This window comes from Myotis myotis, unplaced genomic scaffold, assembly GCF_014108235.1.
Source record: "Myotis myotis isolate mMyoMyo1 unplaced genomic scaffold, mMyoMyo1.p scaffold_m19_p_9, whole genome shotgun sequence".
NCBI lineage: Eukaryota > Metazoa > Chordata > Mammalia > Chiroptera > Vespertilionidae > Myotis > Myotis myotis.
The window spans coordinates 39,608,129-39,679,894 of NW_023416401.1; the positions used below are offsets into that span (position 1 = coordinate 39,608,129).

At 43.6% G+C, this 71,766-nt stretch overlaps 1 protein-coding gene across 3 annotated transcripts; it reads left to right on the forward strand.

Moving 5' to 3' along the window:
* The first annotated feature begins 16,973 nt into the window (after positions 1-16,973).
* Positions 16,974-48,060, forward strand: GATA6 (GATA binding protein 6). 3 transcript variants are annotated; one of them, XM_036323119.1, is made up of 7 exons: positions 16,974-17,085; positions 18,445-19,601; positions 24,420-24,586; positions 28,413-28,538; positions 29,340-29,427; positions 29,523-29,626; positions 46,695-48,060. In XM_036323119.1, the coding sequence occupies exons 2-7, from the start codon at positions 18,482-18,484 to the stop codon at positions 46,863-46,865; spliced, it is 1,776 nt and encodes a 591-aa protein (XP_036179012.1). In that variant the 5' UTR covers positions 16,974-17,085; positions 18,445-18,481; the 3' UTR covers positions 46,866-48,060. The 3 variants fall into 3 exon arrangements, with proteins under 3 accessions (XP_036179012.1, XP_036179015.1, XP_036179014.1); XM_036323122.1 differs by lacking the exon at positions 16,974-17,085 and adding an exon at positions 17,919-17,975; XM_036323121.1 differs by lacking the exon at positions 16,974-17,085 and adding an exon at positions 18,005-18,200.
* The last annotated feature ends 23,706 nt before the right edge of the window (positions 48,061-71,766 follow it).

A 71,766-nucleotide genomic window follows, 5' to 3' on the forward strand; every position in this document is an offset into this window, starting at 1 on the left:
TCTTCAAAGACTCCAAACACAAAGATGAAGGAAAAGCAATTACTTCTTTAAAATCACAATGTCTTGCATTAGTATGAACAGCAATGCAGCCCTATTGAAAAAGGAGGTAGGAGGTCCGCCAATTAAAAAAAAATAATCATTTTCTATGTTACCTTGTTTTCTAGTCACTTCATTTTTTTCTCCTAAAAATAGCATGTAAGAAAAAGAAATTTTAGATTAAGGTGGACTTTTTGGTGAGTGGTATCTTGAATTTTAAAAAGTTACCCATATATCTGTTGTTTAACATCTTTTCTTCAGGGCACCAGTGATTAGATTCCACTACTGGGATAGCAAACATCCGCACTTGTACGCAGAATCAAGACCCACCGTGATCTCTGAGTGCCTGAGCATAGGCCCTCCTCCTGGTGTTGGTCATTTTGTTTTATTTTTAAGTCATCTGTGTCCCGATACCTGGCACAAAGTAGGCACTGGATAAATATTTGCTAACGGAGGCACTGACCCACCGACAGCCAGACTTAACATCCAGGGTGCGGGCCCCGCCTCGGCCTTCCTGAGTTCCTGGAATTTTTTTCTTATTTCAAAAACAATACATGCTCATTATACAAATTTGTAAAACAGAGAAACTCACACACACAAAAGAGAAAAATGAAGCTCTCTTTATCTTACCAGCCATAGAGATGATTATGCCATATGATGAGCATTTTCCTATTTATGAAGTATTCTTCAAAAACATGTTTTTAATGGCAATAAAATGATCTATTGTGTGGATGAGCCCATTTCCTTGTTGGGGTCATGTAAATTCTTTACAATTTGCCACTATTGGGGATGATGTTGTAATGTTATACATTAAACTCTGACTATTAAAGCTGATTATCAAATTACTTTCCAAAAAGATTATAGCCATTTAAGACCACATGCTAGTGCCTCAGATATTTTAAATGCTGACAGTTGAGAAATGAGGGTTTTGAGGCAACCCCTTTCCCTTTAAACAGCCTCCAGTATGATGAGAGTGAACTAATGTTTTCCTCCAAACTTAGCTCTGGGCCCCTGTGAAGGGTAGGGTCAACCACAGGGGAATGGATAATTTGGAAAACATGCCTGGAAACCTCAACCTAAATTGAGGAGAGACCATTAGCCCTTCAAATAAGAGCTTGTGAGATAAAGGGAAGGAGAAATGATGACCCAAATTGAGCGATTAATAACACAAAACAGCTAATATCATTATGCTAATTGTCATCACTGTATTCATGGCCTCAAATTAAGAACTGTTTTCTCTTTACACAAGGTAAAATCACGCTAAATAAAAGGGGAAAATACTGGGGAGAGGAATCAGTCAAAGGAAATAGCACTTTTAAAAAAATTAACAGTCACTTCTACTCTGAGGAATATATTCGTCTCATTTTAAAACAAAAACATCATTTTCAAAAATAATATATAAGGAAAACCAAAACTTTCAAAAATCACTTGTCATTATCATAAAGAAATTTCATTCTGATGCTTGTTTTTTCTGCTGGTGTGTATTCCACCTCAGAGACTGGTAGACCAGGTGTCTGACTGAAAGCTTTGCTCAGTATCTACTGCAGGTATCCCAAAGGCACACATTTCTTTATTACATCAGCATTGAAAATAACTGTGAGCTATTATGAATATCTAAAGCATTATTGCAACAGAATAGCTTAGCTACTTTTATTTTTAGCCCGAGGATATTTTTCCATTGATTTTTAAGGAGAGTGGAAGAGAGGGAAAGCCAGAGAGAAATACTGATGTGAGAGAAACACATTGATTACTTGTCTCCTGCACATGCTCCAGGAGACAGGCTGGAGAGGAGCCTGCAAGCAAGGTTATGTGTTCCAGGACCCTTTGGTCTGTAGGCTGAAGCTCTATCCACTGAGCAAAACCGGCTAGGGCTAGCTTAGATATTTTAAATTTAACCCTTAATAGGACAGTTTATTTCCAGGTTTCCAGTTGAGCAAAGGTTACACTACTTGGAATTATGTGGAAAGTTCTAGAGATAGAGTCCTGGGCTCTGAGCCAGTCATTTAGTGGGAAACCACCATTTTAGAAAGTGGGATTTTTGGATACAGTGGGAATGAGATAGAAATCAATCTTCATGTGGGACAATTTTGCTGAAAAGCTTGAGTAATTGACCCTTTATTTTACTTTTGTGTTTTCATGGATTGTCATGAATCCAATTCCAGCTTATTTTCCAATCATAAGCCTATTTATTATATTTTACAGCTTGATGGCTCATGAATGAACTTTGTAACCACCATTAGTAAAGTCAAGGATATTCTGTAGAGTTGGGTGAATGTATTTTGGGGAAGTAGTATTGATCTCACTTTCTTTGTAAATTTCTTTAAATAGTCTCACGGTTAACCTTGCAATTCTTAGTGCATGATTAAAGGCAGGCCATCAAAAGTGGATTCAAAGCCACCATAGTTTTGTTACAAACTATACTGAGAAGCCAATGGTATTAAATCCATGTTGTCGGGGATAAAGAATGAGTCCTATTTCTAGGGCCCTTATGCTTCCCTTTGACAAGGAAGTGAGATGGAGAGGAAGATGTAAGCTGTGTAGCCACTTTTAAATGATACAGGATAGATTTTTTCTATTGATAAATTTCCTTTCTAATGGTGGTGGGAGATCTGAAAGTTCTAAGCTGGAGTAAAGGTCTAAGTAGCTGGGATTTGAGGCAGAGAGTAGAGATCTATGGTCTGGGGCATCTAGAGGAAGTAGAACATTTCTGTTTTCTTTCTCTGATCCCCATGCTTGTGTGCCTCCTGATGCCATTCTAGCTTCCTTAGTTCCACTCAGGCAGTGGCTGGGGCTGGAGTTAATGAGAAAAGATGATCTAGAGCAGCCGTGGGCAAACTACGGCCCACGGGCCGGATCCGGCCTGTTTGAAATGAATAAAACTAAAAAAAAATAAAGACCGTACCTTTTTATGTAATGATGTTTACTTTGAATTTATATTAGTTCACACAAACACTCCATCCATGCTTTTGTTCTGGCCCTCTGGTCCAGTTTAAGAACCCATTGTGGCCCTCGAGTCAAAAAGTTTGCCCACCCCTGATCTAGAGGATACTGTTGGTTAAATATCCATTTCTCACCATCCCCCTCTCAGTGGACCCACATTTTCATTTTACTTTACATTATCACCCATGTATTTTAAGGGAAGATGATCTCAACTTTAAGTCTTAGTTGGCCTAACTCAATCAGCTCATTCCATTCCAAAGCTAAGGTCATTGGTTCAGGGCTGAGCATGTAATTTACAGGGTCCAATCAAGCTCAGTCTCAGGACTCTTGCTTGGAATCCTGTGACTGGGGTTTTCTCTTTCTTCTTCTATATGCCAGAATATTCAGGAACCACCACGGTCCTTTTTCTACCTGAGGAAAATGACCTAAAGAAGATGTTAACAAATGGGAGAAACACACACAAAGGTGTGGCAGAGAAATGGAGCAGGAGCTCCTGGTTAAACTGACTCTGAACTTCCAGTTACATGAACACATGAATGTTTTCATTGTTCAACCCAGTTAGGAAAGAGTGTCTGTGTCTTGCAATCTTTACAGAAGGTTGGAAGTCTTAAATTGAGGCATCATAGGCCCACCTGTGGGGGCTGTGTCTTCCTGTTGACATGTAATGAGTAGTTAATTACTCATATTAACCTAGAATATAGATGAAATGTTATACACTCCCAGTGAACAATACTAGAAAAACAAAACTGTTCAAGGATACAGGACTGTATAAAAGGAGGGGAAGGGCTGTATTCTGGCATCTACCCATCAATTTATCACATATTTCTATAAGAAAATCTGCTCCACCTTCCAAATAAGTGATTTATAAATGAATTTCAGGGCCCCTCTAGGTCTCAGGTGTCTCATGAGGGTGTAACATTAAATGAAGTTTAAGGCATCTTCTACCTTTAACATTCTATGATTCTTTGTTACCGGTTTGTTTTAAGTAAATGCAAGCAAATCCCTGTAGTAAGGGCACCGTTCTTGAGTAATATGGCATTTGAAGTTGTTCGTTTCCTGTTCAGCAAGCTATATCTTGTTTGTTTTCGCAGAAGTTGAAGATTTGCCATCCTTATTTTAACCATTTTTGAAATTGTAGCATAGTGCTCAGATCTTGACTCTAAATATTTATACACAGAATACCATAGTTCCTACAGCAAAGCAAGTTTTTGTGTTGTCAGTTTTACGGAAACCTGAAAGATCCATATAGGTTCACGTTTCTAGGCAAACACAAATAGTAATTTCCTTCTCCTCCACCTATGGGTTAGTCAAAGCAGGGACTTTTCTTCTAAGAGTAGAGAAATTTGCCATCTTTAGATAGTTTCAATACAAAAATGTAATGGTTCATAATACTTTTGCTTCAACACTTAAGTTATAGATTGAAAAACAAATGACCAAGTAAGCATAAAGAATGTATAGAAATAAAAAGACATGCTTAGAATCATGATTAGGCGAAACCCACCTTACCTATAGGTATGGCAGGTGATTTACCTGTTAGGAATTAAGTATTTCTTGGAGATTCTCCCTATCCCCTCTTGCCAAATCTCTCCCACTAGACTGCTAAGAAATCTGAAATTCCATCAATCACTCCTTTAAAAAACCGCACTACACAACGTCCCCAGTGAAACAATATGTTACCCTGAAGGGTTGGTTATTAGGCCATTAACTCCCAGGAACACACTAGCTTAGATCAGACCCTGTGGTCACTGTTTGGGGTGGGCTGCTGGGAGAGGCAGGAAGGGAAGGATTTAATGTGGGGTAGCATGATGAGAGTACCTGTTGGTTACATAACATTAGGTATGGGAACAAGGGACCAAAGACAACTGGTTGCCTTGGGTTTTCTCTATATATCTTGATTTCATTTTTCCTTATTGAATCTTAGAGGATGTCAATTGGAATAGATCTTCCTTACATATCACTCCCATTCTCTGCCCTTTTCTTCCTTATTATATGGTTATCTACAAAGAAGTCTCCCTGGGACCCTTGTGGCGAGGCCTTGCTTTGTAAGTGACAGAACAGTTGCTTCTCTTCCTTGAGGGACTTACGTAGGGTTATGTCCAGGGTTATGCCTTTTCAGTGAGCCCCTGAGTTGGTGCATGGAGGGAGGAAGTGAGGGACAATTATGTCACCTCTCCTTCATCTGCAGCCCGCAGTCCCTGTATCAGTGTGACAGATGAAGCAATCAAGAGAAAATATAATACAAGCATCTGCTCTTGGCATTGTAGAACAGAAGAAGGACAGTTATGCTGGGGTCCAACCCCAGCAGGTCCAGGGGTTCCCAAAGGTGTAGACGGAGTCGGCGAAGAAGGAATGACACGGAGACAGCGTTCAGTTGATCAGCAGCCTAGCCAGGATCTCCAGCCAAGTTCTGGTCTGGATCTCCAGCGAAGTTCTGGTGTTTATTGTCTTGTTACATCTGTATTTATACCAGTTGATTCCAATCCTATCAATCTCTATTCCAAAGGTTAGGGCGTTTCTTACCTCCATTCCAGGGAGTAAAGATTATGTAGCTTAAGCGTGATTGTTCGTAGTTAGTAGTTAAAGTGATTAACTACCCCCCCTGGCACTTAGTTAAGGGGTTTTATTCCCTCCCTAACTTCAGGGGAAAATCCCTACCTGGGGAAACAACCTTTCTCGGAGAGGTGACCTTGGTTAAAACACATAGCGCTAAGGGGAGCAAACATATTAAGAACAGTATGCCATATACGCCAGGTCCCTTGAAACATATGCTGTGCAGATGTTTCTTCCCTGCAGCGACTGTGTCAAGCAGCAAGGATGGACAGGCTCCTGGCACAGTTGAACTGATGAAGGTGTGGGACTTTGCTATGAATGTATTTGGGGTGCATCTAATCAGGTAGAATATTTTATGATGGCTATCCTTTAAAAAAGCATTCTGTAGGCCAATATTCTTGTGTAGTGTTGTATGAGAGTTTAAAATTAGTTTCCTTTGCAGTTCTTGCCCTAGTTCTCATATATTAGGGGGCTTCCCGGGAGGGAGGAGCCATGCCATGAAGGCTGGCTGGTTTTCTTCAGCTCGGGCACCAGTTCTCACACTAGGCATGTCTTCACCAATGAAAATAAATTTGAACTTCCTCAAACAACATGTAATTGGAAGTATTCTTAAATGGAGTTCAGTAAAAATTAAAGGAATTTGACATTTTATTTGAATGAACCCTTCAGAGGTGACCCTCTTTTCTCTTTTGTGGTGTGACCTTATCCTATTTTATTTTTGGTAGGTGCCAGCCATAAATCTGTTCTTTTGTTATATCTAATGGCAAAAGGCAGTTGCTCTCAAGACTGAAATCTGTTCCTCAATATTGGAATGATGGAAACAAAAGAGGTACATGCACCCAGCACTGAAAATGGAAGTTACTGCTTTGCTTTATGTTCATGGTCTTGGAGATGTTGCTAACATTTATTTTTATTTTTTTGCTACTAACATTTAATACGTTCTTGCTGATTTGTACTGTTCACCATTAAGTCTTCTTTTAAAGTATTCTTTCTAATAGGTTTAATAAAGTATTGGCTAATACAAAATTCTGAATACAGATAATATAATATTCTTAAGTGGATGAATTAGGAGAAAAAATGTGGAAAGCATTTTGAAGTTGGAGGTAGTGGAACATAGTGAAATATAAAGTCCAGCAAAACTGAGAAAAAATCTGGGAAGTAAAGGAACAATGCCTGCTGTAAAATAGCCTCGTGATATCTCTTTTAAGGACCAAGCATATAAGGGCCACAGGCTACAGTCAAGATTTTTTTGTATTAGGACTATTTATTGATCACAAAATCCCTATGACGTATCATTGCTGGAATTCATGCTTTGGGCTTGGAGCATTGTATCTGAAAACTTTCAATATTTTCACATTCAACAAGCATTTAGTGAGTGCTAGTGCTAGAGATGGTGTGTGTCAGTGGGGACACAAAGATGAAGGAGACGTGGTCACAGTAAAGTACAGGGACACAGCAAAGATGAGCCACCTGTCATCCACCACATGTCTTAATGACCACAGTGCTGCCTGAGCACGAGGAGGGCAGCCATGATTGGGGGAGTGTGGTGGGGTGGGTGGAGACAGAAGGGGGCCATTGTGTGATGGAGATACAGATGACAGCCTTCACTAATTTTGTGATGGGTTTGTGGTCAGTAGAGTCACACCAGTTGTGACTATGGGTGCAAGTTGGGGCGCTCATGAGGACAGAATGGGTGGTGCACCCCCTGACCAAGTTCTAACCATCATGCGGTGCTTCCTCAAGGGAGAAAGTGTGCTGACTCTATCAGAAAGAAAAACCTTTTACATTCATTAGACATTCAAATATTTGTGCCTTGAAAGAGTTTTACTGCCTCTGCAATCTTCACTTTTACCTCTCTATAAACACGATATGCTGTGCAAAAGCCTATGAATCCATTCACACATCAAATTATTGGCACATTTATCATTGTGAAAACAGCACATTGGAGGGTTCTATATATAGAAAGGGTGAGGAGTTTATGTTGTTAAATAATCTCCAGTAGGAAATGTCTGACATTCTCAAAGGCTCTCCCCTTCCCCATTTATGCCTTTGATCACTTCCTACCTTTTTTGAGGCCTTGGTATGCTCTCTCTTCCTCTCATCTCTCTTCCCCTTACGAGGTGGCCTGAAATAGCAGTTTATGTTTTTACTTATTTATTAAACAGTTCAAATAGCCTGTTTGTTGAGCCAGGCATTCTTCTAAGCACTTTGTAAATATTAACTCATTTAACCTTCATAACTATTCTTTGAGGCATCTACTGTTATCATCACTCCCTTTTTACAGACGAGGAAGTGGTAAGTAGAGATAGTAAGGAACGTGCATAAGGGCACACAGCCAGAGAGAGAGAGCAAGCTGCATGACTGGGATTTGAACCCAAACCTCCATAGGGTACTTAATCTAGCTGCAGTGTTGGGGGGTTGTAGACAGATTCTGTTGAGGGCCCACCAGCTCAAACCTTGGTAGGCTTTTCCCCATTCACCTAGCCTTTTCTGCTTCTGCCCAAAGCATGCAGAGCTCTCTATAGAAAAATACCTTTGAAATGCAGAGGTTGACAGCTTTAATTGTGGATCCACACTGTGGTTTTGGCTAGTCTGCTGGTAACTGACTTCGTAGTAGTCAGTCTTTAAAAATAGTTTAATATCCATACTGTTTTTGTTGGATAATTGCATGTCTTTAATTTGTGGTATTATAAACAGAGCAATAATCTGGCTCAGGAGAAGCCAGAGAAAGTTATTTGATATCCATTAAGTCAAGTTTCTATTTTTATTCACCTCCGTAGAGGTGAGTATTATTACAGTCAGGAAAAAGCAACATCATGAAATATATTCTAGTAGGTGTTGCCTGACTGGATAGATTTAAAAAAATAATGCCTTTTGAAGAAGGTAGGCTTCCTTCTGCTTCCTTCCTTCGCTAACAGAACAAGTAAATATAATTTTCCCCTTAGATATTATGACAGTTTAGCTTTCTTTAGAATATATATTTTAAAGGGGAAAATTAAATCACACCTTTTTAGTTCATGGACTTGGAACAGTGATTGGTCTTTAAAGACCTATTTAAACTGCTGCTACCTAAAACGTTTACCTTACTCAGAAAGTTCTTGATAAATAAAAACATTAAACATGTAAAATAATTACTTATTTTAAATATAAAGTCTCCAGATAGTAATTATATTTGAAACAAGGGCTTTTCATCAGTGTTCTGTGATTTAGTTGATTTATTATGTAGTTACATGTAAAGAATAGATTATTTAGGTAGCATCTTCTATCAGAAGACATTTCAGTGGTCTGAAAACTTGAGCCTAAGCTAACTGTTCAGTCTTTGGAGAGAAATCACTCCTTTTGGCTATACTCCAATTGGTATAGTATTTAGATTAGCTACAGGTTTCCATTTTACCTGACAGAGTCCAAAGAGCCAGTTAAGACATATATGAGTGGTCTTCCTGGGGCCCTGACAGCTACACACAGGAAGAATGTTTGCAGTGAGTCATATTTCTACCATTTTACAGATGGCATAACTGAGGCACGGTGATTAAGTGGTTGCCCTCAATCACAAAGCTGTTTAGTAGATCCAGGAAAATCAGGTACTCATTCCAGGTAATCCTGGTTTCACATCCAATTCCCACCAATTCTAAATTCTGCAAGTTACAGTTCCTGTACCTGCCTATAGGTAGGTTACAAACTGGAAGTTGAATCTAAAGTGAGAGGATGTTGCTGACAGTCACTTTCTAGGAGAAGGAAGCTACCAAGGTTTGCTTTAGCTAAAAGAGCTGACATGGAGCTAACGGTCCCGCAGACCCAACCCTCGTGGACCCGCTGGCTCTCTGCTGATCCCCCACGGCTTTAGTGCATGAGGATTCAATCAGCCCCAGACCGCTGGCCGGGGTGGGGGGCAGGAGGACTGTAAATCTGGGAAAGCTGCAAGCATTCAGGGTCTTGAACTTTATCAGGTTTAAATGTGTGATTGTGAAAGTAAAGAGCAGAGAAATGACAGCACTCAGTAAATCAAACATAGAGAAGATCAGGACTGTCAGAGACAAGAGAAAAACAGGCGCTGGGCACAAACCCGGCTGAAAACCGGCAGGGAGGAGAAGACTTTTATGTTCTCTCCGGGCTTTGCCTTTTGAAAAACAAATCTCTTTCTCTGTCGTTTTTTATCTAGAGAACAGTATTCTTTGTTATATACCACAGATTTCTTAAGTTTTCCTGAGTGAGGTTTAGGTCTTGTTTTGGAAGACAGGGTACTATAAGGGAAAAAAATAAAACTGAAAGAAAATCAGTTGGAAAATGTCTGGAATGGCCTAGATTTTCCTCTGTCAATAGTGTGTTCCATTTTCAGAAATAAACTGGAAAAAAATAATGTGTTCCATAGCTCATCAGACATATTTTTTTTATTCCATAACAACAATGTGATTAAAGTAGAATAAGTCTCATATATATGTGTGTGTATATATATATACATATATATACACACATACATACATACATACATATATATATCTCAATACCAAATTGAAAGGTTTAAAGCATGAGAGAAGTGTAGCTAGCTGACCAGGTCAATTTAGTCAGTTCTTTTTTCTTCCTGATATCTAATGCCAGTCCTCACAGCTCCCTCCTTCATGGCCCCATCTGTTAAGTCACTCCTATCTACTGCCCAAAAGGAGTTCCAGGGAGAGGGTGCTGCTTTCCTGGAGCAGAGGATGAGCCTTGAGATTACTATCTCTGTCCTGCAGAAGACGTTGGTCGGTTGCTGGCATTTGCAAGGGGAACAACAAGGAATGTTTCCTCTTCAAAGGAATCAAAAGCAAGTAAAGGACCTTTTTGCTTCACCTCCCTCCTCCCCCCTTTCCGACCATAATGCAATAAATAAAGTCCTTACTGCTGGTACGTAGGAAAGGCCTGAGACCTCTGGTGAACAGCAGTCTCCAAGACGCTCTTTCCTGGGAATTAATTTAGCTTCAGGGGACAGTTAGGACAAGAATTAAAATTTGGTGGAGTAAATATGAATCTATTATGCTGTAGATATTGGTAATAACCGTTCACTTTTCTATAGTGCTTACTATGTGCCAAGTACTATTAGCACTTTACATAAAAGAAACATTTTAATCTTCTCAACAATCCTGTATTGGAGGTACTTTTATCATCCTCATTTTACATATGAGGAAACTGAGACACAGAGAGGTTAGGCGACTTGTCCTGGTCACACAGCTAGTAAGTGGTAGGGAGAGGATTCAAACCCAAGCAGCCTGGCCCAGAGTCTGGGCTTCTAGAAAGTCTCTCAGTGTGTGAGCTAGAGCGACTCCCTTCTTTTCAGATCAACCATGAAGCCTAGAGGAAAATCTGAGCCTGAGTATTTCACTAGAGAAGGAAAAAGGCTCAGACATCTCCCTCCATCTTGGAAATTCCCTGTGGTACTCGGCCTCGCCAGCTCTACAGAAGTGCCAATCTTCTAGACTGTAAACACTTCAAAACTAGAGGCCAACTCTAATTTTTCTTTTTGCAGTGCGTACGGTTGGGCAAGTGCAGGACCCTGGGTAGACAACCCCTTGGTCATAATTCTCTGCATATTTGCAGCATAGCTAAGTGGAGAGGTCATATTTCTGGGTGGCAAATGCGGTAATTGTTTTTATTTCTTGGGCACTTTTTTTTTCTTTAATTGATTCAAGGAGAAACGTTAGTTACTTAGCAAATCTTCAAAAGCCTATTACCTCCTTTTTCTGCTATCCCTTAACACCCTCCCCCTGGGGAGGGGGGGGACACAACAACACACAGTCAGAAAGGTCTCTGACCTGAGACAGCTCTGGGGCAGTGGCACCTGGACCCTGACCCTGGAATTGGCATTGCCCTCACACTTAATACCAGCAAAATCCAGGGAAAGCCCATGGTTTGGGGCTTTGGAACTTTCTGCATTTCTTTCACCTTCTTGGGTGTAGAAATGATCTCTTTCTCTCTGATGATCTGATTTTTCCCTTTCCCCGGAGGCTGGGCGAGAAGTAAGCATTAGATTTCGGAGTTCACCTTATTTGGATGGGGAGAGGAAAAAAGAGAGGCAGCTAATTCTGGGGCCCAGCATGAGGTGACAGACAGAAGCTGAAGATGCTGGACTGACTTTTGGAATTCAGAGCCTTGTCTCCAACTTGGACAGAGAACAGAGAGGGGAAGGCAGAAGACATGGGAAGAAGCCCCACTGCAGGGAAGTCAAGGGGTCCCATGTGCCAGCCCCAGCCTTTTAAAAGCGGTAGGAAAGGCCAATTCAGGCCTTAGGGGAAGACTCGAAAACATGGCATCATACTCCCCAAGCCCACTTTTCAGGATCAGGAAGCTGAATATTCCTCGCTTCACCTTCGGCAAAAAGGAAGGGATCACCCTAAGGGCAGGGCCCGGGCCCAGCTGGCAGCCCCAGGCTTTGTGTAGTGATGCCAGTAGTAATTAATAATGATAATAAATACCACACTTCATAACCCAACCCAACCTGAGGATGACTGAATCATTGGACCTCTGCCTCCCACCTGCATGCTGTTAGTCTGCGAGTCCACACCCTCCCATTAGCTTGGGTCTAATCCAGCTGCCAGGTTCCAACCACCGTGTTCTGACTGGGGTTCAAAAGGTCTGCTCCCCAGGACCAGAGACACGGCCCCTCAGCAAAGCCGCAGGGAGCGCGGGTGGGAAGGTAGAGGTGGGGTGGCTTTGCAGTATTCAGCATCAGACATTAATAAAGATGGGATGGGAATTCAGGCCCCGCTGAGCTCGGTTTGGTTTCTCTGCGATGTGCAGGGGGCTACTTTGGGAGCCCAGCTCCCGCCTGGAGTTCCCCGGATCCGGGACCCCCAGGGCCTGGCACTCCCAGGTCCGGCGGCCCAGGACCTGCACATTCCGGGTGCCGAGGAGGCCGCAGGTCCCACCGGCGCAGCCGAGGTCCGGGCCGCTGAAGTCGAGGTCTCAGGATGCCAGGGTGCGCCCAGGCCGCGGGGAGGGAGGCCGGCGCCGGCCTGGAATGTCTTTATCGGGATCCGGGAGCCACCCGCTTCTCCTTCTCTTGTCCAAGCGATCGCGGAAAGACACCTTTCCATCTTTTGTCAGACATCTCGGCCCTTAATAGCTAAATTTATTTGGTTTAAAGCGGCCTCGGGAGAAGCAGGGAGGGAAAATCTTTCGTCGGTCATTGGGTGGCCCAGATAACAAGCTTTAAAAGAGAGAGGGGAGAAGAAAGTAAAAAGGTTAATGGACGAGGGGAGGGCTCGGAGGCGCCCAGCGAGGGGCTTTGACGGCGACCCTCCCCCTTATCGCGGCCCTAACCTACCCGCGGCGCAAGCAGTACATTAAGTCGCGTAAACAGCGCGCGGAGAGGAATGCCACCGTGGTGACCTTTCGTGCGCCGCCGCCGCGAGCCGACCTCCGCGCCGTGCTGGCGGCCGCCGGCGGGGCGGCGCGCGGGGGGCGCCCGGGGCTGCGGGGCCGGGGGCGGCCGGCCGGGCCCGCGGTCATCGCGCTCCGGGACTGGAGTCCGGCCGCTCGGGCCCAGGCGGGGCGCTGCGCCCAAAGTGACCGGCGGCGGGGCGAGGGGGTGCGGGCGACCTCTAGGCTGCGCAATGCTCCCGCTTCCGCCGCCACCTCTTGACATTTCTAAAGAGTATTTGGGGGGTTTCGAGAATTATAAAAAAATAGAACAAAACAACAACGATCTCCTCCCCTCGAGAAACCACCGTCAGGACTCCGGGCGATGGCCTGCGTGGGACTGGCGGCCGCTGGGTGGGGGAGACACAGCGCCCGGACGCCGGCGGGAGTGGGGGCGCCGAGGTGACCTTGTGTCCTTGGGCAAAAGCGTCCCGAGGACAGGAAGAAACATAGTTTAAGCGAGAAGGCCCCATAAATCTGGTTTTAAAAACACTCTTAATTTAAAAATATGTTTTAAGCCAGATGTTGTGTTCTTTTCCTTTCAGAAACGTCGCTGCAGCAGCCAGGAGCTCTGTAAAATGACAGCGCCATGAGCTTAAGTTTGCGCGGCGTCCAGGCGTTTGGTGACGAGGGTCCTGGGGTCTCGCAGCTCCCCCGGAAGCAGCGCGCCACTCGGCCCCCCAACACCCTCTCGCGTTCGGCAGAAACGCCCCCGCCCCCTGCCCAATTGGCTGCTGTTTTCTGGCTGAATTCGAATCTCGAGTAGCGGGGTGGTGCGGCTCAAATAAATCAGCCCCGGGGGGTGGGAGGGGGGAACAGGCCGCGCCCTGGAGCCAGCCCCTCTCCGAGGGTGGGGATGGCGGCTGGGGAGGGAGGGCTCACTTAGGAGGGGCCACCCCTTGGGTCCAAATAATCCGAAGAAAACATGATTTCGTTGCAGATTAGCAAACTCCAAAAGAGGAGACAAGCAGAAGGAAAGAAAAGGAAAAAAGGAAAGGGGGGAGGAGGGGTTAAGAAAGAAACCGCGACGAAAACAGAACTTCTACTAAGAGCCCGCCTGTCCACCTGGAACACTGGGGGGGGGGGGGGGGGTGTCCCGCAGCTCCTGCGTGTCTCTCTAGTTTGGGGTGTGCTTCTTTTTGCGCACCCGCTATTCGCTCTTCCTCCCGAGACCTGCTGGGAGCTCAGAGCACAGCGCACGGCGGCCTGGGCCGGCGGGGGTGTCTTTGGAAGGGCGCCGCTCCCCGGGATGTAGTCCCTAGGGCCAAAGTCGATGCGTTGGGAAAACTGCACACTGGAAGGGTCAGACAACCTGGCTTTCTGTCTGAATAAACTCTACGCATTAAACAGTTTTGTTTTATTTTAAAATTAACTGACAAGAAAAACATTTCCCTAACGATTCCTTCCCTTGGTTGGAAAACCAGCCTAAAAACAACAACAAAAAACAATTTGTGACCCGGCAAAGGAGTAATGACCTTCCCCCCTCCTCCTCTTTGTTTTAGGCAATGCTAAAAAGAGATTGGGAATCTGGAAGGTAAAATGCCGGGTCCCTTCTCGAGCCCTTCGAACCCTCACGTTGGGGACCGGGTCAGGGTCTGTCCCGCCGCTCACCTATGTCCCAGCGGCGCCGGCGCCAGCGCACCCTCTCACCGCTGCGGTGGAGCTGCGGGAACGGAGGCCCCTGGGGGTGAGCTGTTGAACAGGGAAGTTCACACAGATACCCGTGTACTTGCAAATATAAAGAAACACACGGCAGGAATCATGGTTCCCGCAGAGCTGGGTCTCCTCGGGGCTCAGGCTCGGAGGCCCGTCACTGCCTGGACTCCAAGTAGCCAAAATATTTATCTGCTAACCCGTCTTCATTAAAAATCAGCTCACCAAAATTTGAATTAAATAAAAATAAAACACTATGTTTAAGAGCAAGCCCGAGAAACATTTAAAACCAGTTGAACTCAAAGGAACTCCAATGTCCGCAACGTTTCTGTAACTGCTTACAAAGGGAACTTCTGCAAAATTCAGTCTATTTAAAAATGTGGTCGGGACTCACATAAAAACCAAAAGAAAGACACTGGAAGCCCAGGCCCGAGTTAAGTGCTGTCGCTTCTGGTAGTCGCCTTCGCTCGAACTCCAGTTAAACTTTAAAGCCCCCGGGTCCTGCCCCTGTCACCAGTCTCGTTCCAGAGTTTTCTACCTTCAGTCTTTCCCAAATTCGAAATGCGCTCACAATTGAAACTGGGAGCCGTGAGTGGGGGAGGCAGAGAGGACTGTAATAAAAGTGACTGAATTGGATGAGAACGGTTTATGCACCTTCTCGGTAGCAATTTAAAATTCACAAGTGTTTAGCAGCCATTTACAACGAAGAATGAAAGGGGGGAAAATGATCACCAACTTCCTGAATTCTGATGCCTCCGCCCCGGCGATGCCAGGCCCTGTCCCCGTCTGTCTCCCCCCAGGACACACAGGTTCACAGCTCACAGTTACCGGGAGTGGAATCATACACTTAGCGGCGAAGTCTCACAATCCTTACAATGTCCCTTCCGACCGTAGTTTAACTAGTTTAGGTTCCTCTCCCTCCCCCAACTGAAATATATAAAAACAAACAAAAACAGAGCCCAAACGCTTCCAGAGGAGACTGACCTTTAGAAAATCATTTACTTTGATTTACCTGGGGGAAAAAAGTGTAAAAATCCATTCCCACACAACTCCTCCTGCCCTGGTTAAAATTCTCACGAGCCTTCTGGGGTCACGTCTGTCGGAAGAAATTCTCCTTGTGAGCGAAAGGGAGCGAGGCTCGATATCAGAGCTCCTGCAGCGGCCGAACCCGCGGCCGCGCGAGTCGCTGATGACAGATCGGCGCTGATAACCCCGCGACGTTTATTTCCAGCCCCTTTGCCGGCGACGGACCGTATCAGTTTGTACACAGTTGTGATAACCCATTCGGAGGGAGCGGAGAAGGGGTGTGTATGTGGGGGTGGCTGGGAAGCGATATGTCGCGCTGGGTCCAGAGGTGACCCCCCCTCTTTCCAACGACGTTTCTGAAACTTACCCGAAATTCTCCAGGGAAATCTGAGAGCAAACGGGACACCCAAACTCGGAAAGCATTTGCGTGCGCTACTGGCATGGAAGCCTTTTCCCACCCTGTGCTCCTCCTTTACTAACAAGACCCCGAATTAAAAGTCCCAAAGGCTAGCTGAGAAGTGCCGACGTGAACGTCCCGAAACTTCCTAAGAATTTAATAAATTTCTAAAAATCAGGGCACAGACGGGGAGCTGGGCACTCGTGTTCCTTCTTTCCACATCAAGGAAGCCTCAACCCTGAGGGCCACCACGACCCTGTGAACTCCAGGGTCCAGAAAAGAGGTCGGTCGGGGAAAGTTTAAGGTCGATCACACGCGAATGTAGAGCAAGTAGCTCATCTGACGTGGAGGGAGCCCGGATCGGGGAAGGCCAGCGGAGCAAAACCTTCCCCTCCCCCCGCCCCCTCATTCTGGGGGCGCGTTGACCCGGGAGCTGGCGCCTCCCTCCCACAGCGGTGGCAGCGTGGAGCTGTGCACCGCCAGTTCCTCCCGTGCCAATACCCCCCTACCCCGTGAATGCGCGCGTAACTAGGGGCGGAGGAAAGTGCTCCGCCTAAGGTTGGCTGTGGGTCGCCTGCTAGGTCTGGAGTTCGGCCACGTCCACCCCTCCCCCCCGGCGTCCCAGGGCTCGGCGCCCCCTGGGTGCACTCGCCCCCACTCCCAGGACTGTGCTTGCTGCTGAGCTCACACCCTCAGGCTGCGTAGCGCTCATTGTCTGCTGGGGCGGCGCGCTCCCCTCCCCCTGCTGCCCCCTGTCTCCTCCCCACCCTCTTTTTTCTCCTCCCCTTGCTCCCTCCCTCCTCCTCCTCCTCTTCACCTCCAGCGCCCAGCTGCTCGCTGAGCGCAGTTCCGACCCACAGCCTGGCACCCTTCGGCGTGCGCTGTTTGTTTAGGGCTCGGTGAGTCCAATCAGGAGCGCAGGCTGCAGTTTTCCGGCAGAGCAGTAAGAGGCGCCTCCTCTCTCCTTTTTATTCACCAGCAGCGCCGCGCAGAACCCGGACTCGCGCTCGCCTGTCGGCGCCCTCGGCCTCTCTCCGCGCTCGGGAGCACCCTCCGCCGCGGCCGTTCTCCATGCTCAGCTCCCACCCGAGGTTCGGCTGCTTTTTCTGTTCGTGTTCTGCTCTTTCCTTCCCTCTACCTCCTACCCGTCGCGGGCCCGGGCTTCGACTCTCCCTGCCGCGGCTTTGCGGCCCGCGGGCGGCTCCGAGGGTGTCTCCCTCCTCCACTCCCGGCTGTAGCGGCTCCTAGGTTCCCGGGACACCGCGTACCAACTTCTGGTGTCTTTTCCTCTCTCTCCCCGAAGCGCTTATCTGCGCGCAGCCTTATCTCCGAGTTATCTCGGCGCGAAGGGGCGGGAGCCCCAGTCGGGCGGGCAACGAGACTTCTCTCTTGCTATCTAGCCCGGGTCTGTGTGTGAGCATTCACTTTAGTATGGCTATTTCCGAGGAGCCCCAGCCTTTGGAGAGGCAGCCCGGAGAAGGCCAGCCAGGCTGCATGAGTCTTCCTCCGCCACCCCGTCCTTGTCTCCCTGTCATTCTTCCTGCTCCCTCCTTTGGGGTGGCTTCGTCTCCGGGGCGGTCTCACGTCCCCCCCCCCCCCCCCTTCTCTTCTCTGAACTCCGCTCCACCCCGGTACGTCCGATTCCGGAACGGTCTCGCCTTTCCCCTGCTGGGGAAGACCGCGGGATGGGACGGGTGGCCCGGCGGGCGAGAGCGCACGCGCTGGTGGTTGGAACGCGAGCCGCGTGTAAGGTGTGCTGTGCAGCCGCGGGCGCGCGGGTTGGGCGTGAGACTCGGCCCCTCGGGCGTCCAGCACTGCCTGTGCCCGGAAGGTCCGAGACTGCCGTCCCCGCCCCAGGCCCCACCTTCTCAGGGCTGAGCTGCATTTTTCTCTGGGGCTTGCGTTCCGTCTAGTCAGCGCAGTCCGGGGAGCTCGGGGAAAGCCACTGGGAGAGAAGGCGGCGGTTTCGTTTTCGGAACAGGTTGCCACCCGTGCGCTAATGGTTTTCGAGCGGGCAGTCTTCATACGGAGGCATTCTGGGCGAGGGGCACCCGCGGGGAGGCGGGATAAGGCCACCCCTTAACAAGTCCTTTTGTGTGTGAACGGCCGGGAGGGAGTCACTTTGGGGAGAGGTAAATCTTGGCGAGTCTCGCAGTCACCCTTGGGACCAGGCGCGCGCGCCCGGAGGAAGGATGCTGCGGAGAGGGTGAGCGGGGAGGGAGAGGGGACCTGAGAGGTGCGGGCGAGGGAGGGCGGTTGATCCCGGGCTTGGAAGGACTGGTGGCGGCTGCGCAGGCCACAGTCCCCCTCTCACTCACCAACTCCCACGCCCAGGGCAGAAGAGGGATCTTTGGAGAATCTCAATAGTTAGGAAAGGGAGTGGAGGTGAGCTGTACAGCTTGCTTTGGGTAACCCCTTTTTACTTCTCCCCCTGCCCCTGTCCGCCTCAGGAGCTAGAGGTCAGCGTGCAGCGGCGCCGGTCCGTGGATGGCCTTGACTGACAGCGGCTGGTGCTTGTCGAAGCGCGTGGGGGCCGCGGCCGCGGACGCCAGCGACTCCGGAGCCTTCCCATCGCGGGAGCCCTCCACGCCGCCTTCCCCTCTCTCCTCCTCTTCCTCCTCCTGCTGCTCCCGGGGTGGGGAACGCGGCCCCAGCAGCGTCAGCAACTGCCGGACGCCACAGCTCGACACGGAGGCGGCGGCAGGACCCCCGGCCCGGTCGCTGCTGCTCAGCCCCTACGCTTCGCATCCCTTCGGGGCTCCCCACGGACCTTCGGCGCCCGGGGTCGCTGGCCCAGGGAGCGGCCTGGCGAACTGGGAGGAACTGCTGCTCTTCACTGACCTCGATCAGGCCGCGACCGCCAGTAAGCTGCTGTGGTCCAGCCGCGGCGCCAAGCTGAGTCCCTTCGCACCCGAGCAGCCCGAAGAGATGTACCAGACCCTCGCCGCCCTCTCCAGCCAGGGGCCAGCCGCTTACGACGGCGCGCCCGGCGGCTTCGTGCATTCGGCAGCCGCCGCAGCAGCGGCGGCGGCGGCCAGCTCCCCAGTCTACGTGCCCACCACGCGCGTGGGGTCCATGCTGCCCGGCCTGCCGTACCTGCAGGGGGCGGGCAGCGGGCCCGCCAATCACCCGGGCGGCGCGGGCGCACACCCAGGCTGGCCGCAGGCCTCGGCCGACAGCCCCCCGTACGGCAGTGGAGGCGGCGCGGCGGGCGGCGGGGCCGCGGGGCCCGGCAGCGCCGGCTCGGCCGCGGCGCACGTTTCGGCGCGCTTCCCCTACTCGGCTAGCCCGCCCATGGCCAACGGCGCGGCGCGGGACCCTGGGGGCTACGCGGCGGCCGGCGGCGGGGGCACTGGCGGCGTGGGCGGCGGCGGCAGCCTGGCGGCCATGGGCGGCCGGGAGCACCAGTACAGCTCGCTGTCGGCCGCGCGGTCGCTGAACGGGACGTACCACCACCATCACCACCACCACCCGAGTCCCTACTCGCCCTACGTGGGGGCGCCGCTGACATCCGCTTGGACCGCCGGACACTTCGAGACCCCGGTGCTGCACAGCCTGCAGAGCCGCGCCGGAGGCCCGCTCCCCGTGCCGCGGGGCCCCAGCGCAGGTAAGGGTCGCGCCTCGGCGTGGGGGTTGGGGACCCAGGGCACCGGGTGTAGAGCTCCTTCACTTGGGCGCTGTTTTCAGGGTTTTCCTGTGTGTGTGTGTGTGTGTGGGGGGGGGGGGCAAAAGTCAGCCTGTAGCTAGGCGACCCAGAGTCTGGCAGCGTGGATGTGGGACTTCTATTATTTTGCGGATTGTCTCAGCTCGGAAAGAGACCGAATGCGCGTGTACAGTATAGATACCTCAGTGCCTTGGAGAAGCTCCAAGAACTTGAAAAGTAGTGAATGGGTTGGGTGCTAGGAAGGAATCAGCCCCGGAGGGAGCTGACAGGGCCCGAGCCCCATGGAAGACTCTGGTTTTGTGTGAGTGGAAGAGCGAGACTCCTTTTGAGGGTAAGTGTAGGTAGGAGAAGGCTGGACACTTGAGTCATCCTGTCCTCAAATACTGTCTCACTCAATTCACCTCTCCAAAGGCGAGGAGTTGTTTTCCCCAAGGAGAGTATTTAAAAGGGCTCCACGGTGGAGCAGCACCTAAGGCAGTGATGGCGAACCTTTTGAGCTCGGCGTGTCAGCATTTTGACAAACCCTAACTTAACTCTGGTGCCGTGTCACATATAGAAATTTTTTGATATTTGCAACCATAGTAAAACAAAGACTTATATATTTTTGATATTTACTTTATATATTTAAATGCCAGTTAACAAAGAAAAATCAACCAAAAAAATGAGTTCGCGTGTCACCTCTGACACGCGTGTCATAGGTTCGCCAGCACTGACCTAAGGACACCCACACTTCGACCTCAGTGAGAAGGAGAGAAGAGAGGACACATGGACTGGTCAGCCTGTGACTGTCCTGAGGGACAGGTGGGGGACCCTTTGGCCTGGCATCCTTGGGCGGGTGTCTGGGGCTCCCACATCTGTTTTTCCTCTAGAGTTCAACCCACCAATTTTTCAGTTTCCAATTCTATCATGGCAGTGTCTGGGGCAATTTTCGGATGGACTGGGGAAAAAACAATTGCCAGATTACCTGGGAAGAGCCCATTTTGAAGTGTTTTGTTCACTGAAGCAGGGGAGGGTGTGAACTGTGTTGTCTGGCCTGCTTAGGTTAGCTTCAGCATTCTGGTGCTTTCCCAGGTCCCAATCACTTTATATCGAACCTGTTTGATAGCCTGACAGACTCCTAACACGAAACATTTTTGTGGTGGTGGTGGGGGGGGGGGGAGAGACACTGTTTGTTTGTTTGTTTGTTTGAAGGGTTCTGTGGGAGTCGCAGAGGAGGCGGGTGAGCTTAAATTATTTTCCCTGGTGCTTTGACCCCAGGTCTGAGCGCCTCAGCTCTCTATTTAGGGACAGGAAGTTTTCTAGGGGTCCTGTTCGGATCAAGTGAGACATTGCCAACCTTGTGTTCAAAAGACATGCTGGAAACTCTAGTGGCCTGAAAGCGAAGGTGCTCTTCCTCTCTTCCTCCACTCGTTCTAAGACTTTGGTCTCAAAATTCCCTCTTCTTCCCCTGCGAAGCCGGCTCTGGAGACCATCATCACTCTGTGGGGGAGAGTGGCCCTGCAGGTTTGCTCCTTTGAGTAGAGACTTCAGAGCACAGCACTGCCACCCTTCCTGCTGCATAGGGACCCACACCTGGCTCTCAGGAGGAGAGAGAAGGGAGATGAGGGCTCTTCAAAGGATGGGCAGGGGATGGCAGTGAGGGTGTGAGGGTTTTGTCAGTCGGGAGTCTAGTCTAGCCGGGGGGATCTGAAAGGATGTGGGAGTTGGGTGGGTGGGGGGTGCTGCTGCAGTTGGAGCAAGGTCGTGTGGCTCTGCCAGTCCCATGACACATCTTAGTATGATCTCCATGTTCCTTTCCCCTCGTCTTCCAGCATTTCACAGGACCTAGAAAGAGAAGTAGTCCAAAAGACAGAACTGGAGTGTTTAAAAGTCACTGGTTCTGTGTGGAAAATCCTTTTAGAGGCAATAAGGTACGATTGCAGGAAAGTTAGATTTTTTTTCCCTCATTTTAAACTTAGCCTATCCTGCTTTGGCTGGGTAGTTGATTAGAGCGTTGTCACTTTATGCCAAGTTTTTGGGTTCCATCTCTGGTCCGGTCAAGGCACATACAAGAAAGCAACCAGTGAATGCATCAATACGTGGAACAACAGATTGATGTTTCTCTCTCTCTTAAAAAACTTAGCCTATCCTTGCACTAATATTTTTACTTTCTGGAAAGGACACTGCAAAATTAGAAAATTTTTCTGTAGACCCTGAGTATTTTTTTTTAAAAAACAAATAACCAAAAATGGGAAGGGGTTTGGGAACACCCAGGCTTTTGCATACAGTCTGTTAAGAAGGTGGGAAGCTACTGAGCGAGAGTAAGTCAGTCTGGAGGTGGTGGAGGCGAATAACCCCAACCTTGCTTGTCCTCACAGGTGTTCTCTTGCTAGAGAGACCTCGACCCCCCAGCCCCCTCCTCCCAGCTTCCTAGCTAAATTCCCCACTTCTCCACTTGGATTTTTTTTTTTTTTTAAACCAAACCATTTCTGGAGGCACTCTTTAATTGATTGGGGCAAACAGGAGGGCTAAAACCTGAGTGCTGAGCTTTCTCAACCTGCCCAGGGGAGGTTTCTGAGAAACCTGTTCCATACATCTCTCCCTGGTTCTGGTAGTGAGTGAGTGGGTTGTGCTCACGGCTCTTCAGTCCCCAAGCCCAGCCCTCTCTTAAACTCCAGATAACTGTGTTCCATTCTTTGGGTTCTGGGACTACACTTGCTGGCTGAACCCTTCTCCCCTGTGTGTGCATTCCCCAGGGACACTCAAGGCAGCCATGTTAAGGGGGAGATGATGATGTGTAGGGGGAAATTGATGAAGGGGCTACCAGTGCCATCGATTTTATAATTTTTATTTAAAAACATTTTTCTTACTTTAATCAGTTACAGGATTGTAGCTGCTGGGTGAGGAGTGAGGAGAGGTCAGGATAAATGGGAGCTGTAGATTTTACTTACCTAAAAATAAGCAAGCTTACTAATATTTTTTTTAAGTCCACAGTGATCCTTAAGTTTTTGTCTTGGGGTTTTCAGATGACTAAAAAGATTTATCTGGAGAGTTCACACTGTCTTCTCCTTATTGTTCCCATCTTGGGGAAGGCGGCCAGGCACAGGGCTGGGTTCTCCAGGGAATGCCCCCCTCCTCTATTGAGAGAGGCTCTGATAGGTAACATTTTAAAGTCAACAACAAAGACAAATACCTTGTTTAACTTCAGTGTCCTTGAAGTCCTGAGCATTTTACTGATTACCGTAGTCAATAGTGGCTTTTAGGGCAGAGAAGAATAAATCTTTGTGATGTGTTGTAAGTTGCAGTATCCCCATGACAACTTTGAACTCAAGTTATGTAGGATGCTAGTTTCTTTTAAACTTATTTCTTGAGGAAGGATAGTTACTTGTTTTGTAGGGTAAACAGTATTAGTGGAGTTAAAGACTATTTTATGCCAAAGACATATATAAATATCTTTACAACAAACAGTAATGGTAGAAACGAATGGTAAACTGCACAGGAATGGGGAGGAATAGAAAGGCTCGATAGCTCACATAATCTTCAAGTAAAACTCTAAAGTGTTATGTTTATTTACTTTAAAAATTGGTTCAGAAATGACCCTTTAAGAAAGTCAAATTGGAACATTTAAACCCCCTAGAATATTAATAGCACTAAACAGGGGATACCTATGGTTTTAAAAAGTCTATTTAATAAAAAGTACTTATTTAATTAATAAGTACTTATCTCATTTTAGATACTATTTCTTCATTCATATTTAACCAGTGTAGGGTAAGTAATAACCGTTACAACCATTTATTCTTAAGATTGTTTTAGATAGCAGTTTTAGGTTAGTTGTGAACTCTGAAAACTAGCCAAGTAGAAATGACATAAACACAATTTAGAAAGATTGCATAAGTTGAAATTTCAGTGTAGAAAAAGAGGAAACAGTTTTATTTAGCACTGGGATGGTCTTAGTGATTTTTCTGAATCAATAAAATAGCACCCGTTTGTAGAAATTTTACAGGTAGAAACAATTAGACCCACTTTAAAATCAGAATATTTTACTATTTGGTCCTTGTGGCATGAAGTCAAAATTTAACATTTATCTCTGCTTATTAAAGTTAGTGTATTTTTCCCCTGAGGAGATCTGAATCATTTTCTAATTAATTGGTGTAAGTGCTCGAGAACAGTATTTCTCATTTCACCGGTCTATTTTTTTTATTGGGGAAAAGGAAGAGTAGCAGATACAGGAAATACTTTTTAAAAGAAAAAAAGGAAGATAAAAGAAGTAAGGCGGCCTCCCGGGGTCCGGGGGTCCCGGGGTACTCGCGGACTGGAGCAGGGGTCGGTGATCCGTGTCAAGGCCCTGTGCCCTGCTCGGGGTTGGCAAGTGGCGTACTGTAATTATGATGGATTTCAGTTTTGAAAAGCTTGTGAACAGCCGGAAAGAAGGGGTCAGGGGACCCAAATCGATCTCCCCACAGCTCATCTCCACCCTGAGGTCCTTGGTGGTATGGCAAACACTCGGGCGGGCTTGCAGCACTGCCTCCTACTTTCCTAGGTGTTTACTGGGCGCGCCCAGGGGCGCAGTGAATAACGGTAAGCAGGTCCCTAGGACATCGCCGGCCGCCCGGGCTTTGGCTGTTGGGCAGGAAGGTCCGTGGGGAAGGGCGTGGGCAGGGAAGCGGGCCGGTGTGGTCAGTACCAGCACCGTGGGGTGCGGGGGTGGGGTGGGGTGGTCTCTGGGGAGCCACGGTAGTGGGGCGCGGTCTCACCCGCCTTTCGTGCCCGCTCTCACCGCAGACCTGCTGGAGGACCTGCCCGAGAGTCGCGAGTGCGTGAACTGCGGTTCCATCCAGACGCCGCTGTGGCGGCGGGACGGCACCGGCCACTACTTGTGCAACGCCTGCGGCCTCTACAGCAAGATGAACGGCCTCAGCCGGCCCCTCATCAAGCCGCAGAAGCGCGTGGTGAGTGCGAGCGCCGCCCTCCTCCGCCGGGGCCTGGGACAGGTGCGGAGGCCCGGAGGCCCCGGTCTGATCCCAGCGCAGGGGTGGAACTTGTACCCTGCATTCCCCCTTTGCTAGCGCTGGCCTGGAGGTAATCCCGAAATCAGGGTCTGGGGAATGCAAACAGCCCCCACCCCCACCCCCCGTATTTAACATAGGGAATGACATCTTACATGAAAGAGAAAAAAAGAAAGTAGGGTACTATCGCTTTTTAAAGTACACAAATGTGTATTTACACATCTCTATGTATTTGTAAATGCACCGAAATAATTCTGGGAGGAAACACAAGAAACTTGTAATGGTAGTAGCCCAGGGAGAGCGACTGAGTATACCCAGGCCAGGTGAAGGAAGGAGATTTTTTTCTCTATGCATTCTCTGATCTGGTTTGGGTTTTATTCTTGAAAAACCACTCTTTTACAGTCCTTCTCCCCGCACCCTTCATCCCCTACCCCCACTAGAACATGACAACAAACCCCACACTCCCCTTCTCCCTGCTGCCTCATTCGCGGTTTCTTTGATTTTGTCCCTTCTACCTCAGGGTCCCTTCTAGCTCTTCTCCGAGTGAGACAGGGTTTAGCCACAAATTCCACTCGTCTTTTGGATTGCCCTTGAGTCTGGTGAAAATTTACTTACCCTAACCTTTGTTATTTTGAAATCTGGCTGTTCAGATAAACTACACAGAACTTGAGAAATATGCAGTCTGTGTGTTCTTCTCAAGTTGAGTATTTTCAGCAATAGGAACCTGTTTTACTATATGGGAATTCTGATTTTCTTCAAGGATCAATCTCTTATTGTCATAGTTTGTGTGTGTGTGTGTGTGTGTGTGTGTGTGTATGTGTGTGTGTGTTTTAGGAGAAGGTATTTACTACTGTAGTGATTAGAAAAAATACTAGGAAAACTTTCACAAGCCCCACTGTAAGGCTAACATTTGTTTAGCCAAGCACCCATACTCTAATACCTTTTAAAGTAAAATACTTTACAGTTAGATGCCAGACATCTTAAGTATCCAAGTAATTTATTTAATTGTTATACTCTAATTAGCAGGGACAAATGCTACACATGTTGTTTGTGTTAAACAGATTAGGGTGAAATTGCATCACAATGTAAGTCTGACACCTTAAGGAGAAGCAATTAGTTTTATGGTTGTTTTGTTTTTAATGCATTTAAAATAAAGTGGCCAAGGTTAATTTGATGAGTGTATGCGCCTTAAACTTGTTACAACCTCCCACAGCTCAAGTTCTTCAAAGGCCATCCGTAACTTCAGTGTCTGACTCCCTACGGTGTTCATTTTTCCTACATGCACAATATCAAGAAAAGAAAAAGTAATGGCTGGAAAATATCCCAAGGAAGTTCTTTGTTTGCATGTATTAGCCCAGGGGTCCTCAAACTTTTTAAACAGGGGGCCAGTTCACTGTCCCTCAGACCGTTGGAGGGCCGGACTATAGTTTTAAAAAAAACTATGAACAAATTCCTATGCACACTGCACATATCTTATTTTGAAGTAAAAAAACAAAACGGGAACAAATACAATATTTGTATTTGCATGTGGCCCGCGGGCCGTAGTTTGAGGACCCCTGGCCTATATATTAACTATGAGACTTATTGTTATTATTACTTTTGGACATGAGCATTGAGCTGAGAAATAGGTGAGCTCAGAAAAGTAACATTTTCACAAGATGGAGCAAAAAAACTAGTATAGTAGCCGTTTTGGTTCTCGTTGCATTATAAATTTAATCTAGTATCATTCATATTTAGATGGTGCCATTTGTTTTGTGCTTTTACAAGTAAAAAATAACCAGAAAAACAGTTTTAACCAATTAGTTTCCCTTCTGTGTGGCAACTGTGTTGGCAGTAACCAAGGTCAGCCAATATGCTTTATAAATGGGTTATAAATGATCCGGATTGAAGGGTGTGTCTATCAATTAGTTCTCCTTGTGGGCTTCTTATTTATGGTTTTGATGGGCCTGCCTTAGTTATCAGAAGTAGAATATTGAACCCAAGTTTGTTTAGCCAGCAGTTACAGAACCAATCACTGAATTTGAACTTGTATTACATTGCAAAATAAGAGATTTATGGTTAACTTGAATTCCTTGTCAATGATGAACATAACCAAGAGATCGCTTGTTACAGGGAACTTTTATAACCTACTCACCTTCGTTTCACATGTTTATGAGGACTGGCTTCACTCATGATCTGCAGTTGACAGTCATAAAGTTCTTTGTTATAATGGCAAATTCTGATAACAAGTTTGCTTCACATTGGCTCAAATTCCACTGGAAACTGTCATAAATGACCTGTTTCTAAAAGGAATCTTCCTGTCCCTAGTTTTTTGATCGTGCATTTATGAAGAGAAAGGGGTGTTCTCCCAGGAAATTATTTTCTTTTGACCTGAAAGAAAGAAACCCTGATGCGTAAGGTTTTATATCTTTTCATCAGTTTAGCAAAGCAATTTCTCAAATAGTTCTTCTGTCAGCCAAGCCAAGCATATTGATTACAACCCAAAAGTCAAATTGATTTTTTTTTTAGCACTAACTTCTTAAAATGTTGTAGTGCTAAGAGGCTTACCAGTGTCTCTTTGTTTTTATAACTTGTCTGTAAAGAGTAATGCTTAAAGTAATACAACAGGATGTGAATTGTAAATGAGAAATTCAGTTGTATCTTTTAAATTTGCCACCAAAGGATTTGGAAATCTCTGTCCTTTTTAAATCTGTGAGTTTTCAATACATACTCAATTTTTCCTTCTTGTTGTGCATTCTTTTTTATACCTTCTTTTTTTAATTAATTAGTGTAGCTTACTTACCAAATTCTGTGACCTTCAATTTGCTTTGTTTCCTGTATTTTCCCTATAGTTTTTTTTTTTTTTTCAGAAGTCATATGGCACCGTTTTTTAGTTGCCCTATCTAGGTTATTTAAAAACAAATTTCGATTTTTTGCCATTCTAAGGAGGAACTTATACTAGGTTAAATTCTCATTCTTTATAATTCACACATAATTTAGGGGAAATAAATTCCCTTTAAAGATGTTATGGGCATAAAGGGAATGTGGAAATCAGAATGATAGTAACAGAGGGCTGACCTCTGATTTAACATTTAACCCTTTGTGTGAACAAAAGTTCATTATTATACTGGCAGGGTAAATAACATATATTAGTATCATTGTATTTAAGACAATGCTGGCATTAAAACAATGCCATAAAATTTGCTTATCCCTTGCAAAAATGAATAATACAAAAATTCAGGCAGCATTTGATCATGATAATTATGGAACCTATTAAAAATATACTTCTTTATAAACATTTTATACATTTTCCAAAATCCATTTCTATTAATAGATAGGTTCTTCTAAAGTTTCTGATTTGTTCCTCTGCACAAATCTTGGAAATATGAGCTGATTATCTTCAGTTTTCATGTGAAGCGGACTGTTCAAAGCCACTTAACATATTGGCAGGCAGTTATGATTGCATTTCAATATCCTTACATTGGACTTCTGACCACAGTAGGTGCAGTTATTAGCCAACATTATGACCTTGTTTTGGTTATTCTATGATCTACACTAATAATTTGGAACAAATCAAATGTATGTGTGGGATAGAACATACTGTAAAACTTAAGTTTCTTGGTCCAGGAAGGTCAATCTAATTACACTTAAATTTTTTTTTCTCAAGGGACCTCTTACTTATAATAACTAGGTTCATGCTTGTTGATGACAGGGACATGATACATTGAAGTGTGTAGCATAGACATAAAAATCACTTATCACTGTACACTTACTTTCTTGTGCTTTCTAGCCTTCCTCCCGGCGGCTTGGATTGTCCTGTGCCAACTGTCACACCACAACCACCACTTTATGGCGTAGAAATGCCGAGGGCGAACCTGTGTGCAATGCTTGTGGACTCTACATGAAACTCCATGGGGTGCGCCACGTATTCTGCTCATATGTATACATGTTTAGTATAGTTTGTACATGGTTCCAGTTAAGAAAAAAGTCGGCAAAGGAGAAGGGATGAAAGTGAAAATTTGATTGTCTATATGCATGTTATTGATGACAAGTTAAACTATTATCTTTAATAGCAGTAAGAAACAAAAAAATGCTGTCAATTAAATGGCCACACATATTTGTTGTAAGACATCACAATATTAGAAATATTAAAATGCGAAAAATGTATATTTTAGAATTGATAAAATGGTAGTAACCCTTAAACTGCAAAAGAGGAAAACATGGAACCAACTAGAAATCCATAATAACTAGTTTATATTAACTTAATTCTTGAATGCAATCAAATAAATTTATATAAAGAAGTAATATATGTATTTGATAGTTATAGTTAGAAAGATTGTATACTTCATTTTAAGGACAGCACAAAATATTATAAATATATCTATCTTAAAAAGGAAAATAATCTATATGTAGAAGGAAGAAAATACATGAGCTCTATGAAATGAAAATATTCAGTGGTTTTACTCTGTAATTGAAATTGTTTAAAACAATAAACATTAATTGAAGGGATAATATCTCCCTGGCAAATCACCTCATTTTCCCTGCAGGAATCTGCATTTGATGGGGTCTTTGTACAGTTGGAATCTATTGAAAAAATATAAATGATATTGCAGTTTATGCCAAGTTCTTTTAAATGAGGGCCTTCAGTGCTGACATTGGTTCTTTGGCTAAAGTTTGGGTTTTCTTCAATATAATATTAACCGTGAAATTTTTTTAGGTGCCCCGACCGCTTGCTATGAAAAAAGAGGGAATTCAAACCAGGAAACGAAAACCCAAGAACATAAATAAGTCAAAGGCTTGCTCTGGTAAGTATAATAAAATGCTATTTGATTGTTAAGTATTTGCTAACCTTAACAGTAGAGTATACGTATATTTACGAGGTTAATTTTGACTGTTGCAGGCAATAGTAATAATTCCGTTCCTATGACTCCATCTTCCACCTCTTCTAACTCAGATGATTGCAGCAAAAATACTTCCCCTACAACACAACCAACAGCCTCAGGGGTAAGTGTTAAAATAGTATAGACTCTTCTAACCTAGTGTGTAGTCTCCAGTTTATTATCTCAAATTTTATCTGATAGTACAATAGTCTAAACCAACAGTTCAGTTTAGTTGATAACCTAAGAATAGTTTTTAGAGGCAATTACATTTAAATGACAAACATAAGTACTTTGCCAACCTCTTAATTAAGATCTATATCATATTTTTATGGTTAAATTAAACCAAGTAAAAGCTAGAAGTTTTGGTTTGAAGTGCTTTTAAGTTGTTTTATTTCCAGGTTTTTATCTGCGTTTATATGTATTTCTAATGTAGATAAAAAAATCTGTCAGCTCAGTGGTTTCATATGCCCCAGAGCCCATGGCATTTAAATTGCTTTTGCTTATCATATCAACTCTTGCTTTCAATTTGCTTTTCTCAAACCCTTACCTTTGCTTTCCTTCCTTCCTCTGATCCCCCTTCCTCCTTTCATTTCTTCCTTTCTTCCTGTCTACCCAAAACATAGCTCATCATAATGGGTCAGGTGCTGCTGTCGTCACTGATCTTGCTTCACTTTACTGTCCTCTTGCTGGGAGGCCTGCCTTCTTTCAATGCACCTTAATCATACCCAGGCTTCTTTCATTCAGCCTTGCTATAAACCTGTGAGCGATTTGGTTTGTGAGTGAGAGTCTTTGTCAAGATCACACACAGAGTTTGTTTCTGTAAAGCTGTGATTGAAACTCAGTTTTTCTCAAGTGAAGAGCATTTTCCCACCTTGGTATTTCCCAAATTTATCTGGAATGTATGTATGCATGTGTGTATGTATGTATGTATGTATTTATTTATGGAGTGCTCTTTAAAAACGACTGAGTCTCACCCTAGACCTCATTGAAATCCAGGGTGGGCTTGGGCAGCACGTCCCAGGTGATGGTAGGGTTATACTGAGACTAGTATAGGATGACACACCAGCATTAAAGTCTCGATTGACACAGTATTTTCTACAATTAATCTTGCCCTTTTAGGGGTACGTTGAAACACTACAGATTTCTGGGCCCCACCCCAAATTTTCTGAGTCAGCGTCTCAAAACAGTTTTGAACTGTGCTTAAAACTATATTTATTTCTCTTCGTCCTCCGACCCAAATTCATTTGGGCTTTTTCTTTAACAAAACAAGAAATTCAGCCGAAACCGGTTTGGCTCAGTGGATAGAGCGTCGGCCTGTGGACTGAAAGGTCCCAGGTTCGATTCCGGTCAAGGGCATGTACCTGGGTTGCGGGCACATCCCCAGTAGGAGATGTGCAGGAGGCAGCTGATCTATGTTTCTCTCTCATCGATGTTTCTAACTCTCTATCTCTCTCCCTTCCTCTCTGTAAAAAATCAATAAAATATATTTAAAACAAAACAAAACAAAACAAAACAAGAAATTCAGTCTGAGATTCACAAGGGAAAAAGCCTTTCATTCCTTTTTGTTTGTTGCATACAGGTTAAAGGATGTTTGTAGCCTTTATCAAGGTGGACTCCAGTGTATCATGTTTTGACAGAAGGGTTACATGTAGTAATTATAAAGATCTAATGTAATAAGTAGAACAGTTCCTTGTAGGGAAATAAAAAGATGGAAATTATTTAAACATATTTTTTTATTATGCCTTAAGTCCTCAGAAGCAATTATGTGGCTAAATGAGGCAAAACAACATTCTGGTTCTCCAGAGCGTTTAGGGAGCAGCCAGGTTTTTGGCCGCAGTCATTTTTAGCAGAAATGAGGATGGCTGCCAGCTCCACGTCACTTCTGTTGGTGATACAGTCCAGCTTAAACTTGGCAGAGGCCAAACTTGAATGATAAATGGCAAAGAAATAGGTATTTGCCAACAATGGGCTTTGGGGACTTGGAACCCTAGTGGGTGGAATCCATATTTTGCTCTTGTGGTTTTGTGATGTGAAATTTCAAAACTGGCTCTGCTCAAGTCCAATCATTTGCCTTCCCGGGAGAAAAGGCAGTGACTGGCTCTGGCTCTGGCATGTCTGCAAGAGGAACCTTGGGAGTTCTGCTTTGGTGTCCCAGCATCTGTCACCTGGGACCCAGAACCCCAGAGGTGGCTTGCCAGCCAGTGCCCTGCGGAGGAACACTCAGTTCCCTCCTAAAGGCCAGGAGGCAAAGCGGCAGGATTTTAGAGACGGGGGATTTGAGAGCTGTGCCATCCACCCTGTAGTCTGGTCAGCCTTAGGGACCGGCTGTGTGATCTGCTGTTGGCCTCAGAAATGCTTTGGGACAGCTTTCCTGGTGGGTGGGGGTGTGTGTGGGGGATTGCCCGCCATCCTCCCTTCACCCCAGCGGCTCTCTTGGCCTGGCTCCACAGGCACTCGACTGTCATCTGGGTTGTGGGTTTTTCTTATGGATGGTGAGCCCATCACGAATGTCTCCATCCGCGCCCCTACCTGCAGTACCTGTTGTGGAGAACTAGGCCTGCTTGGCAGAAGCCAGTTTGCTCGCTGCCTTTGGAAATTGTGCCCCTCTAAGAATAATTGTAGACTCCAGTGGTCTCCCCCTGTTACTACCAAGGAGTGCCCATGTGTGCCCGTTGGTCCCTTAGCACTTTTCAGAGCCTTCTCTGGTTGTGCGTGGCCAGTGTGGCAGCAGGGGAGCTGTAAAGAGCATGCTAGAGGAGTTAGTCTGTGAGCTGCTGGCAGAAGCATTTGTGAAAGGGGGTTGTACTGACAAAGATGTGTTTCCCCCCATTTTGATCATGGTTTATGATGTTGGAGGGCAGTTGGTGTTGGCACTAACCACTTACAGGATTTTGTGAAGGACTGGACGTAAGGAAAATGTTATATTCACATAGCAAGGTCGGATCTGGTACATAGTACATGGCACCTTCATTGGCTCAGTGTTTAAACTTCCTATGTTGATGGGTGATGGGTATATCCCATTGATCTCCAGTGGCCCCTTTGGCGGAAATTAGGGTTAGCCTATCTTAATAGGGACAACTGAGCTACAAAACAAAGGACAACCTTAGGCACACTCCCAGTGGAACACAGGAACTGGGGCCACCTGTTCTTCCACTGAGATGTAAATGGCAGCGTAACTGCTCCACCTTTCCTTAATGATGGCGAGTTACAGCATGGATGTCAGACCGCTGCAGTGGTCTTAATCAAAACTGCTGATTATTTTCATTCCCCCGGAGAAATCAGCTCTAGATCATCAGTAGGCATTCCCAGCAGGTTCCTGGTCAGTCCTGATGTCCCTGCCCTGCCCTGCATGTGGGCAGGTGGGGGCACCAGGTCACGAGCCGAGCCGGGCCTGGTTCTTGAGCTAACCTGGCAGGGGCTGAGTATTCTGGAGGAGGCACTCCTAGTTGTCTGCTGCTAAGAGAGGAGGCTCCAGGGCTCCCTCCCCAGCAGGGCAAAGGTGTGGGCAGGGCTCCTCGTGCACAGCACTTGGCATTCTTCCAGGACAAGTGCCAGGAAAATAATTTTTGTGCTGCTCTGAAGCTTCATTTCTTTGACTTACTTGCATGTCTTAGCTTATGTACTTGCTGCTACTTTGGGTTTTAACTAGACCCCTGCCTGGGGAAAAATGGAGACATTCCTGATGATCTTCAGGTCAATGACCTGGCTATCTTATGACTCAGTTTCTGTTTGTTGTAGGCTGTGGGTGCAGTGGTAAGTGTGTGTGTGTGTGTGTGTGTGTGTGTGTGTGTGTGTGTGTGGAGGTAGAGAGAAGTTGTTTGTTTGTTCTGTCTGAGATTGGGAAGAACTGCATCCATGCAGCCCAGGATTAAAATTGCCCCTGTCTTGTTGCTTTGGAATCTTTGTTTGTTAATACTGAATTAAACTTAATTTTTGAGACAGTTGATTAAATTTCGTGACTTTTGACCTTAAAAGATAAATTTCCCCCAAATACTCTTTCATTGTGTCTAAAATAGTCTTAGTACATGTAGTTTTACTGAAAAATGTGTGTTCAGTTGGCATTTATATTCTGAATTGTAAGAATATTTAAATCTTGCATTGATTTCAATTTATTGGCTGAGTTATGTTTTATAGGTTTTTTATTCTGGTTATTTAGAAGGGAGATAATAGTAATGTATTCTATTTCAGCAATTCTCAAATACGATCTAACAGTTTATAAATATTACTATCCTTCCTATGACTTGTAACTAAAAATCTATAAAATTATAAGATACTTTTTATATACAGGGGTGGGCAAATGTAAGTTTATAGTTGTGAGTATGTGAAACATAGTTTATTTTTGTATTATTTATTGTGTTATTTATTTGTATTATGTAAACCTACTTTTGCTCACCCCTGTATAGTTCATCTCCATGTATTTCTACGTTATATGTTTGATGATGACTTCAATACTAAATCTGCAGTTTTAATACGAACTTAAGTTGGCTTTAATTTTTAATAATTCTTTATAGAACTACTTTTAGGCAGGCAAAATATGTATGTGTATATAATATATAAACTTAATAATACATATGTTAATCTCCAAGTTGTATTAGGTAAAAGGTATTTCTTAAATTTTCTTTGGGATGAAAAGGTTAATTTGGAAATGAAATAAGCGCTAAGACTTAATGTTTGAGAATAAGAAATCACTGAAGCTACAGGATGTGGCAAAAGTAGGTTTTCAGTTGTGAGCAAGTGAAATATTTTATTCTTGTATTATTATTTTCCTTATGAACAGCTGTGGTCCTATTTTTGCCCCACCCTTTAAATGACAATTCCTTGCTTTACAGTTCCATTTACGAAGCACTGCTATGGGAGGCCCTGTTTATAATGGAGTAAACTAGGTCCCTGATCTTAAACTGTTCTTAAGGTGGGGGTAGTGGAGGGGGCAGGTATAGACAGATGTTACTGCTGGTTAGATTTGGAAGTATGTTAAATGAGTGACCAAGTGACAAAGTGTGGTAGTAGATAAAAGGTGAATTCTGACTGCAGAGTTGGAGATGGCTCCACAGAGTAGAGGAAATTCAAATTAGTTGGGTAGGATTTTTGTGGGGAAAACAATGGGCTAAGAGTCTCCAGGAAGAAGAGGAGCATGGCTATCTGGTACTTCAGGGACAGTTTTAGGAGTTCATTGTGGCTGGAGTGCAGGGTGTAAGAAGCCAAAGGCAGGAGATAAGGCTGGTAAAATAGGTGGGAGGTGGATCTTTGAAAGGATTTAAAATTATTATCAGGTCATCCTTAAGAAGATTCCAAACCACATTCATTTCTAAATGATGGACTTTCTCTAAGCCCCACTGCAGTCACAAATGTATTTCTGTCTATGTTGGAGCCCAACAATTAAGACATTCTTAGCTGGGAGTATTTTGATAATTGATGTAAACAAATGCTGGCATGCTCCTACTTGTACATTTTACAAGCAGGGTTTCCCCTCACAAACAGTAAGAAAAAAACCTTTCCTTAGAGCTGGTGACATGCCCTGACCTCACAGCCTATAATGATTAGTTTCTTGGTCCCCAGGGCTCCTCAGGGCAAGCTGGGTTAGGGTGGCTGCCGCGTGGCTCTTCCGAATGGAAATGCATCAGGCATGGTGTGTTAGTGACAGGAAACAGTTTCTTCACTTTGCGGTTCATCGCTGGCGATAAACTTCCACAGAGAGGCAGATGTCTTTAGACTGAGACAAGGACTCATCGCCTGTTCTCACTGGCTGGTTCTGTGCCTCAGGGTGGACTTATTCTTCTGGGACACGATGTTCCTAGCGAGACCTGCTTTCTTATTGCAGTCACCCCTTGCTAATAACATCATTCAATGACCTTGTCAGACAGTGTACTTCTCCTGAGCTGTGTGGTGCTAAAACTTGTGCTAGAAGTGGCTTGAAAGAGTTAATGTGCGCCCGCAAGTGCTTGTAGCTGACAGGCCGTGATTTAAGGATCGACACTGTTAGGATATCTGGATGTCTTTATAAGACCTTCTAAAGCAGTGGTTCTCAACCTTCCTAATGCTGCGACCCTTTAATACAGTTCCTCATGTTGTGGTGACCCCCAACCATAAAATTATTTTCGTTGCTACTTCATAACTGTAATTTTGCTACTGTTATGAATCGTAATGTAAATATCTGATATGCAGGATGTATTTTCATTGTTACAAATTGAACATAATTAAAGCATAGTGATTAATCACAAAAACAATATGTAATTATATATGTGTTTTCCGATGGTCTTAGGCGACCCCTGTGAAAGGGTCATTTGACCCCCAAAGGGGTTGCAACCTACAGGTTGAGAACCGCTGTTCTAGAGGAAGGTGAGGTATTTTGCAGGTTAATATTTTAAAATCTTTATGTAGATTTTATTTCATGTATTGCTATTTGTATCCCATGGTAAAAATTAGAAAGCACCACTTTTGTCAAGTAGCTTCTTTATTGGCAAATTTATGCTCTACTTTTTCTCCAAGCAATTGAATTTACTGTCACATTATAGTCGGCCACAAAGTAATAGTTCTTACTATTATTAACTAGTCCTATAATAATTCAGTACCTGAAAGGTCATTCGTACAGTGTGAGTTGCTTTCACTTAGAGGAACTTGGCTCTGAAGAGAGGATCTGATTCAAGAGGCTGCTAAAACGGGACAAAAATGACTGCTGAGCCCATAACCGGACGATTCCACAAGGGCCTTTAGCGTGCTTGAGAGCCAGACATTAGTGGATTAACCTAGTATTTGATCAGCCGTACTCTTGCTTTTGAGAAGTTTTCTCCCTTTCCCATATTTTCTCATTTATAAGATAGTGGACATAGGCAGGCAGGAAACTACTTTGTATCAATACCTTTTATTCCTAATTATTACTAATAGTTATCAGTCTACTAAGGTGGTGCTTTTATTACCATTTTCTGTTTGCACGAGCGAGACTCAGAAGGTAAGTAACAGGCCCAACCAAGGTTATGTATTAAGTGCTTGGATTTGGATCCAGATTGTCATTACTGTGGCATCCTGGCTTAATATATGATAGAGTATGTGATATTGGAATTTTTCAAGAGAAGGAATAATATTTTCTTAGTGAAATATGAATAATTTTGATTAGTAATTTTCAGCATTAAACACCGTCCCACTGACACAGGTGGGGAAAGAGTGCCAGAGAAGTGACTTGCTCGTGAGGCCATTGTAGAAGCTTCTTGTTAATATTATACTTATTAATAAAATGTATCATAATACTAAGACTATGTGAATTGGGTAATAGACAAATAATTAGTAAAATTTACTACTGTTAATGTGCCTAATGTGATTGGAAAAAGATTCTCTCAAAATATTAAGTGTAACATTGCAGTACTAAAATTCTTCTAACGGTGTGATTTAAATTCATACACAGTGAGTGCTAAGTTAATTGGAACTTTTCAGAATGTTCAAATTGCCTTCAGTTAATTTTTACAAAATCACTGAAAACGCATTTTTTAAATAGGCAAGTGTTCATTTTTTTCCTCCCAGAGTTTATAGCCCAACAGACTCTTTCTAAATGAATAAAAAAAGAGTTACAAAGTCATGAATCTCTTACAAGGGCCTGAGAGAGAGTTGCAGTTAGACCTTATCATTGCCTCATTTATAAACCAGGGCCCAGAGTGACTCCGTAAGGTCACAAAACAAGCCGTGTTGAAGCCGGGGCTGGAACCGACGTCTCCTGCCTCCCAGCCCAGGGCTGTTACCACTCCCAGGAGTTGACCAATCATCATAGTTATTAATATCCCACTTGCCACTTGCTACAAGCCATGAACATAAATATTTTGCTGGCATTTTATCTTCACGCTCCCTATGTGCCAGGCTCCCTTTCTTCCTTCTTCCACAGCCCCTTCTAATAACTCACACTCCTGTCTGACCACACTGGCCTTCACTGTGAAAGTCACACGTCACTCTGGCCAGGAACCTTGGAGCATGTGGAGTTTGCATACTTTCTTTTTGATCTCAAGGCCTTTTGTGGACTTCCCTCTTTTTCTTCGTGTGTGCGTGCGGGCGTGTGTCACAGGGAGGATGATAAAAAGGAGCAGTTAGGAATCCATGGTACTACATTAATATCTGATGGCTTTGTGTGTATATTAGGAAACAGTAAAACGAATGCTCCTTACATAGTTTATAATATATGTGTTCACCCAGTTGATCACAGGACTATGATTTATTTAATACATGACCCATTATCACAATCTGAGAACTAGAATCCTCGGTAGAGTAAGGGTAGGCAGAATGTCATTTGCCTTTTCACATGTCCTCAGGTTAGAAGGCGTTGTCTCAGAACACAGCCTTTCTTTATAGATTGCAGATTCCTCGCAGTTCTTGTCCCCCCTGCCACCTCTATAAGAACATACAAAATTGTCACAAAACTGGAAGTAATGTTACGGGAAGACATGGCCAAATTTAAAGAAATTTGCCTTAGAATGCTCTGAAATGTTATTGGTAAATGAATCTTTGAAGAAAATGAATTCCTTTACTGGAACAAAAAGTAATTTATTATGCATCTCATGGGTGTCTGCCAAAAGAGTTACTAGCAATATGAAGGTCTAATGAATATGAAGTAAATACACTGTGTTAGCTCTGTTCATGTGTGCACCTACCTGTTAATTTTCTCTGAAATTCTAACGATTTAAAAAAAGCATCTCCAAAGACAGGTGTTGGCATGTGTGATAATTCATGATGCTGCTTCTTATCACACCAGGCCCAGCTCTCAGAATTTGTGAGACTGAGTACAAAGAGATTATTTTATTGACTTCGGATTTTAAGAAAGGTTTGAACAAATAAACAACAAGTATTGATTTCGACGTCCTGTTGGAGTTTTGTGGGTTAAAACAGTTCCAAGTAAATAACTGCCGGCGTTTAAATGCTGATTTAATTGGTGTGCTGCCCCTTTGGTCGCTGGTGGTGTGGCGTGGTTCCACCAGAGCTGGGGCACGCGCTCCAGCAGCGTTTTTATCTTATTACGCACAAATAGTTTTAATTTAAAGTTCTCATTAAGTCTAGTTGCTTGATTGATGGTGAAGCCTGGATATGGCCTGAAGTTTATTTTGGGGGCTTCACAGATTAGCAGCTGGAAGGAAACAGTTTCAGGCAGCCAGGCGCTTAGCTGCAGCTCTGTGTGCGACTATCGTAAGCTGCCAAGGTTTTGTAAAGCCTCTGTTTTCCTCTACTAAAGGGGAGAAGTAATTCCCACCATCTGGTTCTTAGGAGTATTGTGTAGCATAAGTGGGAGATGCCTATGGACCTCTTTGAAGCTCAAGAAGAGTAGCACTTTAAATTTAATCTTGGAAGTTAATAGTGATGTGCTTTATTTGAATGACTGTGTTTTTCATCTCAGGACATTGGCAATAAATCCTTACTTTCCTAATGTGGGAAATAGAGAGATGGAGAGCTATTGTGCTAACAAAGTAACTATTTTTAAAGACTGCTTTTATTTCTCTGATAGCAGCAATTTTTCATTCCTTATGATACCAAGTATATTCGTTCTGCTTTCTTATAAATGCCGCTTGGTGCTTGGACTATGAGATGGTTTCTCTAATTGAGATAAAGACACTCATCCAAATCTCCTGAAAAACCAGTTTTGTTATAAAAGATCGTAATTCACCAGGTTTTAAATCTTGCCTCAGGGTTCTTTACCAGTTAATTTGAAGGCTAGAATAGTCATCTGTTTTGTTTTGATTCACTTCAGAAGAAAAACTTTCTCTTTAGTATGTTAATGACTTTGAGTTGTAGAACAAACCCCCTCCTTTGCAATTTATATTTGTACATTCATATTTTACAGACAACCCCAGAATTCTTATAAATTTGGGGCCGTGCTTTTCTCCACCACAGCATGCTTTCTGTTTCAGTGTGTACAGATGAGCAATGCAATGTGCTCCTCTGCCCAGAGTAGACTGTGCGCATAGAATTGTTCTGTCCTTGAAAAGGCAGCATCCCAGGGTGTGGATATAACCTAGTTTACTCAGGCCTAGAAGGGGCAAGAGGGGGAGAAGGGGCAGCCAGCAAGCTCTCCAGTAAGGAATTTGTTAAATTACAAAAAATAACAATTTTGCTAAACACAGAGTTAGGTCATCAGCTCGTGACCCCCTTTTCTTGTGAGAGAAAGTGCTCGTGTTCTCTTGCTTTATTTGAGCCCTTATGGGAGAATTGGGGTTTGTTGTGACTGATGATTGTTTCCTGGCCTGGTGTTGGTGGGTCTTCCCGTGTTGCCTCCTAGTTGATTGAATCACATTTTGTCTGGTCCTATTACCTCCACGCAAACTGAAATGAGCGTGGTTAGGGTAGGAGTTTAGATTTATCTGAAAGTGTTTCTTTGTCGGAACATACTACGTAGCTTTTACTTTTTCTTTTGAGGAAGGCCTCTATAAAGCACTGCGAGAGTCTAACCGAGGGGTTATAAAAGCAGAGGAGAGAGCGTTGGCAATGAGGGACGGCTGGCTTCTCCTCACACAAGAAAAAGCCATCACCACAAACTTAGATGTGTAGGAAGGACAGATCAGAGGCCGTGGAAGCGGACAGTCTGAATTTGAGCTTGGGAGGCAGTTGTGAGCACCATCAAAGTCATGCTCTGGAAATGATCACACACTCGCCCTCCACCTGCCTGGGGTGCAATGTTTTGTTTCTTCAAATCAAGGCTGCGTTAAGAGGGATTGCAGCATAGAGGACTGAGTACATCCCTATCGACTTCTTATTGGTCGTCTTTCTCAAAAATGAAATGCATGTTTACAATTCACAAGCCAGAGAACCTATGCTGTTCTTCTAGAAACGCTTTAAGGGTTTCCTTGGCTCAGATGTGTTGCCTTTCCAGGGTGGCCTTGCAGGAGGCTGTCCCTGGGCCTCTATGTGGCGTAAAGGAAAAGAAAGAGAACTGGCCATGTCGGTGAGCCCACTGTGAGCCAGACAACTGCTGGGCATTGACTGTATGAGTTCATCAAATCAGAACCCTTGACTTTTCCGATATACAGGGGTGACACAAGTAGATTTTCAGTTGTGAGGGTTCTTTACCAGTTAATTTGAAGGCTAGAATAGTCATCTGTCATGCACGAAACAGTATTATTTATTAATTATTATTTATTTATTTTATTACAATTGTAAACCTACTTTTGCTCACCCCGGTATGTCTGAAAATGAACAAAGGCTTATTCTCACAGGGGGAAAAAAAAATCCAGTGATCTAAGGATGAACTCTGCCTGTTCACAGGCCAGTGGAGGTTCCCATGCCCCTGCAGCAGCTGCGTCGTCCCTGAAGTCATTTCTTCCTTTAGGAGGGAGTTTTCCAGCCCCGCCGCTCTGCCCTGCCATCAGTGTCTCCCACCTAACTTGGCCTGCGCTCAGCGCTAAGCCCAGGCTGGGTCTGGTGCTGATAACACTTTTTTTTTTCAACAGGAAGTGCCTCCATTTTCAGTTGTCTGTGGGAGGGTGGAGGGCAGATAAGCTGTGAATGGAAACACAGAACAGATTTCTGCTCCACCCTCACTGCACTTTGATCAGAGAAAGAGTGGGACCTCCGCCTGCCTGAGCTGCCCTCCGATAGGAGGAAGGATGATTCAGGATGGGCATTCCCAAGCGCTCTGCCCTCCTGTTGTTCAGAGGCATTTGGTGGAGGGGTTGGTTTAGGTTAGTGAAGTGTCTGGTTTTGATACGTTGATATATCTACGATCTGAACTTAAGTCCTTTCAAGGGTTTCAACTAGATGCGCTTCCCATGTGTCTTCAGCTGGTTATTTGCAATCTATACTTGTATTCTTGTATTGTGTATATTGGGCCCAGAGTCGCAATAAGCTCTCTCTGATTTTCTCCCCAGATTGTACTGATTCTCAATAGGTAGGTTTTAAATGTCACCTCTGAGGAAAAGGCCCTTAGTGAATGATATGACACGCCAGGTTTCTTAGAAGAGTTGAGCCAATGATATCTGCAGTTAGAATACCAGCTTCAAAAGCTCAGGTTCCACTGGCGAATCCATGTAATGTGTTTGGTGCTTTAATTTATGTGAAACCATGTTTCACATGGGCAGGGACGACCAGGTTCTAGCCTATGCCAGGTGGCATGGAGGTGACTCCCAGGGTGCATGAGGCCGATCCTCCCTTCTCTCTGTTGGTGCTTCCACTCTGATTCCTCCCTATTTTTTCTGGCTACTTTTTGACTCTATCCAGCCTGGCTCATCCCTCAAGTGCTTGTGCCCCATGTTTCTGGTGCTAGTATTTCCACTCTTACCACAAAGTTAGGCTGTACTATGCCATTCAAATGAAAATATTCAAAGAAAGGCATAGATGGCTAATAGGTTGGACCCTCTTAAATGGTCCCCTGGCCCCCATGCTCTTCTGGGTTGCCTTTGCGTGTGTACGGACAAGTTGTAATTATGACATAGAATTTTTATATCTTGCTGTTTTTCACCTAACATTACATTAGGGGATTTTTTTCCCCATTTTGCTACATGATCTTTTTATTTTTGATAATTGCATAATAGTTCATCGAGCGGATGCACTCTGCTTTTCCAAACCATTCCCATATTATTAGACATTAGATTATTTCCATGGTTTCCACTATTATAAGTAAACTTGCAATGAATGTCTTCCTGTGTGGAGCCTTTCCCTTCTTTTGAATTCTTTCATTATAATAGCCCTGTAATTTCATTTTCCAAAATGAAATTACAGAGCTAAGTAGGGTATAGAATTCTTTTTTTTTTTAAATATATTTTTTAATTGATTTTTTACAGAGAGGTAGGGAGAGAGATAGAGAGTTCGAAACATCGATGAGAGAGAAACATCGATCAGCCGCCTCCTGCACAATCTCCTACTGGGGATATGCCCGCAACCCAGGTACATGCCCTTGACCGGAATCGAACCTGGGACCCCTCAGTCCGCAGGCCGACGCTCTATCCACTGAGCCAAACCGGTTTTCGGCAGGGTATAGAATTCTTGATATCTCTGCTAACTACTTTCTCAGGCATGTACCAGAATATAGCCCCACTGGCTATGGATGAGCGTACTGGGGCTATCACAATGTAATCAGATCTCATCATTATGATTTTATGTATCTTACATAAAAATCACAATTTATATTTTATTGAGATATGATTGACATATAAAAGTTTTACATTGTAGTATTTCATGTTTCAATAGTATATGTCCATATACAAATACGATTCTCAAGCTTTGGGCATAAGTACTTGCTCTACTTTTTATCTGAGAGACTCTAATGTTCCTTTTGCTTTCAAATGAGCTGATTTTTTTAAAAAAGTATTGAATTTATTTGGGTGACATTGGTTAATATAATTATATAGGTTTCAAATGTACAATCCTATAATACATCATATAATTCTATAATACATCCTCTGTATATCGTATTGTGTGTTCACCACCCCAAGTCAAGTCTCCTTCCATAAACATTTATCCCCCATTTACCATCTTCTCTCTCCCCCAGCCCCCTTTCCCTCCGGTAATCATCATACTGTTGTCTGTATCTATGAGTTTTTGTTTGTTAGTGTATTTTGTTCATTAGATTCCACATATAAGTGAAATCATATAGTATTTGTCTTTCTCTAACTGGCTTATTTCACTTAGCATAATACTCTTCAGGTCCATCCATGCTGTTGCAAAGGGTAAGATTTCCTTCTTTTTTTGAGGCCATATAGTATTCCATTGTATAAATGTACCACAACTTTTTTTTATCTGTTCATCTACTGATAGGCACTTGGGTCACTTCCAAATCTTGGCTACTGTAATAAAGTTGCAGTAAATATAGAGGTGCATATATTCTTTCGAATTAGTGTTTCAGATTTCTTTGGATATATTCCAAGAAGGGAATCCCTGTGTTATAAGGCACTCCCATTTTTAATTTTTTGAGGTAACTCCATACTGCTTTCCACAGTGGCTGTACCCATTTGCATTCCCACCAACAGTGTATTCCCTTTTCTCTGCATCCATGCCAACACTTGTTGTTTGTTGATTTGTTGATGATAGCCATTCTGACAGGTGTGAGATGATATCTCACTGTGGTTTTAGTTTGCACTTATCTGATGATTAGTGACCTTGAGCATCTTTTCATGTCTATTGGCCTTCTGTATGTTCTTTTTGGAAAAGTGTGTATTCAAGTTCCTTGCCCAATTTTTAATTGGATTGTTTGCTTTTTTGGTGTTGGGTTGTGTAAGTTCTCTATACATTTTAGATATTAACCCCCTAGAGCTGATATATTTTTTTAAGAAACTCTTCACTCATGTAATTTTGAGTTTGCCTGCCCTTTGACAATAGGACTCTTGGCCTGCTATAAAGCTTAACATTTTTGTCTGAACTAAGAAGACAATGGGTATTTCAACTGGTAGCTTTTGGGATTATTGCTCAGGTATAAGAATAATAATCAAGGTATTAAGATTTCTTTATTGAAAAAGGGACAATGAGCCATTTGAAGGGCTGTGGAAGCACTTTTTATTTTTTTGCGAAGTGTTGTCAATAACAATTAGAATAAGTCATTGTTGAAGTGGGTGGTTTCCCTTAGCTCTAGATGAGTTCCACTGCTCCCACCCAGTGATGGTCCTAACTCACCTGGTGAAGGATGGAATTGGAAGATTAAATTAGGTCTACACTCCTTATCCTTAACAATAGTAAAATACTAATAATAGCATATACCTACGTACAGTTTACTAGCTGATTTAATTCTTGCAACAACCTTACACATAGGTGCTTCTTTATTTTCATTTTCTAGTAAGGAAACCGAGGTACAGAAAGTGCTAGTTTAGGTCTTCTAGTTTATCTCTCCCACATTTTCTCCTAACTCCTTTGCTTAACACTTCTGTTTTAGCTGGTTTTCCTGTGAACAGGTCTCCCCATGTCCTGCATACCTCCCACCTGAGCACCCTTTCTTTTAATGGAATGTTTTAACTCATGGCAAGGCATCATGCTGATGCTTTTACAAACATCTCAATGAATTGTCACAACCATACTTGGGGTAGGTGAGGCAAGGGCAGGTTGAGGAGGAGGCTCAGGGAGGTGACCACACTCAGTGGGTGGCAGAATCAGGACAGTACTTGAAAGCCCACGCTTGTCCCCCCAGTGCAGGCTGCTGTGGCTCTTCTCCAGGAATCCTTCCCCCTCTTTGGTTCCTTTTATGACCTCTTACCGCACCTCCCTGTCTCAGCCACTCATTTATCATTTACGATAGGCTGTTGAACAGTCTTACTGTCGAGTGTGTGAGTGTCCTGGCTCCTCATGTGTCCTGGGAGCTGGTCCAGGGAGTAACTATCTCTTTGGGGCTCACAGTCTCAGTGCCTGACTCTCATGGGTACCTTGCTACTGTTCCTTGTTACTGACTTATGGTGACGACAGACTGCTCTGCTATCTCAGCACGTCTGGTTATTTGAGGTGGACTGTTTCCTGGGCCAATCCAGGCACCCTCTTCATTTCAGAGAATAGCACTGGCTATGCTGAAGTCAGGGTTAGTCAGATAAATGCACATGTGCTTATTTTGGGGGAATAAATCAATCAACACAAAGTTGAGTGTGGCATAAGTCATTTATAAAGGAGCTTACTCTTTCTACTAGTTGAATGATAGCTATTGAAGACTCTAAAATGAAGAGTCCTTTTGTAATTTAATACCACCCTTTTGTTTATTGCTCTGGGAGTTAAGTCTGGATCCAGGTTGGCTTTGCTAATTGTGGAGGTTCTGGATTTAAGGGCTGAAGTTAATCACCATATTTCTATCTGCAACCAAATCCATAGCTTTAGTGTGTTGACAGGATTATTTCAGCTATTTCATAAGAATCTATTTTAAATTTTAGGCATGTCAATGACTTTTTGAAATTTGCTTTTTTATGCACCTAAAACCCTCAGTTTAAGTCTTTAAGTTTGTGTTACTTAAAAAGAGGTAAGGGTGTGGGGGTATTGTTGCTAGATTTTAACATACACTCAAGTTGGCTAGGAAAAGAAAGGATACCTATATAGGGGCTGGCTTTGGTCTGTCCAATTAATAGGAAGTTGGGATGGGAAAACAGGAAGTCATATGTATAGATCTCCTAAAGGATGGATTGATGTTACATTCACTTCTGAGAAACACAGGGCACCTAGATATCAGGCTGAACTGATTGGAAGGTGCATGGAGTCCATTTGGTTCCTGGGGCCTGGAAATAAATGTGGTCCTACACTTCCCCAGATAAAATCTGGTTTTCTCTCTAATCCTCACAATAACAGACCAAAGCCAGCCCCTATATAGGTATCCTTTCTTTTCCTAGCCAACTTGAGTGTATGTTAAAATCTAGCAACATTACCCTATTGGGGATCGAGCCCACAACATAGGCATGTGCCCTTGACTGGAATCGAACCTGGGACCCTTCAGTCCTCAGGCTGACGCTCTATCCATTGAGTCAAACCAGCTAGGGCATGGCTGGATTTAAACAAAAAAACAACCCAATGCACTGCTTTCTCAAGCCATAGTCTAAACATGATTTTAGTTATTTTAGTTTTATTCTACTAAATCATATCACATAAATTGTATGTTTTCTATATGGCCTTTCTCATGTGGATAGAAGGAATGAATGAAACAATGTAAAGGTCACCTTTTGCTTTGAGAAATAATTGCCACAATCATGACGGATAAAGGGTGTTTCCATTCTGGTTATAGTGTGGTCTGCTTCAAATATAGCCCATTCTTGGAAAGAATTAAGGTAAATGAGTTAGATACTAAATCTGTATATGCATGGGTTAATTTTCCATGAAGTCAGTGCTCAAAAATTTCATTTATCAGGCCTTGCTGAACTGTGTAGCTTTCTCTTTTAGGCTTTGACATAGCTACTAAACCTTATGACTCTGCTGTGTGTGTGTGTGTGTGTGTGTGTGTGTGTGTGTTCGATGCTCTGCATTTTCTCTTGAAATGATTAGATTGTGTGGCACTTTTTACAAATAGGCTTCTTCTTCCAGTTCCTTTTCTACTTTTGTCCAGCTGAACATGTTGCTGTGTGGTTATTGCCATGAGTCCTCAAGATAACAGGGGCATATTTGTGAGAGTTTAAATCTCCAGGGCTAGGTCCATGGCACTGGGCGGGCAGCACAGTGAACTGCCCTGGCCAGGCTGCACTGCCCATCTCACTTGTCCCCATGTGTTGACCTAGTAGGAGCATGACACCTAACAAATTTATGGATATAACTCTCTCCTCCTCTCTGTCCCCATCTTCTGCCAGGCGGGTGCCCCGGTGATGCCTGGCACAGGAGAAAGCACTAACCCCGAGAACAGCGAGCTCAAGTACTCAGGTCAAGATGGGCTGTACATAGGCGTCAGCCTGGCCTCACCGGCCGAAGTCACGTCCTCCTCGGTGAGACAGGATTCGTGGTGTGCACTGGCCCTGGCCTGAGCCTGCTGCCGCTGCTGGAGCAGGGAGGCCCTCGGGACCTGCGGTGATTATGCCACACTGTGCAAACTGGGGCGAGTATGCTGACAGAACATTCCTCTGATGTGTGATTTCCGTGCCTTTATTTTGAAAGAGATGCATTTCCCAAGAGGCTTGTTCTGCCTTACCAGCCAGCCCCTGTCAAGGAAGAGCCAGGGAGAAGATGGAGCGCTTCCTGGGAAGGCCGGTGCAGCCCACAGCACACTGCCTCCTCCCTGGCTGCGGCCACTTCCAACCAGCCTGCCTCTGGGTCTGCCAGGGCACCCGCTGTGCCACTTCCAGAAACCTGGACTAGGCCTGGGGCCTTGCCTGCTAAGGAATATTGAGATTTTAAAAGAAAGGTTTTATGTGTATTGCCCCAAATCATGTGCTTCTTCTGATTTCTTAATACCTTTCCACACCCAGATTTCACGTGCGTTCATGGAGAAGACCATTTGAGGCCATTTGGTACACACCTCTGGAGGCTGAGTCGGTTCATGAGGTCACTTGTCAAAAATATTGCTCAGTTTGCAGGACTGCATTATAACTGTAACATACACTGTGACTGGCGTTTCTCAAAGATCATATTGTGTGACTGACCTGAAGTCAGTTGGAATTTGTAAACAGGGTAGCAAACAAGATATTTTTCTTCCATGTATACAATAATTTTTTTAAAAAGTGCAATTTGCGTTGCAGCAATCAGTGTTAAATCATTTGCATAAGATTTAACAACATTTTTTATAATGAATGTAAACATTTTAACTTAATGGTACTTAAATAATTTAAAAGAAAAATGTTAACTTAGACATTCTTATGCTTCTTTTACAACTACATCCCATTTCTATATTCCCAATTGTTAAAGAAAAATATTTCAAGAACAAATCTTCTCTCAGGAAAATTGCCTTTATTCATTTGTTAAGAATTCTTATACAAGAACACCAATATCCCCCCTTTATTTTACTGTGGAATATGTGCTGGAAAAATTGCAACAAAACTTTACTACCTAACAGACAATATTTGTAAATATTCTAGGTATCTGTACACACTAAGGTGAAGTCTCTACAGTGTGACTAACCCACAGGCAGGTTGGTTTACATTAATTTTTAAAAATGGGATGTCATATGGAAACCTATTTCACCAGAGTTTTAAAAATAAAAAGGGTATTGTTTTGTCTTCTGTACAGTGAATTCCTTCCCTTTCAGTTTCATTTTAATACTGTATAGACAAGCACATGTGATGTTTTTGCAAATTGCCTTACGGCCTTCATGTCCATGAATTGTCCTTTTGGAGCTGTTTTATAGCTTGGTTTATTTGAAGTTGGCACATGGAGTTATCACTTTCAATTTGCATTGGGGAAAATTTTTATAATTAAAGGGACCCAGTAGCAGATCACATTATCTGAGATTAATAAGCATTCTCTTTAGGAACAGTTCTTGAAAAAAATTGAAACGTCTAGAGTTTTTTCCCCTTTGAACGAAATACCTTATAGTCCAGAAATGGTCTCCTCTCTGGAACCTCCCTTTTGCAAAGTGCCACTAAGTCTCAGAGCTCATCTGAGGTTGAAGTCCTTCCACTCACCAGAAGGTACAGAATGATCTGAACTATCTCTACTTGTCCTTCACTGTTGGGTGGATTTCAGGAAGTCAAGAAGCTGTCCCACAACACAACATGGTGTAATTTCATCTTGGCTCCAAGGTGCGGGCCACTCACTTTTCATGCACTGCTTACAGCCATTCTATGGGGTCCAGTTAGATTCAAGAGAAGAGAAGTCTTCCTCTGGTGGGTGGTGTTGGAAGTCAGACCTAGGGCTGGGGTATGTGTGTGCCTGGGGAAGTCACTGAAGCCTGAATGCACCCTAAAACCGTAGGGTGGGCTAGAACAATGGACAGAGGGCTGGATTTGGAGTCAGATCACTAGGCTTCAAGCCCTGCTCTGCATGCATGAGCTCTGTGGCCTTGGGCAAGTTATCCAACTCATTTTCCTCAACTGTAAAATGATGCCAGTAACACACAACTTCTAACTCAAAGGAGAGCGTCCATATAAAGTGCCTAGCGCAGGGCTTGGTGCACAGTAAGCATTGAGTGTGAACATGACTGAAAAAGGGTGGCAGGAGCTCTTAACAAATGGGTGTTTGGAATGTCTAAGGCCTTGGCGGAATCACAGGGACTAAGACATCCCTGGCTCACCTGCATTTCTTCCACAACGCTGAGGAGAGTGATGCAAGGGATTCCCCTGCCCAGGGGGTGGCAGAGATGGATGGGGAGGATGCTTGAAAGATACCAGTGTGAGTTCAGCTGATTGTTTAATAGGACAGGGCTGGTCTGACGGCAAAGAAAGTCATTATCCCTCGTTTTTTTCTCCCTCATTCCTCTTATGGTTTTCATTACTTTGAGTCTTTTCTGGTGGATTGGTAGTTGTTGAGTTAATATGTTTTGATTGGAAAATGAATTTTTCTTATTGAGGCTTCCAAATCCTTTTTTATGGGTATGCTGCCGAATGTTGCTACTTCCAATCCTAAGGTGCCATTCGGCTGCCGAAGCTCCTCTTCAGAACACAAAGCGGAAGGAAGTACGGCTGTTGTGGAATGACCAGGGGCAGAGGAGAAGGAGGGGACTGTTTTATCACAGTGAGCTCCGCTGATCTGGGCTTTTTCAATGGTCGCTTTCTCATCCGTGATTGTGCACAGTGGAAGTTTGATCATTTCTTCCAAACATACAATCAGCACCCCTACCCAGAGTATGATAAGCAAAGAAAAGTCATTTCTTGCATTGGTCAGTGTGGCGAAGTTGGCTGGAGTGTAGCCCCGTGCACCGAAGGGTCTTTGGTTTAGTTCCAGGTCAGACCACATGCCTAGGTTGAAGATTTGATCCCAGTTGGTGTGGGAGGCAACCGATCTATGTTTCTCACGTGGATGTTTCTCTTCCTCTCCCTCTCAAATCAATGAAAACATATCCTCAGGTGAGGATTAAAAAACAAAACAAAGCACAAGTTATTTCTCAAGAATTGCATTGACATAGATGCACCTTAGCTTAGACCAGTGGTTCTCAATCTTCTGGCCCTTTAAATACAGTTCCTCATGTGACCCAACCATAAAATTATTTTCGTTGCTACTTCATAACTGTCATGTTGCTACTGTTATGAATCGTAATGTAAATATCTGATATGCAGGATGGTCTTAGGTGACTCCTGTGAAAGGGTCGTTCAACCACTAAAGGGGTCGCGACCCACAGGTTGAGAACCTCTGGCTTAGAGAGTGCTCAGACCCATTACCGAGGGTTCCAGAATGTATGTCCTCTGCCCCTCTTGGCTGATGTTAGGCCATCTTACATAACCGAAAGCTGTCTGGGGTTTCTCTTCAGGGTCACTTTGTGTTGTTTCCTGGTGCCTATGGGAGGGTCAGGAAAGCAAAGGGAGCCATTCATTTCCCCCTGCAAGTAAATGAACTTCTTGCTCATGGGCAATGTTTTCCCCAGTCCTTGGAAAATCGATGTAGTTTCAGATTACAGATAGGTTAGCTGCTGGAAGGGCAATACAGCAGGTCCTCGTGACTCCGCCAGATTCCAGGCTGCTCTCATTTCGAGGCAGCGTGGTGCCTGTGGTGCGTGAAGGCCTCTCCTTGCCTGGGCGTTGTCCATGGGGTCTTCAGATCTCTGTGACCCTGAGGAGGAAGTGCTAGGTGTGTGGGAGGCTGGAAGGGGGACGTAGAATAAGGCAGCCCTAGCTAATTAGAATGTGTTGTTTCTGGGTTGAAATAGTAAGTCAGTTGGGGAATCTCCTGTTTGGAAGCTTTAAAGGGCAGTCAGATATGAGTTGGTTATTTTATATGAGTACTATTAATAAATTTGTTAGATCAAATCTTTGAAAACAGGGTCTGTGGGTAAAGATTCTGTGCAGCTCTGGCCACTTGGGTCCTCGAGATGGATTCTGTGTGGCTGAACCATTAGCTCCAGCTAACGCAGGCCCGTCTGCTATGGGTTTTGGAGGCGAGGACAAGGTTGGGGTCAAGGTGCTAGCTCTTTGTAGGATCTGTAGAGGAAAGGAATCATATGGTGTCTTCAGTTTCAACTACAAGATATTACAGGCTGAAAGCCTAAGTTCATAGGAACGTTGGGTAGATAAATTCTGGCCGATAGTTCCAAATAGCTTCTAAAGGAGAGTCAGGCTGTTGCAGGTGCACGTCGACCTCTGAGACTCACGGCAGAGTGAGCGATCACGCCCCCACCAAGTCCACTAAGGCAGGTCCCAAATCTGCACTGGAGGACGAGCAGGACAGCTGGTCCTCACTGTTCTCCCTGCTCAGCTGTCACAGGGACATGTCTGTTCCACAGTCAATATCACTGTTTTTGTTAAAGAGATACTCATTCTTTTTGTGTTTTTTTTTTTTTTTAAAAAAAAGAACAAACATTTAAAAATGGCTAAACTACAGCAATTAAAGATGAACTAATGTTTAATTAATAGAAAGGCTTATATTTTGGCCATAAGCGACCCCCTGTGGTAAGATCATTATCTAGACATCTCTTAGCTTTTGAGGAAGTCACTTTTCTCCGGGTCTCAGCGAACATATAATAGAGAAGTCAGGCGGTGTGTTCTGAAGGTCCCCTTCCATCTGTGTTTGCTGCCCATCGGCCCATGTGCAGATTATGGGCAATGAGGCGATGGTGGGTCTGGTCTGGTCTGAGTCCCCGAGTCTGAGGGGCGCCTGCAGGCTGCTCCATGACTAGGGAAGCTGGTGGGATTGGAATCTCCTAGCTTTCTCCTGGTTCCCTCAACTCCCCAGGCTTGGATCTATGGAGGCCAAGCCCCCCTGTTGCCTTAGGCCACAGAGGGTGAGAGTCCTGGTCGTATTTATGAACACGGACTTGGTAAGAGGTGCTGCCTCCCCCTAACCCAACCTCCCAATAGAAAACTTATACAGTGATACGTACCCAGACCGGAAAATGGAAACGTCTGGCAGCCCAGCCGTCCGCAGAACAAGGAAAAAACAGCTTTGCTTTGCTTGGCCCATTGCTTCAATATCTTGTAGTTGGTTTTTTATTTCTTGGAAACAACCAACTTTTCATTGTTGTTTGCCTTCTGTGTCTTCTCTTTAGCCCTTACAGAGTTTTCCTCTCCGTCTCTCCACCCTTTCCCTAGCTCTTACCCTTATGTTTGTGGATTCTATTCTGTTAACACTCCAAGACGGGTCTGAAATAATAATAGCAAATATTATTGCTTACTATGTGCCAGTTTTATACCAAGTGCTGCACATGTATCGATTGATCTAATCCTCATACCGCGGTAAGTGAGGTGTGGCTGTCCCATTTTACAGATGTCTTTACAGAGGCACAGAGAAGTTAGTAACGTGTCCAGTGTTACACGGTGGCAGTCTGGCTCCAGAGCAGATGCTCTTAACCACACCACCGTATTGCCTTTTCATCTGGATTGAAAGGGAACGAAATTGAGAAACAGAGGGGAGGCAGAACTGTCTGAGACTTGAGATTATGTCCTTTCTCCTCTAGCATCTCAGAACACACAGTTGTGATTTGCCAACACAGGTATGCTGAGATTGAGGGAATCTCAAAGTATACATTTCTTTGATTGATAGGTTTCTTATGAATACATAAAGTCATGTGTAGTTAGCTGAGAAGTATTGAGTTTGGAGATGTTGTGCTGTCTCTGAGCAAATCACTTCTCTCTCTTTTTTTAAAAAATATATTTTATTGATTTTTTTTTTACAGAGAGGAGGGGAGAGAGATAGAGAGATAGAAACACCGATGAGAGAGAAACATCGGTGAGAGAGAAACATCGATCAGCTGCCTCCTGCACATCTCCTACTGGGAGATGTGCCCGCAGCCCAGGTACATGCCCTTGACCGGAATCGAACCTGGGACCTTTCAGTCCGCAGGCCGACACTCTATCCACTGAGCCAAACTGGTTTCGGCCACTTCTCTCTTTTTCATGTAACTTCAAGTAAGGCTTGTTATGCTCTTACTTAGCTCAAAAGCATTTTACAAAGTTTAAAAAGCTGGTGAAATTATTAACAGTGATTAAAACTGAACACAGAGAGAACAAGGACTACTTCGTTGTGATGTAAAATCATTCACTCACCTGGTGGTTGTGCCAAAGAATTGTTTTCAGGAACACTTGTGCAAGATTTTGGCAGTGGTGTGTTAGGCTTTATCTTTTAAAGTAAGTATTCATTACTGCTGACATCATTGTTGCTATTATTCTTTCGATAAGTTTGCTTTAATAATGATGCTCTCTGCCAGGGGTTCTCAAGCTTCTAGGTGCACAAGAATCACACATAATGCTTATCAAAATCGCAGAGCCCCCAACCCCTTCCCCAGAGAATCTGATTCTGCAGGGCTGGAGACTTTTTGTTGTTTTTTTTGGGTTTTTTTTGCCTTTGCATTAGCTAAAATGTCTGGAATAGTACAAAATTCAAAAAGCTATAAATTGGAATGCAGTGAAAACCAATCGTCCTTTTTACCCCTATTCTCCGGCCCCTCAGTTTCGCTCCCAGATGCAACTTCTTATTTCTTGTATTGAATATATGCGTTGACGATCACAATGCATACATAAGCATGTACAAGTATATATAGTCCATGTTTTTTTACATATGTGGTGCTATACTGCATACATTGCTTTGCTTTTGCTTTTTTTCACTTAGTATATTTGGGTAGTTCATTATTTAATTGGTGTCCTGTTAGAGAATATTTGTTTCCAATCTTTTTCTATTTAAACAACACTGCAATTATTATTCTGTATCTTGAATGCAGATATGGGATGAGTTTTTAGAAGTGGCATTACTAAGTCAAGGCGTATCTCTGCTTTTAGTTTTGGTAGATATTGCCAAATTGCTCTCATAGGGGTTGTTCCAATTTGCACTCTGCCAGCCAATGTTCAAGAGTGCTTGTTTTCCCTTAGTCAAATATCTGTTATCAAATACTCTGATCTTTGTCATTTTGGCATCTCTGAGTTTTGTTATGCATTTATCTTATTGTGAATGAGGTTGAACATCTTTTCCTATGATTGAGAACCGTTTGTAGTTCCATTTATGTGAACTCTGCTCAATTCTGTTCATATTCTTTACTTATTTTTTCCTATTGAATTACTGGTTTCATTGATGTGAGAAATTCTTTGCATATGAAGGAAATTAGCCTTCTATCTGAAATATACTTTAAAGGTATTTATTCCTGGTTTCTCATTTGACTTTGTTTATACAAAAACAATCATGACGATCTTTTTTTTTTTTTTTTTTTTTTTTCTTAAAGGTAATTCAATTTATCTATCTTATCTTTTATGGCTTTGGAGTTTTGTATAATATGTAGGAAAGCCTTCTCTGCTGTTACAATTGTTTTTTAAAATTCCATGTTTTCCTTTAGTACTTATTGGTTTTGCTTTTGAGGTTTACATTTTATTTCTACCTGGAATTTTTGTTTTTGGTTGTTGTAACATCTAGAGTATATATTCAACTTTATGTTTTTCCAAATGGCAGCCTACTTGTCCCAGCATCATTTCCTGAATAATTTCATTTACTTCTCACTAATTCAAATGGGATTTCAAAAAATATGTAGATTCTTATTATATGCATTCTTGTATAAATTTTTATGTGGATATATACTTAATATAAATTTTTGTATATATTTGGATATATTTCTGGATTTTCCTATTCTGTTCTAATGATCTGTTTATTCATGCTTTGATACCAAATTTCTTTGGCTATTATGCTTTGCAATATATTTAGAGGGTTAGTCCCGTCTCCTTAATGTTTTAAAAAAATAAGAAAAAATTTGATCATTATTTTCACTTATTTACTTTTCCATACAAACTTTAGAATTAGCTTGTTCAGGTTTTTTAAAATGCTGATGATATATTTATCGGAATAATATTAAAATTTTAAATTAACTTAGGGAGAATTAGTAGCTTCACTTGTTAAGTCTTCCTGTTCAAGATGAAGCATGTCTTTTCGTTTGTTTAAGTATTTTTCTATGTTCTTTATTAGCATTTTAAACTTTCCTTCATATAGGTCTTGTGCATGTCTCTAGTTAAGTTTATTCCTAGGTATTTCACACTTTAAAAAAAAATATGTTGTGTGTTTTGTTTTGTTTTTAATTGCTTTAGAGCAGTGGTTCTCAACCTTCTGGCCCTTTAAATACAGTTCCTCATGTTGTGACCCAACCATAAAATTATTTTCGTTGCTACTTCATAACTGTAATGTTGCTACTGTTATGAATTGTAATGTAAATATCTGATATTCAGTATGGTCTTAGGCGACCCCTGTGAAAGGGTCGTTCAACTGCCAAAGGGGTCGCGACCCACAGGTTGAGAACCACTGATTTAGAGATAAGGAGGAAGTGAGAGAGAGATAGAAACATCAGTTAGCTGCCTCCTGCACTCCCCTTACTGGGGATTGAACCCGCAAGCCAGGCATGTGCCCTGACCCAAATCAAACCTTTGACCTCTTGGTGTATGGGTCAATGCTCAACCACTGAGCCACAATGGTTGGGCAGTATTTCACACATTTTGATGTTAATATATCCCTTTGAATGGTTATGTATGCTAAGAGTATGCATTAAGTTTGTTTCCTAGGATCATTCTGAATTTTCATATCTTTTCCCCCCTAGTTGATTCTCTAGCATTTTCTGAGGGGAACATGCAATTCCCATTTGCATTGGTGGTTTGGGTGTTGGTGGGAAACCTTGCTCTTGGTGGTGTCTGATTAAGGAAATACATACCTCTTAATGCACGTATTCACTTAAATTATGGATTCATATAACTTTATAGAGATGGAAGGGACCGACCTTGCTGAGGTCCAGTTTAGGAAACCGAGTCTTAGAGATTAAGTCTTGCTGGTCAATATGGAACCTGAGTTTCCAAACTCCTGGTTCAGTAGCTTTGGCTCCAGGCTAGGATGAGAGGTCATTGCATGAGACTGGAGGATCAAACTGTGAGCAAAAGTTTTGGCAGAGGCTGGTAACTTTACTATTCCGAGTGTTGCTTTGTTAATCAGTTTAGGAATTAGCAAGCTACTGAGACTTGCACCAATATGGTTTTTCAAAGGTTGCGTATGTCCCCAAACACCAGCTCTGAGTTACTACCTCCAGGGAGTAGCACAAATGACGATTGGTCTCCAGTGAATCATCAAGCTGCATTTGCTGGAATAAATGAAAGCATTGTGAGAGCAGGAAATCAGGACAAACACCTACACTTGCTAACCCAAACAGCTTCCCTTTCTGAGCCCCTGGAGATCAGTTATCACCAAATGGACAGATATACTCTACAAAGTTTTTGCAGGCTTCACAGCTTGTAAATAAGAGGCTGCATTCTTCATGCTCCCCCCTTGTTGAATCTGGCAGAGGGAAGATCTCTGGCTCCAATCAACTGGGCAATGACCAGAAACTGGGCTGCCTGGGACAGCAATGACTCCAATTGAATGAACTTTATATACCCACTATACTTAATTGAGCGCACCCTTTATTTTGATAACACAGGCATCTTGTCACTGGAACTTCATTGGGACCACCTGATGTGTATTGCCCACCATTTATAAATCCATGCCTAATACCAATTTATCTGTGTGGAGCACACTGGTATAGATGACACAGTATTTAACATTTCTCTAACTCTTGTCCCATTTACTTTTTTTTATACTCTTATTATTCTATGCCCCTTTACCAGGACTTTCTTTTTGTTTATCCTAGTCTTCCATTTACATTTTGTTGAGGACTTGAGAGTGTACCATAAACATTTCTGACTCTTTGATACCATTAGATTAAGTGGTGGAATTTCCAGTTGGGTCCTTCCAGGAGAAATTCCCGTCCTCTGCTTTATTAATGGGTAAGAGATTCTTTTATTTTTAGAACTGACCACAGGAAGCCTTTGGTGGGTGGTAGTATCTTTGGTTGGGGCAGTGGAGGGAGCTACTCCCAGTTTAACCTTCTTTCCTTGACCTCTTGGAAGCATTTGACATTGTGGCCCACTCCATTTTTCCTGAACCCTTCTCTTTTGACATTCACGATGTTGTATATAAATCAGGGGTGTGTTGAAGTGGAAGACTGTGGACTTTGAAATCATGCAGATGCGGGTTTGAATCCTGGCTCCGCACACCAGTTCTGCGGCTTGACTGAGTTACTTAACTTTCCAGGCTGCTGTGTTTGGTGTTCAAAAAGGAGAGCAACATTACCACCTCATAACCCTGTCATCAGCCTTGAAGCCTTACTCAGCTTCAGCTGTGTGAGGGGTGGAGCAGCATTTGTAACCTTTGGCAGGGTGCTAGCACGGTGCCTTCATGAGATAGACACTCACTATTTAGTTGCTTTCTAATTTTCATGTGCAGCCTAGAATGACATCATTCATTCATTCTCCACCCATTAGTCTGAGATCTCCCGAGAAACAGAACCATGTATGTGTATAGTGTGTATGTGTATGTGTATATGTATGTGTATCTGTGTGTATATCTTTATATCTTATCTATCTATCTATCTATCTATCTATCTATCTATCTATCTATCTACCTACCTACCTACCTACCTATCTACCTACCTACCTACAGAAAGGTATTTATTTTAAGGAATTGGCTCATATCATGAGCATGGGGACTGGCAAGTCTGAAATTCACAAGGCTGGCCAGCATGCTGGTGACTAAGATTAAGAGCTGATGTTGGAATATTGAGCTGAATTCTGCAGGGCAGTAGTCTGGAAACTCAGGCAGGATTTCTATGTTGCATTCTTGAGGAGGATTTTTTTTCTTTGGGAAACCTCCTTCTGATTGGATGAGGCCCACACACATTATGGAGGTGAATCTGCTTTACTCATTTACTGTTTAACATTTACTGTTTAAATGTTAAGCACATCTAAAAACCTTTAAAGCAACATCTAGACTGGTATTTGACAAAACAACTGGGTGACATCACCTAGCCAATCTGACATACAATTAACCATCACATGCCACTACATTGGCCATTGATCCTTAGCAACTGGATCTCAGTTCTCAGTCTAAGGTTAAAAGGCTTAATTGAAATGATGACACAGCTTGGAAGGGGCCTTAGGGACCTGTTAGAACTCATTCAGGGTCAGTGATCGGTGTTGGTTATTTCTTTTTTTTTTTAAATTTTTTTCATAATGTTGGTTATTTCTTGAGGACACAAGATGGGGTGGTGGTGGTAGTGGAGGGGGTTTGGTAGAACGGTGCTATTCTGACGTGTGGGAGCTGCCCACTTCCATTGCTCAGCCTGGGCTGGGCTCAGCATGGGCTGGCTGTGTGACCCTGGGGATGGCACGGGCTCTTCGGGGCCTCCGCTTACTTGTCTAGAAAGGGTGACATTTAGACTTGATGCACTTTTAGTTCCCTTCTTACATTTTAACATGGTTTTCTCCGCTTCTCTTGTTTTGGTACATGATTTGCAGAGACTTGTTAGGAATTTACAGCTTGTGATTGCTTCACTCTTGGAAATGGCTCCATGTTTTCAGAGAGCATTAAGAATTGACATCACACATTTGTTGACCAGGAAAGTGACGCTTTTTTTTTTTTTTTATCACTGTGATGTGATGATATTATTCATCTATTGAGTGCTCGATAGGTGCTTTTTGTATTAAAAATATTTTTAAAAGTTTGTCTCATTATAAAGATATGTTCAGCAGAAGCTTCAGGGTAATGATAGACTTACCATCTGCATTAGCCTTCTTGAAATTTAGGGACTTGCAGAGAATACTGGAAAGAACTGAGGCTTTGGAATAAGACAGATCTCGACTTAAATCCTGGCTTTTCACACTTACCAGTTTTTCGAACTTGGTCATAATATTTAACTTCCCTGAGCCTCAGTTTATTCATCTGTAAAGTGGGAGCAATGGGATGTCCCACAGGGTTGTGAAATTGAATGAAATGCTGTATGTGAACTGCCAAGTGACACAGAGTGAACTTGAAATAAAACTGAGTTTCTTCCTCTCCCCTGGGCTTGTCTCTGAAGTTCTGCAGGGCCACTAGTAAGGTTGAGACAAGAGGCTTACTTTCAGAGAGATCAAAGAACCTATCTGCCTTTAAGGTGAGGTCACCTTCTGAGCTTGTCACATATGAAACGGGAGGGGTAAGCCATGTGGCACTTCACTTTAATTTAGAAACAGACAGTCTGTACTCGAACTGGCGTTTCTTCCATTCTAGGAAGAAGTGATGAATCATTACAGGAAACATTATTATTTTTTTCAAGTACCAATGAAAGTAATTAAAAACAAAACTTTCAGTTGAGAACAATTTGGGGAGGAGTCAGAGTGGAGATGGACATTCCAGGGCTGGAGTCAACATCTTTGAATTAGTTAATCCTGGGTTTTAATCCCTATTACTATCTCTCCAAGGCCTCAAAAGGATTGTATACTGAAAAAGAAACTTAATGAAATACAACTCTGTAACACTTAGAATACCATCAGTGATAGAAATAATGGTAAATAACTAACTAGAAATAGGCCTCTCCGGGTGCTGGAGAAACGGTCTTCCCAGCTGCGGAAGACAGCCTGGGAGGTGGAAGCTGCTGGGAGGCCCCTCCACTACCCTCCACAGGGTGAGCACAAGGCTCTGGCCACTTCTCCCAGCATCACTTGTGCTGGGCCAGGGTGTATTCACCCTCTCTCTCCCCACTTGGCTTTATTCAAACCCTAAATTGCTATTAATTACCATTAACCAGTTTCTTTCAACTGTCCTGCTCTTCAAAGAAGATAGGTTTTAAATTATCCTTTCCTTTAATTGTGTCTGGGGTCACTTTAATACACTCTAAATTAAATGTGATTTTAATTGAAACTCCCTAAATAGCTGCAGTTGGGACTTGATGTCACCCACACCCTTCAACTCATGTCTTCTTGGGTTGGTTGCCACACACCAGCCAGGTCAGCACAGCCACTTGTCTCAACTCCACGCTCATATGGAGGAAACAGCTGTTTCAAATGGGGCTGATTTTAACCCAGAGCCAACACGTTGGGGCTCCCTGCTTTTCTTTTCCAACGTGGAAGGGCAGGCTGTGTTATTACCTCACTGGATCTTTCCCTGCAGTGGATGCTTCCCTACGTCTCAAGCCTGAGCAGCACTTTCAGACTGATCTGTGAGCTGACATTTATGTGGTGAGAGAAAGAGTGAGAAAAGAGAGAAAGAGCACTAAGGAAACATTGAGTGAGTGGCTTCTGTAGACTGTGCGCCCTATGGTACCCCGTTCAGTGCTGGGCTGGGCTACAAGAGGCCATAGCTTGTTGCCTGTTCAGCAGCTTCAGTCTCTCACTTGGGGTGGAGGCCACGGTAGGTGGGCCCTCGGGAGGGAGTCCTCTGTGTTACTCACGTGATCTGTCTCTCTCTTTGGGCAGTGGAGGGCAGGGGGTCCCTGTGGCTCAGACTCACTGCTGAACACAGGCAGGCTGAGATGGCCTGAGTCCTGTTCACACATTTACTTCTTGAAGGTTTGCTGCTCACATTCCAGCAGGGTCAGGAAGCAGGAAGCCAAACAATGGAAAGAGGTACAGAGGTGCAGACCCAAAGAGACAGGCAAGAAAAGATACACTCACAAGGCTGATCTAATAATTGGCTGATTCTGCAGACTTTAGGGAGAACAGCAATGGGAATAGAAAGACTTTTAAAACTAAATATTTTTACTTTAATGAAACCTATAAACAAAAGAGCATATATATCACCTATAGTCAGTTTAATGAATAATAATAATGCAAAAGCCAGACACCCACCACCCAGTTTAAGAAATGGAGCATTACCAGTATCTTTGAACTCCTTATGGGGCTAAGGAGCAGTTTTCAGTTACCTGTGGCTACTTAATCCATAGCCAAGTGTCTGAATCCACCATACATTTACATTTAAATATGTCAAATTATCACCTCTTTGGCATTCTCCAGATAAGAATTGGTTTTAATTATTTAAAGCAGTGGTTCTCAACCTTCCTAATGCCGCGACCCTTTAATACAGTTCCTCATGTTGTGGTGACCCCCAATTTCATTGTTATAAATTGAACATAATTAAAGCATAGTGATTAATCACAATACAATATGTAATTATATATGTGTTTTCCGATGGTCTTAGGCGACCCCTGTGAAAGGGTCGTTCGACCCCTAGAGTGGTCATGACCCACAGGTTGAGAACCGCTGATTTAAAGGATTCCCTGCTTTCCCAAAGCCTTCTCATTAACTTCTCCCCCACTCCAGACACTATTAGCAATGTCCCCCAATTTTGCTTCCAAAAAAAACGAGTTGATATCCATATAGGGCAATCTATTTCTGTGAATAACATTTATTTAGCTACCTGATTCTTCCTAAATCCTGTAGATATAGAGCCAGGAATCCCTTCAGACTCAAGTACACAGCAAATGTTTCCCTTTGCAGCACAAATAAAGTACTCTATATTTTTAGAGCTTTCAGGGAGGGGGGTATGGAAGGATAGGTTGCAAATATGATTTTTCTCTTTTTAATACACAGGCACTGAGGCTTGCAGCAAAGATTTCTTCTTCCTTTTTTGGCCTTTTCCAGAAGGATTAGTAGAATGGTTTTGTGTATTCTGTATGGGCAACCTTGGGACCTACCAATCAGGTGGGTGGATGGTTGCAGGTAGGTTAGATCATCTTAAGACAGGCACAGCCAAGAATTCCTTGACCTTGAGCCGTTCTGAGTGCCTACCTGCCGCTGAAGGTCAGGAAGCAAGTCATTAATCAAAGTTGGCTGTGCCCCGGCCTGGTGGCTCAGTTGGTTGGGGCATCATTCCATACACCAAAAAGGTTGCCGGTTCGATTCCTAGTCAGGACACATACCTAGGTTGTAGGTTCCAGTCAGGGTGCATATGGGAGGCAACCAATTAATGCTCTCTCTCTCTCTCTCTCTCTCTTAGTAAAAATATCCTCGGGTGGGGATTTAAAAAAAAAGTGATGATACTGCCTCCCCATACATTATGATATATGTGTAGGTGCCAGCCCATCATTTTCTGGGTGTCCCCAGACACTGTTTCTAGGATTTTGAGGTGCCTTCCACCCCATTTCTATACCATCGTCCACTGGGCTAAACCTGGACCAGCTGTCAGCTCTTCTACCTTTTGCTGCTCCTCCATAGGGCTTAGAGAACGATCTGGATATGAGACCAATTCTATATTCCTTGACCTTGTTTCAGAGTGGCCTTGCTCTTCTCAATCTATTTCCAAGAATTCCCATGACCTTACACCACCAGGTGGAGCTTTTTGGTCCTGGACCCAGTTGAACATTTGGGCTTAGGGCTTTTGGGGGGATCTTTTTTGGATTTGGCAGTATCACTTTTGGGCAGGGCCTAGGCAAAAAGAGAAACCCCTCATTTCTCTCATGACAATTCATGCCACTTTGCAGAAGGATAGTCCAGAGAGCCTCCGTGCCTGAGTGTGGGACCTTGTCCTGAATCTTCTACAGCTTATAGAGGAAGTCAGAACCATTCATGATGACCAGAGGATGAAGTCACCAGTGAGTCAGCTGGAGGCCAAAATGTCATCTAAGAGCTGGTCATCTTGACCTGAGGCCTGCATACATTGTTTGTATGCAGGCATGTGCATTTTTCCTAAGGAAAGCTTCATTGCTTTAATCAGATTCTCAAAGGTACCTGTGACTCAAAGTAGATTAAGAACCAGTGATCACTTCTGATTGCTGGTTTGCAATACAATGAGAAAAATAGAAGATATAATTGAGTTTTTTATTAACTTAAAATGATGAGCATGTTCTTTATTCTGGGATTATGTTCTTTGGAATCTTTGGTATTACATATTCTTTTCACTTATGGGACGACAGTGATAGTAAATAGTAACTATAGATAACAATTCTTTCTTGACAAATAAAAAGTTGATTATACCTCCAATTACAATTCTCCCCCCAATCCCCCGACCTGTGAGATCCCACATTCTGGGAACTCACTCATCTAGACTGCCTTTATATTTGCACATGATTTTGGAGTGTGCTACTGCATCGCTCTCCTCCCACTCTCCCCCTACATGAGAGTTGTCTTTTATTGTGTACAAGGCTGATTTGAAGAAAGTGATGTGGTACAAAATAAACTTAGGCATATTAAAAATTTTAGGAACTTATTTGAGCGAAGTTTGATTTGAATCAGGCGGCACCAAACCAGAAATAGTTATGAGCGCTCCGTCCACAGGAGCCAGGGACGACTTTTATAGAGAAGGCACAGAAGCAAAGCAAGGCAGTTATTTGCTTGGCTATAGCTTAAGGTGGGCTGCTTGTGTTTGGCTGTCCTTAGGTTTTAATTTCTTAACCTTGAGGCATTTGCAGGCTTAGGTTTTGCCTGATGTAGGCCACTAAGGCATCAGTACAGCCTCAGTCTAATGGCCTTCTTTTTAATTAATTAAACTCAACTTCTCCAGGCCCCCAGGAAAGGTAACTGTCCCTTTGGGTAAATCACCTAATCTGCGTGGACCTTAATTTTTCATTAAAAAAGAAGGGAGTTTGGTGAGACTTTTCAAAGTCCTTTCAGAATCTAACATTATGTAATTCAAATGAATCCATCTGAGGCCAAGAGGAAAAGGTGGCGTACAGATCGAGGGAGAAGATGGAGGGCAGGGAGAGAACCTTGTTTCTCAATTTTTAGCAAAAACTGGAGCGGGAGAAAACATTTTGGAATACGTTTAAAATTTGCAAAAATGTCTGGCATTTGTCTAAAAGTAGTGAATATGCTTTCCATATAGAGATGGGTAGAGGAGAAACGGATCAAAATCAGGTACAGGTTTTCTCCGCTCTCCGAAAGTTTCATAAGCTGAAATGGCATAAAGCAAAGAATATCCTTACTTTCCTAAAGTTTGGAATGCCACTTTGCTTTTATGAAAGGCCAACATTAGGACCCCTGTTTTCACTAACCGAAAGACATGCAGAGAGGATTTTCCCTTTTATGAGAAAAGGCTGTGACTGTACTAATGTTGCACCTGTATAACAATAAGGATAACAGCAACAAAAAGAACAATGGTCATAGTTACTGCTCAGCTCCTGGAGCACTGGCTCTGAACAGAACTTTGTATTCATGATCCCATTGAATTCTGAAAGGTAGGCTTGGATCATCTCATTTATATAGATACAATCATTGGCTGGCAGCCAGTAAGGTACAAAACTATGATTGGAACCCAAATCTACTTAACTTGAAAGCTCCCACTCCTGCAAACACACCTGGAAGCCAGAGCTTCTTTCCTCCAAATCCAGTCTGAGGGCCAGCAGCTTGGGCGTTGCCTAGGACTTTGTTGGAGCCGATCAAGCCCCACCCCAGACCTAGTCCGGAAAAATCTGTACGTGACCACACTTCAGGGAATACATATTCACGTGGAAATTTGAGAAGCATGGGTTTAAATGACCGTTTTTTAAAAAAACTTGTCCCACATGTCAATACACATCAAGTGTTCCCTGACTTGGTGGTTGAAGAAGCAAAGACTGGCACTAAGGATGAAAGAGGGACATTCAGGCTGCGGAGAGCTGAGTCCTTGCTTAGTGATTGGTTTGTGAATTTCTGAACCCCTCTTGCCTCTTTCCTCCATGAGGACTAAATGTATTATGAAAGGCACAGCCCCAGTAGTGAGCCCCAATGTAAACGATGGAATCTTACTGATGAGGCGGTTCATCGATTGTAACAAATGTCCATAGTGGGGGAGGCTGTGCATGTGTGGGGACAGGGGTATATGGGAACTTTCTGCACTTTCCACTTAATTTTGCTGTGAACCTAAAACTGCTCTAAAAATATGTATTAAAACAACAGCAATAATTGAGTATGTGAGCCATGGGCTTTGCCAAAGATGGCACAGCCAGTAAGATAAAGCCCGTTCAATTCTTTTTTTATCCATTTGGATAAAAGGTGCTTTTGAAAGAGAGGGTTTTGTCAAGTGCCATGATCTCATCATCTGGCAACACCATTGGGAGAGGATCCAAGGGAAACCCAAGGTGTTGACGTGTGGGTGACTCAGGGGCCCGCATGGCTGACAGTGAGCAGCCCGGGGCTTGGAGTTGGAGGGAGGAGGCAGGAACCTGCTGGGCCCTTTCGGGCAGTGCTGCTGGGTAATGAGAACCTGGAGGCCTGGCTCTGGGCTCCCGCCTGCCCAGAAGTGCTGGGCGCTGCCGTTTGCTTCTCTTTGGTTATCTGAGCTGTGTTCCCCTTTGTTCTTCAGTATTAGACTTGTGACCTGTGGTGGGTCTTTAAAGGGCTCTGCTAACACCAGGCTGCCCTGGAGCTGGATTTATATGCATTCCAGGCCAAGTCCATGCTGTACGCTTGACGGCAGTTCTTGGGGGTGGTTAGTATGCCTGCAATGCACCATCTAATGTGTTTTGCTTGCTGTTGTTTTTGTGTCTGTGTGTTTATTTAATGATATTACTAACCTATAAAGCTTTAAAAACATTTATTCCTGTATCTCATTTGATTTTCATGACAGTGTCTGATAGATGGGTGAGTGATAGAATTAGGGAGTCCGGGTGGGTGTCACTCATCCTCTGGATAATGAAGAAACAGAAGTTCAGCGGGTGAAGTGAGTGACTTGCCTCAGCTCCTTCCGGCGGGTGACGCAGGTGATGTGAGCTACAGCTCCCAGACCTCTCCCTCAGGCATCCCCACCTTTCTGGCTTAGGCTGCTTAAAGACTAGCTAGGTCAGCAAACTAGGGGGTGCTTTCCTTGTTAGCCCCTGAGGAAGACAGTTGACCCGGTGTGTATTTGTGGAATTTCCCAAAGTTAGCACTTTTACAGGAGATTTAGGACCAGGGTGGAGAACAATATGACAAAGCAGTTCTGTAAGAGAACATTTTTTTTTTCCCCTTCCCATTTGGCTGTGCTGTTGTGGCCGAGCACTTAAATAGCCTTTCTTATTTTTATCCAGGGTGCCACATTTTAAGAAATGAAACACGGAGGAAAACAAGGCTGAGAGAAATGGTTAGGCTTGGCTTAGGGATGCTCAGCTCAGGACTCATCTGAACAACGAACAGTGAACTACGAGGAAGCCAGGGAGTTGCTGACAAGACAGGTTATCAGAATTTGAGACAAATGGTCCAAGTGGCTGTTTAGCATCTTGGGCTTTCACAGCTTCGATTTCAAGCCAGTAACTCACTTGGGGAGAGGGGCCCCAAGTGACCTGTGCTCCACACCTGGAGCAGTTTCCCCGGAGGTGGCTTATTCATTAGCAAATGTGCGAAATTACTAATTAGCACCCTGCGACTGTGCTAGAGCAGTGTGGGTTATGGGTGGGTGTGAGGAGTACCCCTCCCCTCTTCCTGCCCTCTTCCCTCCTGAGATACTTGGATTGATACTTGGATTGACACTGGCAGGATGTCTCTGCTAATGAAATCACCATAGCAGCCAAGACTTTTAAAACTGAAAGGATGGGTATCAAAAGAATGCTAAAAAAACTTCAAAAACAAGCAAACAAAAAACCCCCTTAACACTACCCTCCTAATGTGATTGCAGTATTTTTAGATTTGCATTTTTCTGCTCTTTGTCTACATACACATTTATTTGCCATTGTGATAAGCTCATTGTAACATACCTATTTAGCACGGTGCTTTTTCCTCCTAGTACTATACCATACATACTGCTCCAACTTATACATTGTCTTCAGAAGGATCATTTTCAGTGTCTGCACAATAGTCATCACACTGCCACCTCAATGTACTGACCTGTCCCTTTGGGGGGGGGGGGAGGGTGTTTGCTTGTTTCTAGGTTTTTTATTATTGAGGTGGCGAGGAACATTTTGGTGTGTAGTTCCTTTTTTTCTTTGAAATTGTTTTCTTTAAACATATTTTTAAAATTTATTGATTTGAGAGGGATAGAGAGGAAGGAGAAGAGGAGAGAGAGAGAGAGAGAGAGAGAGAGAGAGAGAGAGAGAGAGAGAAAGAAGAAGAAGAAGAAGAAGAAGAAGAAGAAGAAGAAGAAGAAGAAGAAGAAGAAAAGAAGAAGAAGGAAGGAAGAAGAAGGAAGGAAGGAGGGGAGGGAGAGGAGAGGAGAGGAGAGGAGAGGAGAGGAGAGGAGAGGAGAGGAGAGGAGAGAGAAATTTGTTTCACTTATTTATGCATTCCTTGGGTTGCTTCTTGTATATGCCCTGACCAGGGATCGAACCCTCAACCTTGGCATATTGGGATGAAGCTCTAACCAACTGAGCTGCCCGGCCCGGGTGAAATTGTTTTCTTAAAGAAATACCAGCAGTGACAATGAAAGATGGGATCTGGGCAGGTGGTGCCGTCTTCTGCTTCTGTGGGGTTGGAGGGAGATGCTCAGCGCTTTCCAGCCATCTGCTGGGGCTTCTCTTTCAAGTGCTTTCTCAGACCCTTGAAAATATTCCTCCTGGGTTCCTACTTAAGCTTCTACCTGCATTTCCCTCCATTCCTTCTCTGACTATCTTTTCTCAGCCCAAACTGCTCCTTAGACTTCTCCAGAACACCTATCTTCCTATCCCTGGAAGGGTCTCACCTGAATGACCCTTCTTTCCCATCCTGGCTCCTTTCTGAAGCCCAGCTGCCCTCTGAGGGATGGAGAGGAGAGGGAACAACACATGTTTGAATCTTAGCCTCTGGATCCGATGTCTTATCTAAATATTATTTCTTATCCTCCTTACATCACAAGCCCACAAGGCAAGGGCCCTGCCTTTACATGTGCCATGGAGAACAGAGAGCGCTGCTGGCACTTGGCAAATGTGGAATGTTGTGTTGTAAGGTGCTAATAACTGGAAGATGTGAGTGGATGTTCTGGGGAGGTAGGATCTGTGCTGGAAATGAGTGGGGCTTCCTGAGAAGACCACCAAGGAAAGTCTTCATAAGAAGAGGGTGGTCACCCATGTTTTCAGAAAAGTGTCTGGGGCTTCTGCTACTGGGAGCTATTGGCATTCGAGTAGGTGTTTGAATGGGGTGCTGTCCACCTGAACAACACTTCATGGAGCAGCTCAAGTCCTGCCAAGCTGAATTCAGGGCTAGAGAGAAGGGATTGATGCGCAAACACCTCTGAAATAACCCTTCAGTGACATTGGGCAATGGGACCCGGACTTCTGGACAATTTCTGCATTTTCATAGTTGAAGTTTCTGAATGGAGGGTAAATGTTAGAGAGGATTTTTCAAGAATAAAAATCTCTTGTTGGGTCAAGCAGGTGGGACCATCCACTCTCCATTGACATCAACAACGAGTAAACATTTATTTTTTTAAACTTTATCCTAAGATATTAATGATATATACCTAACCTCCCTTGACAATTTTAGGTAAGGTTTTTCATTAGTTAAGGAGAAATTACATCAAGAAGGATAGAAATGAAAATCCTATCTGGTGAGGGCTTTTCACATCAGGTTTTAAAGCAACTTAGATAAATAGGCTGTTTCTACAAATGGGTTCTTTCTAATGCAGAGTCTGTTTTTGCTTTTGAAATGTGTTGATGGTTATAAATTTGCTATTATTTTTATACATATTGCATAGGATGGATACCTATAACTATTTCCATATTATTCTATAGTCCAACAAGTACTTTAATATACATTTTCTCTTTATTCTTACAACAACTTGTGAAGTAGAGATAGGTCTGCTTCCATTTCACAGAAGTGGACACTGAAGCAAAAGAAGTCAGGGACTCCGGCTGTCAGTTTTTGAGTCAGAATTTAAACCAGGCATTATTGCTGTCTAATGACGTGCTATCTGTCTGATATGGGAAATGATGGCACATTTCTGTTGTAATCTCATCTTTCTTTCTTTTTTTTTTTTTGTCTTTATGAGTATTCTGTGACTTGCTCTCATTCTCCCCTCATAGGCTTTCTGTCTATCTCATGGGTATCATTCTTGTGTTGTTAAAATTCCAGAGAACTCATTGGACTTAGCATTGGTGAAACAGTGCATGTGGCCCCGAAAGGGCAGCCTCAGGTATTTTCAGGAAACAGAACTGGAAGACAGGGGAGCAGGAAAGCCCAGGCAGCTAAAAGCGCCAGTAGACACCACGGGAAGCCCACATGAGGCATTACACAGAAATGCTCTGACGTGTGGGTTGAAGAAGAGTTGGCACTTCTAAGTCATCGTGGGCTGTCCTACCTGCTCCAGAAGTGCTGCCAAGCTGCTGTGCTAATGCTGCTTGAATGTCCAGGGGATTTAGGCTCCCCTCCATACACATGTTGGGGCCCTACCAGGAGTGAACATTTTCATCATTTTCTAACAGATAAACATACTGTTTAAATTGCATTTTAGTTCAATTACATATATTGCTTATCTGTGTCTTTAGAGTCTCTTGGCATGTCTGCTATTGCTATTATGTGGCTTTGGGTAAGCGACTTAACCTCTCAGTACCTCAGTTTCCTTATTTATGAAATAGAGATAATATTAGCCTCTACCACCAGGAGTTAGTATGTGGATTGACTGTTGAAACAAGATCCCTAATGAGGGTCCAATAAATGTTAACTATTATTGTTATTATAAAGGCTAACTTGTCTGTAATCTATTATAGATGTTAGGTATGTTCTTCAGCTAGTAATGAGTACATTTCTTTTTTAATTTTAAAATATTGTGGTAAAACATACCTAACAAAGTGTACCATCTTAGTCATTTCTAAGTGTACAGATAGATGTGTGGCATTACATACATTTACACTGTTTTGCGGACTACATTTTTAAAAGGGGGAGTGGACCAGGGAAGGGATGGTGTGGGTGCCATGTGTGCAGTGTTCACAGTGAGAATCCTGCTCCACGTCTGGCTGCCTGTCCTGGATGGCGCAGTGCAGGAGCAGGCAGGGTGACTGGGCCATGGCGAGCAGGGCAGGCATCCGTGTCCCACTGTTCTGTGAGCAACTGAGAGGCTGCGACTCAAACAGTTTTGTCCTGTCATCACTCCAATTTGTTTTTATTTGCTTCCCTGGCTGGCTTCTTTTGCTCCATAAGTTCTTTGACCCTGGGAGGATCCATTTTGTAGATATCGTCTGTTTGAAATGTCAGCAAATCAGTGGCTGAGAGAACCATTCAGAAGTCCGATTGGAGGTTCACGACTCAGGTCTTCTAGGACTTACAGATTAAGCATGGAACTGAACTCCGTGATTTTACTGCAATCCTTAAAATGAACAAGGCCAGAAGTTTAGAAAGTCAATTGCTAAAAGTCATAAAGATATGGAAACAGACTTTAATAAAAATGGGAAGTCTATACCCCTATCTTTCTGAGCTTTTTTCTTCAAGTTGGTGATATCATGAGTCTGGTAAATATGGGATTAGCTGGAAAAGCAACTGACCTGAAGCTTGGCACACGTGTCTGTGAATTCAATGGAAAGAGATATTTTTTATTTATTTCCTATGTTCCTTCAACAAATATGTATTGAGTATGAGCTGGAAATTGTAGTGGTCACCGTAATTCCACTTAAAAGGATTTCATTCTCTTTCAGAGAAGGTTTATTGAAAAAAGTTTCTAATGTGTAGCTTTTTAGGCAAATGCCTGTTATACCTAATGTTGAATTTGTTATTTAACTCTTCTGGGCCTGTTTAGTTTGCAGGTGTTAAACAGACACAAGGTTTTAAATATATGTGGGAGATCTCAGGTTGACAGAAGGAGCCTCAGCTGTCTCCAAGGTGGTTGCTTCAGTAGTGACCTTGAACTCACAACTATTTGCAACCGAAGGGTTCCATGTGGGCACACCTAGAAGCAACCACTTAGGGGCAAGCTTTACTGAGATATAATTGACCTATAACATTGTGTGCAATGTAGTGATTTGATATATGTATATATTGCAAAATGATTACCACAATAATGTTAGTCTATACACCCATCACCTCACATACTTTTTTTTTTTGCCTTGAGAACTTTTAAAATCTATTCTCTTAGCAACTTTCAAGTATACAATACAGTATTGTTAATTATAGTCGCTGTGCTCTGCATTGCATACCCAGGATTTATTCACCTGATAACCGGAAGTTTGTACCCTTTGATAACCTTCACTCATTTCCCCCACTATCTATGTATGGACACTTGGGCTGTTTCCATGCCTTAGCTGTTGTAAACCATGCTGCACCCTGGCTGGGTAACTCGGTTAGAGCATCAGCTCCATGCACCAAGGTTGCAGGTTATCAGGATGACGATACAAGAATCAACCAATGAATGCAAAAACAAGTGGATCAACAAGTCAGTACCCCCCTCCTTCCCTCTCTCCCTCAAATCAATAAATAAAAATGAAAAACAAAACAAAATACCATGCTGCAATGAACAGAGGGATGCCTATATCTCCGTGAGATAGTGATTTCTTTTCCTTCGGATAAACACCCAGAAGTGGAATCATAGTTCTATGAACCTCCCTATTGTTTTCGGTAGCTGTTGTACCAATTCACATGCCCACCAACAGTGTGCAAGGGTTCCCTTTTCTCTACATCCTTACCAACACTTGTTTTGTCTTGTCTTTCTGACATGAAGATTTTACTTTAGCCATTTTTTCATCCATCCATTCATCCAAAAAGCACTGAATATGCTCATAGGCATTGGGACTGTTCCCGAGGGGGGAAACATGCCTAGCATTTCCCTGTCTAGTCTGACTATAGAACCCCATGTATTCTGTGGAGTGAAGTTTTGAAAACACTAAAAAGCAAACTGTGCAATACTCTTGAATTCCCTTTAGTACCCATCCTATAAAAGCTAACCTGATTGGCATTTATATCTCCTGGGTGTATTTGTGAAGAGTAAGCAGGGACTAGAAATGGTTATACCCACGAGATGATGTGAACTCCATCTTTCCCCAGTGATTTGAGAAGTTGACATTTTAGTTTGGATGAAAAGAATAGTGAAACAGCGTTCTTGAGTATGCAAGTCCTTCCCTCCTGATTTTCTAGATAAACAAAAACTGCCACCTTTCTTTCATGCAGAGCCACCTGGCCTCTGGCCTCACACCTGGGATGTTTCATCTCTAGGTATCTGATTGACCTGCCTTTCCACTCTCTGCCTCCTACTCCC

Excerpts from the sequence above, each read along its gene's own strand:
- GATA6 (XM_036323119.1), top strand. The coding sequence starts at position 18,482 with ATGGCCTTGACTGACAGCGGCTGGTGCTTGTCGAAGCGCGTGGGGGCC. Across the intron at positions 24,587-28,412 it reads TCAAGCCGCAGAAGCGCGTG|CCTTCCTCCCGGCGGCTTGG; the intron begins GTGAGTGCGAGC and ends TGTGCTTTCTAG. Across the intron at positions 28,539-29,339 it reads TCTACATGAAACTCCATGGG|GTGCCCCGACCGCTTGCTAT; the intron begins GTGCGCCACGTA and ends AAATTTTTTTAG.